Here is a 72089-nt window from a genome sequence, read left to right as displayed (position 1 = left end):
TAAGGCCTGAATACTAACCTAATAGATGAGCACCACACATGAAGCTTGAAGAACTGACCCACATCTCATGAGGCAAATAAGTGAGAACTGTTCACCAAATTGGCCTAACTAATTAGCACAACTCACGAGGTAGATATAGGTTAATCCAAAACATACGAAGCATCCAGCTCAGATTGAGCAAGGATGTAAAACATTAAGCTTAGATCAGGTAAAACGATAATGAGATCGGCTCAAATTGAGCCAAAAATGAGAAATATTAGGTTCGGATTTAGCCTAATGAGCAAGATTATCGACCCATAATGAGCCAAGATAGGAAAAATTTGACTTTGATTAAGCCCAGCGCTGCTTGGATCAATCCAGATGCAACTCAAATGAAGTCAAATCCAACCCTAGTACAACCAATTAATGACTTGGAGTGAGCGAAGAACGACTCGAATGAGCTAGGGATAGCATGCTTTCAACCAAATGAACGGCTCAGAGTAAGCCAAGAAGGTCTCAAATGAGCTAGAGGCAACATGCTTTCAGTTGAATGAATAACTCAGAGTGAGCCAACTCCGTCTGGACCAAATCGAGAGTGGCTCGAATCAGTCAAATATGACTCGGTAAAATGACACCTAAGTTGAAAGTGGCAAAACGACACCTAAGCCAAGCGCAACAACACCTAAGCTGAAAGTGGCTCGATATCCACCAAAACGACTCAATAAGCTGATGGCAGCTTGGATCGTGAGCACAACTCGAAAATATGGAAAGCTACATGGAGCTGAGGATGGCTCATAATTCTCCAAGATGACTCGGACGAGTCGAGAGTGGCTCGGATTAGCCAAACACAGCTTGGAATTATTAGAAACGGCTCAGATGAGCCAAGAGTTGCTCACATTGAAAAAATAAATATATAGGGGCTTGACAGTTTCTAAAACCTTCGAACCTCAAAAACCTCGTTTATTTGAAACTAGAGGGGAGGCAACTGATATACATAAAAATATCATCATTAAAAAGGGGGAACGGTTTCGAAGGCGCCATTAAACCTCCTTACGAAACCGACAGGAAAACTTTAATACACACACATTGATGAGAGGGATCTCAATCATACTTACTCTACAAGCACAATAATGACCATCAATGGAGGGTTGACCTCCACCACTATAAAAATGGACTTAGATAAGAGGTAAGGATCTCAATCATACTTACTCTTTCTAGTGTTGCAATTTAAAGCCTCTTACTAGTCTTTTACTTAGGCATCAGTGTAGAGACTCAAACCCATAAAATAAGAAAATTTAATAAGAAAGGAAAGTTTCAGAAGTGGATCAGCAGGCTTAATTGACGAAGTCCAAAATCTCGTTGACGAAAGCCCTTATGTGGTTCGTCACCGAAGAGATCCCGAACGAATATAAAAGTATCAGACTAGGGTTTGTCGACGAAGGAAAAGGTTCGTCAACGAACAACCTTTTGTGGTTCGTCGACGAAGGCTCCTTTTTGTCGACGAATTTGACTATGTCAAGGGGGTTATAAATAGGATTTTTGTTTGCTTATTCATTAGGAAATCAAAATCTCTCTCTCTCTCTTTCTAGAACCACGAGCCTCACTCCTTCTCTCTTCGATCTCCACCAATCGTTGCCCAAATCGACGATCGAAAGTTACCACGAGGATCAGGGATCGAATATCTACAATCCTAGCAGAGTAGATTATTGATCTCAGAAAAAAAGCTAGGGTTCGGTTTTTCAAGCATCTCGGGTTATTTTTAGGAAATAGGTAAGGGGATTAAGTTAAGTCAGCTTTTTTTGATGAAATTGAACCGTTTGAAATGTATATGAAGTAAGCATATTTATGTATTCAGTTGAAGTTTCTAAAACCAACCGTTCAAAAGATCCATTTTCAAACCTAGGATATATGTTATGATATTTTTGGTATAAATGAACGGTGGAAAACTTGGTTTTATGTTTTAAAATGTATATGCTATATTTTCTTGGTTGCCTACGGGTTATATTCAGAGTACAAGAAATTGTGTGGCAGGCGAATGATATATATGTACTATTAATAATCGAAATGATAAATATTTGTGAAATACTAGAACTGTTTGTGAAAATGCAGGAAGATCTATATGATGGCCACGAGGGCCGAGTTATGTATATCATGGCCGTGAGAGCCGAGTTTAATATGACGGCCGAGTGCCGAAAGTTTTAAATGACAGGTTTTATATGTAATGAATATGAAATATGGTTTTATTACTTAAATTGCATGATATGCTTTAGGAACCTTGAGGACCATTATGATATGAGCACGGTACCATTGCTAGGAATTATGTATGTGGATGTAATAAACCCAAAAATGTATAATAATAATAATAATAATAATAATAATAATAATAATGGTTATTAAAACGAAAGTGTTTCTCTGTTAGGATCCTTGATTCCATGTTTGATGCCTAAAAAATACCTTGTATAAGCGAGTGCTCAGAGATCATTGCGGCTCAGTCGCTCCCTGGAGGTTGGCCTGGTCAAAATAGAATTTCATAGGATAAACATGATAGACACCGCTTGCACACATAAATAAGTACATATGCATAAAATAATGTTTTGACTGACATAATTTATAAAAATATATGATAAAATAATAATAATAATAATAATAATAATAATAATAATAATATAGGTATCCTATGCGGGACTCACATGACTATGTGGGGCCCACATGAGTCATGAAATCGTGTGGGGTCCACATGAATCTCGAAGCTGTGTAAGGCCCATAAAATTGTGTGAGAACTATTGGAGTTACGTAGGACCACTTAGGTCTCAAAGTTGTGCGGGGCCCACAAGACCATGTGGGGCCCACATGAGTTTTCGAAATTTCAAAAAAAAAAAAAAGCTTGATTAATAATATTAGTATGATGTCAGATGATTATGTTTGTGTAATTTTTCTTATTTTGAAATAAATGATTGTAATACGGTTAGTTAGCGCTCTGGTTTAATAATAATCGAGTTTATTTACTTCCACTGTAAATTAATGGTAAAAAGTAAACATCCCATATCCTTCAGGGTTTGGGGTATTACATTTGGTATCTGTGCAATAAGTTATAGGTTCTGTAGACTTTAGGAAATAATTTTACTAGAGCATAGGCATAAACTATGATGTGGGTAAGATCGGGTAAACTAGGATATTTTTCTTTTTCCTATAACCTTGATTAAACTTTAAAGATAAGGTTATGATTTTAAAATAACTCTAATCCTTTCCCTCAAAATGGACCCGAAGAACAACAACGTGAGTGTTGAAGGAAACGACAATAATATGGGGACTTGCAATGGAGAAGGCATCAATGCTACTACAGTGTTGCGTGATATGCACAAGTCATGGAGAAATTTCAGCAGAACTCCAAGGAACGGAATGGTCCACCAACCCATGAAGGTTGTACAGTTGAACAATTCAATCGAATGCACCCTCGGACTTTTGAGGAAAAAAGCTGATTCAATTGCTGCAGAAGATTGGATGCAAGCAATGGAAGAAATACTACAAGTCCTTTGTTGCATGGACGAACAAAAGGTGCTATATTCTGCCTATAAAATGACTGGTGAGGCCAAATCCTGGTGGAACTCAAAAAAGTTACTCCTAAAGGAAGGACAAAATCCAACAATCCTTATATGTGAGCATTTTAAGGAAGTCTTCTTTGAACGATTTTTTCCCACAACCACTAGAGATGCTAAGACCATGGAGTTTTCGGAGTTAAAACAAGGAAATATGAACGTACAACAATATGCAAAAAAATTTGTTAAATTATCCTGGTTTGCATCATATTTGGTTCCGGATGAATCAAAGAAAACCTGAGAGTTTGAAGAAGGCTTGAACTTAAGGATCTATGGACTGGTAGCAATATTCAAGGTCGAAGACTTATCCAACTTGGTAAACAAAGCAATAAAGGTAAAAGAAAGTCTATAAAGGAATGCGAAAATATCCGACCAGAGAAAAAGACCCATGCCATAAGGGTTTCACTCTGGTAGAAATCAGGGACCTTGGAAAAGAAGCAACAACAACAACAATAATGTGGGGTAAGGGCAAACAATGAGAAATCCAAATAATGCACAAAGCACCCCTTGTCCAAAATGCAACAAAATACATAGGGGTGAGTATCAGGTCGGATTTGGGGTCTATTATCGATGCGGTATGTAACGACCTGCTTAATTACCATGTTTTTTTTTATTTACTATGATAATCTACATACTTTGATACAATACTGGGGTAAACCCAACCATAAACCTAAGCAGCAAGAAGCAGAAACTGAATAAACATATTCATATGTAAATATATACAATACCATACCATACAATACCACAGTGCTACATGTTTTCCAAAAATATACATATATCACTATTTCCCAAAATACCCTCAACGATCTTGGGATATACAAAAACACTCCCAAATACTCACTCTCTTACAGGGCACCATTGAAGCCCCTCTATCTGCGAGCCTGATCTATTCGCCTACTTATATCACTTGAAAAAAAATGATTCAACACTAAGATGAGCCAACACTCAGTAAGACGAAATATGCTATTACTAGTGTGTGGCAAATGAGCTACTATATCATGAAAATCTGTTTTCAAATAAACATGTATAATTGAATATATAAATAAAGTATAAGTGATAAAATCCACCACCCCTGTCCCTATTGCTTAACATGACGGTATTGGAGATTATTATTCAAAATACTTCTAGTGTAAGTAAGTATGTTCCCTATTTCTACAAATCTATACATACGTAATAATAACTGAAAATGTTCCCTGTGGATATCCGTGTGTCATGACTTACCCCCTCATGACAGGGTTGTACGGCCCATAAGCGGGATTTACCCTGGCTAGCCAATCAAGAATAAATCACTATACTCCATCGGTCTGATCTGCCCACCTCAACCCATATCCGATGGGGAGCCTGTCCTTGTCAAGGGCTTAGGTGATCGACCTACTACCACGTATTATCTAAATAGGTGGTTGCACTCATAACGTAACATAATATCTGAGCAACGGTACCGTACTCTGTAACTGCATAGTCCAACAGGGTCTGATACTATATAATGTATTTCTATATACAACTATCTGATTTACCATGATTCTGAAATAATCGTAATAATCATGATGCTGCATAAACTGTATTGTAATTCATACGTCGTAATACTGAGAACTGTATAATCATAACACTGAAATTGCATAATCATAATACTGATATTCGTATAATTATGGTACTGAGATTCATAAAATCATGGTACTGAAACATCATAAAATCAGAATACTGAAATATCGTAAAACATATCTTTGTACTATATTCATATTCACAAGTCACACGATACTTTAATACATAATTTTCATCATTTAATAAACTGTATAATATTTGAAAAATACCTAACATAGCATATTTACCTTACCTGACTACTAGAAAGCTCCTAAAATATTCTGGCTTAACCCCCCGTAGGATTTCCTGATCAATACCCTGAAATTGAAAACTCACAGTACTAAACTTCAGTATTTCTATGTGTACATCATTTCTTATAACTACCATAAGGCCGAAAATGACTAAAAGGCCTTACCCTGAATTTGGGATAAAATCCTACTTCGTTTCCCCAACGATCCGCTCCGGCAGACTTGTAGAGAACTTCGCCAGGAGCATCGTGGTAGCCTCAAATCTTCGATCCAGCGACTGGCGAGGCCAAAATTGAAGAGAGAAGGGAGAGGATCCGTAGGAGAGAGAGAGAGCAGCGTAGAAAATGGATAAAAATTCGGTTTTTAGCTATTTATAGGGTCAGATTCGTTGACGAGACACGTCACCTTGTAGACGAGTCCTTTATTAAATTCATCGACGAAACCCTGTATTCGTCGACGAAATTCAGAGTAGCCAAAAACCTCGCTTGGTATTTTCTCATCAACGAACTCCTGTATTCATCGACGAATTCTGGCAATTTCTTGAAATTATTATATTCTCCAAAATGCGATGTCCGTGTTCGTCGATGAAGTCTACGACCTCCTTCTATTTCTGTTGCTATTTCTCTCTCTCTTATTATTTAAATACTATTATTTTCGGGTCACTACACGGTAAACCTAGTCACTTGCAACGAGAATGCCCACAAAACAACTCCTACAACCCAAATCAACAAAAGGGAGGCAATGAGGCACCTTGAAACAATAATCAACAGAACATCGCTCAGGCGCGTGTCTATGCCCTCATTCTAAGAGATGCAGAAAATGCTAATGATGTTGGTGACATGTATCATTCTCATATTCTCCAACAAAGCAGTAATATTATTTGATTCTGGAGCCACACACTTCTTTATATCTACGACTTATGTTAAAATATGTGGGGTAATGACTCAGCCATTAGAAACTGAGTTATCTGTGGTTACACCAACGGGAACCTCATTAGTATGTAGAAAAATACTTAAAGGTTACTCAATTTGTGTTAAGGAAAGAAATCTACTAGCTAACTTGGTAGTATTTAGTATGCACGGGTTTGACGTAATTCTTGGGATGGACTGGCTAGCTTCTAGCTATGCTAGTATAAATTGTTATAATAAGGAGGCGGTGTTTAGACCTCCTGGAGAGTAGGAATACAAGTTTAATGGAACTTGTGTATGCTCTTCACCACAAATATTGTCGGCTATCTAGGTAAAGAGATTACTCTTAAATGGATGTCTACCTAGCATGCGTGGTGGAGGCACCAAGGGAAGAATTAAAGCTTGAGGATATCCCAATAGTAAGGGAATTCTCATATGTATCCCTTGAGGATTTACCTGGGCTACCTCCTAACCGCGAAATTGAGTTTGTTATCGACCTAATACTAGGGACGACACCAATATCCAAAGCTCCATGCAGAATGACACTGGTAGAATTGAAAGAACTGAAGAAGCAATTACTAGAGTTGCTGGATAAAGGGTTCATTAGACCTACTGTGTCACCATGTGGAGCACCGGTACTATTCGTTAAAAAGAAATACAGATTGATGAGAATGTGTATTGATTATCAGGAAATAAATAAAGTAACAATTAAGAGCAAGTACTTAATACCGTCCATAGATGACTTGTTTGATCAACTCCAAGGAACACAAGTTTTCTCTAAAATTGACCTCCGATCAGGGTACCATCAAGTGAAAATCAAGTCAGAAGATGTTCTGAAAACTGCATTTCGAATGAGATATGGTCACTATGAATTCTTAGTTATGCCATTCGAACTGACCAATGCTCCTATTGCATTTATGGACCTTATGAACAAGATCTTTTGTGAATATATAGATCAATTTATGGTGATCTTCATTAATGATATTTTGATTTATTCAAAACGTCCCGAGGAACATGAGAACCATTTGAGACTAGTACTCAAAGCACTAAAAGAAAAGAAACTCTGTGCCAAACTTAAGAAATGTGAGTTTTGCCTAGAAAGAGTTGCATTCTTAGGGCACACAATATCTAAAGATGGTATTTCTGTGGACCCAAGTAAAATAGAGGCTATAGTGGATTGGGTGAGACCAAAGAATATTCATGAGATTAGGAGTTTCTTAGGTCTAGCAAGATATTATCGCTGATTTGTGGAAGGGATTTCTAAAATATCTGGTCCTCTTACGAGGTTGACAAGAAAGAATGTGAAGTATGAGTAGACTGATGAATGTGAGCAAAGCTTTCAAAAATTAAAGCAACGACTCATCACTGCCCTGGTGCTGACAATTCCATCAAGAGAAAATGGTTTTGTGATTTACAGTGATGCATCTTGGAAAGGGCTCGGGTGTGTATTAATGCAATAGGGGAAGGTCATTGCATATGCTTCTTGACAAATCAAGGAGTATGAGAAGAATTATCCTACACACGATTTGGAACTGGCAGTTGTAGTATTCGCACTAAAGATCTGGAGACACTATCTGTGTGGTGAAAGGTGTGAGATTTTCATAGACTATAAAAGTTTCAAGTGCTTCTTCACGCAAAAGGAATTAAACACAAGATAGGGAAGATGGTTAGAATTAATCAAAGATTATGATTACACCGTCAACTATCACCCAGGAAAAGCTAACGTGGTAGCCGATGCATTAAGTCGAAAGCCATTGACTGCATCAGTCTCAGCAATGGTGACCCAACATCAAATCAAGATGGACCTAGAAAGATTTGGTATGGAAATAGTGGAGGTAAATAATCAAGCTCTCATTACTAATCTGGTAATCCAACAGACCTTATTGGAAAAGATTAAGACTACACAGATGGAAGATGCAGAGCTAGTGAAGATTATGGGTAAGGTACAGAGTGGACTGAAAGCGGACTTTAACATCTCTGACGATGGAGTTTTGAGATTCCAAACCAGATTGTGTGTACCCAATGACAAAGATATCAAAGGAACAATCTTGGAAGAAACTCATCGATCTCTTTATACAGTGTATCTGGGAAGCACGAAAATGTATCGGAACTTGAGAGAGTCTTTTTGGTGGAATAACATGAAAAAGGAAATTGCACAATTCATGGAACATTGCCTTACTTGTCAGCAAGTAAAAACTGAACATCAGAGACCAGTATGACCACTGCAACCACTCCATATTCCCGAGTGGAAATGAAAGCACATCTTCATGGATTTTGTAATCGGGTTACCTCCAGCACTCCATGGATAAAACGTCATCTAGGTGATTGTTGATCGTCTAACAAAGATCACTCACTTTATTTCTATCAAAGTTAACTACTCTATGACCAAGCTTGCAGAGTTGTATGTTCAATAGATAGTTATACTACATGTCATACCTGTGTCTATCGTATCAGATCGAGATCCACGATTCACATCACAATTTTAGAAGAGTTTGCAAAGAGCCTTGGGATCTTGACTTACTTTCAACACGACATTTCATCCTCAAACTGATGGACAATTGGAGAGAACCATTCAAATATTGGAGGATATGTTGAGAGCTTGTGTACTAGATTTCAAAGGAAGTTGGATTCAGTATCTGTCATTAGTTGAGTTTGCCTATAACAACAGTTATCAGTTCAGTATAGAGATGACACCGTATGAAGCGTTATATGGTCGACCAACATTTAATGTTTATATACTGAAAATACCTTTCATTTCTTACTTAATTATCCTGAAAATATTTCTCACTTTCATCAGTTCATTTTTGCATATACATATCTAATAAATAGCCCTAAACTCGAAAAAAATATAATTTAAACAGTTGGCATTTTACCCATACTGAAATATATACACGTACATATAACACAATTTATTTTTCCATTAAATTCATAAAAATTCTGATTTAATATATATTTTTTCCCTTACCTGGTTTCTTGAACTACACTAATAGGGACTTCGAAAAATACCTGCGGTGCTCACCCGGACCCTGAAATTAAATTCCTAATTCTAATAAATTATTATTGAATAAAATATTATTTAAATATTTCCTATGGTCATAATTCCTAAATAAATAATAATATCTTTAAATTTAACCAAATTGCCAAATTTTCCAAATCTCACTCTCGTTTTGGAGTAGGACCTAGAAAACCCCAATTGAAAAATTACCTACGCCAAAATGACGATAACGACGATTAGGACCTGGTGGTGGTGCCTGATCGTCGATTTAACAGCAGATTTAACCAGAAATTGAGAAATTGGGAAAAAATTACCTTTCCCCAAGAGCAGTACCTAAGTCGTTCCCACGATAAATCTGCTCCAGTAGAAATATCGGTGGTGGAGTTAGGAATCCAACGACACCTTCCGTTTCTCGATCGGTTGAGTATACATCGAGAAATGAGGGGAGAGAGAGAGGCGGAGACGGAGGAGTGGATGGCGCAGGAAACAGAGATGCTAAGAGGCTGAAGAAGAAGGTGATGCTTTAGGTAACTTTTTAACTTTCTTTATCTTTTTTTTTTTTTTTTTCTTTTTACTTACATTAACGTAATACTATTATATATATATATATACACATTAAACTAACATATTATATATATATCTTTATTCTAGTTTTTTTTAACTATTCTTTAATTTATTTAATTAATTTAATAATATTTAATTAATTCATTAATTATTTAATAATTACTTATCATTTTTTTTCACACTATTTTTTTATTTGTTTATTTAATACATTAATTTAATAGTGTTTAGCCACTTAATTAATTAATAATTTTTTTTAATTAATTTTTTTTCGGGTTATTACATTTTTTCCTCCTTTAAGAAATTTCATCCTCGAAATTCGTTACCTAATCTTTCATCTCCATAATTCTACGATTTACTATACCTCATACCATTCAATAAATATGTCTTCCAAATGAATTTTTGCATCATCAATAATTAAATAAAATCATCATCATCTTCAACATAAATTCATACCTGCCCTCTTGGCTTTATCTGCCTCATCCAAGACCATCGTGTAACCACATGCTCGTCCACCTCTACCTAGTGGTATCTGCTGATTTCTCCTAACACCATAACCTCTAAAATCAACTAGCCAATCTCATACAACAAATTTCCATATACTCCAATTTAAATATCAAACACCTAATTGACCACAAACCATTTAATCACATCAATTAAATTATTCTCCTTCAAAGATTTTTCTTCCTAAATCAACCAACCTAACCTTCGAGTTCAAATCCTGAGTTCTTATTTCTCTGCTCAGAAACATCACCATCGATGGATTTACCATGATTTTATGAAACTAGCAACTTCTTCAGAAAAACACAGAAGACCATCAAGGGATTTCTGCCCCCAAACTTACGAAACGCGACTCAGAATTCCTATCGGTATCTTAATCTACCCATTCTTATCCTTATCACAACTCAATTCTATACTCTGGTATAAATCATTCCTAACCTACTACTCTAATATTTCCTTAACCAGGCGATGTGAATATAATCATACTTCTGGCTGGACATTGCTCTGATACCATCTGTAACGCCCCGAACCCTTAAACCCAGGTCCGGCGCGTTATGTAACACCCCGACCCCGAGGGGCCTGGGATATTAACTTTTTACTACTAATTTACAGCGGAAGCAAATAAACTCAATTTTTATTAAACCAGAGCACTAATATTCCATATTACAATCATTTATTTCAAAAGAAGGAAAATTACACAAACATAAATATCTGAAACCATACTAATATTTCTAATCAATCTTTATTTTTCTAATCCCCCACCCGCATGCTTGCTAAGCCTGATTCCCGACATGTCCTTTAGAGTTATCTGAAATAAAATATGATTGGGATGAGACGACGCTCAGTAAGTAAATAAGATTATTATTAGTGTGTGGCCAAAATGAGTTTTTAAAGAATTTCGTAAAACAATAATGAATACTATAACTTCAAGATTTCTTTTAGAATAAACATAAATTTAAAAATTTCTGCATAAAACTTTTGTCATCAATTTCAACAGTAAATTTTTAAATCATATACTATAACTGCTATTAAACTTTTAACTTTAAAACTGTAAAAATATTTAATGATAAACATACATATACTTTTCCTTATACGTTTTCCTTAGATCGTCATATAAGCACCAAAATGATCCTTTTCACGTAAACTTACACTTTTCCTTCAAATTATCAGTAACTTTGTACACGTAATTAAATATGTATAAACATATATTGTAAAAACCACCCTTAGGCCTGTTTGCCGTAAGTCATGTTTACCCCCATGACTGGGTTGTGCGGTCCGAAGACTGGACTTAGCTGGCTGGCCGACCAAACTAAATCAACGTACGTAAACTTTAAGTGAGATTTTCCTTATTAAGTCCTGGACTTAAACCAGGTGTGCACTCAGGAGAAATCCACTAACATAAATAACCACTCTGTAAACAGTGTGGGTGCACTCTGATCCGTATAAACTTTAAGCTGCGGTACCGAGCATCTGTAACTTTGAACTTTCGTTGCCATAAGGGGTTTGAAAATCATCTTATTATAATTTATGCAATTTAAAATAATATCGTGAAAATCTTATCTTTACTCATATTTACATAAAAAAATGTAACGTAAAAATAAACTCATGCCACACAATTTTTGTGTTAAAAATATATATATAATTTTATTTTTGAATAGAAAGAAATGCTGAAAATTTACCCGAGGGGATTGGAACATTTCTTAACCCAAAAATAGATGCAAGTATATTAAAGATAGAACTGGTATAATTAAATATGCGTAAAAATAAAGTCATGGAAATTTTGTGGAACTAAGTAACACAATTAAAATTTACGTACAAAATAAGCTCGAGTATGAATTTAAAATAAAAAGAAACTAACATAATCAAAATTTACTTACCTTCTTCTTTTACCGTGTGCTACGAACACAATAATTATCTTTAAGAAATGAGATCGGAAAAAGTGGGTGATTGAGAATTTATTCAAAAATTCTCTCTCCACCACAAATTCTTTCACTCACTAATCCTTCTCTTCCTTGGAAAATTGTTGTGAAAAATGAAGGTTGAGAGCTCCCTATTTATAGGAAAATTTTGGGGAAGAAATGGAATTTGTAAAAGTGTGGGGAGATGGGTGAAATTATAATTTTAAAAATTAAAGAATGGGCAAAGGATGGGCAAGGTATGGGTTGAGTATGGGATGGGGATGGAGGCCATGTGGGAGTGCTTGCCACCATTCCCATTAAATAAATTCTTAATTAATTACTTACCTAATTAATTAATCAATTAGTTAATTAATTATTTTATTATTTTTCTTAATCATTATTATCATTGTTATTACTTTTAAACTATTTTTAGTATTTATTTATTTTATTATTTATTTTTGAACAAGAATTTAATTTGAATTTTGAAAACTCATGTGGGCCCCACACGGTCTTGTGGGCCCCACACAACTTCGAGACCCGAATGGATCCTACGTAACTCGAATAATTCTTATACGATTTTATGCATCCTAATTAGCTTCGAGACTCGTGTAAACCTCCATACGGCTTCGGGACTCATGTGGGCCCCACACAGTCTTGTGGGCCCCGCATAGGATACCTATATTATTATTATTTTATCATATATTTCTACAAATTATATCAGTTAAAACATTATTTTATTTTTTACGTATTTAAACAGTGTATTGTGTCTACTGGACTCATGTGGACCCCACATAGTCTTGTGGGCCCCACATATGATACCTATATTATTATCATCTTATTATGTATTTCTACAAATTATGTCTGTCAAAACACTATTTTATGTATATATACTTATTTACGTATACAAACAGTATCTATCCTGTTTATCCTATGAAATTCCATTTTGACCAGGCCGACCTCCAGGGAGCGACTGAGCTGCAATGGTCTCTGAGCACTCGCTAAGACAAGGTCTTTCTTAGGCATCAAACATGGAATCAAGGATCCTACAGAAAAACACTTCTGTATTGATATTAACTTAATGACTATTTTTATTATTTTATTATTATTGTACTTTAATCATATATATATATTTTTGGGTCATCACAATCTCCCCTCCTTATAAAAATTTCGTCCTCGAAATTTGCTAATTTAAAATGAGTACTGTATAATTGGTTTGCGCTATAAGAAAGAGTAAATCGATTAATGATTTAATTAAGTCTTAGAATAGATTAAGAGTCAATTTGACGAAGTATTTTATTTTGGGAATTGAAGTGTGAATCATCGGTCTAATAGTGGTTGAAATGGAAAAGAAATTCAGAAGATGTGGAAAAGGATAATTATATATATGTATATATATTATACATGTCCTATAAATAAATAAAAAATATACGAGATCTGGCCTTTAGAGCCTTAGATCAACGTCAACATCTATCGCAGTACTAGCGGTGTCACTGCTAACCGCTTGGGTTCTTTCTTGGCAGAGTTGACCTCTTATAATGTCGCCGGCTTGGGTCGGAAAAAGGGAGAGGACGCCCATTTGTTCGGCGAAGGAGGAAGAGCTGCTCTCTTCCCGAGTTATTGGTGGCCCATATATGAGTCTCATTGCGAATCGGGTTTGCTTGAAATGGTGAAGTAGGCCAGCATTATCCGAAACCCTTAGTGTGGTGACTGCGATATTGCCATTGTAAGGGATATGGCTCATTGGTGAGATATTAGTTGTAAGTTTCACAGCCGGAATATTCTCGATAGGGAAGAGGGTTGGAAGAATGGCAGGGGCACTACTTGGGTCGGTAGTGGCGGAAGAGGTAATATGGAGAATTGTTGGGGCAGTAGTTGAGATAGTGGCTTCTCCAATTGATCCCCGCCTACGCCTACGGTTCTCAAACCAAAAGCGTATATTTTTCGGCTCGATTGGACCATACTGTCGGAGTTGTGCTGCAAGCAAGATAGTCTGCTCCACTGAAGGGAGTTCCCCTTGACTGTTGTGGAAGACCTCCTCTAGAATCTCCAGCTGTGCCTTACCGGGTTTCCATCTTTGAATCAACGATCTAGTGCTGCTCTCAGCAACTTCGGGAGTTGGGTGATTTGGCAACATTTTCGAGTAATGAGACAACTAAGAGACAAGTTGGGAAGAGCTAATCACTACAAACCGAAATGTGATTGTTCAAGATAATAGAAAGTTGTGATGTTTAGGGTTTGAGAAGGGCAGACCCCTTTTTATAAGGGGATGGCCGCGTGTTGTGGAAATCGAGAGAGAGCGACGTGTACTACGAGATTTGAGGGAGAGCGACAAGTGTCACGGATATCGAGCAACGTGTTTTGCATAAATCGAGGGAAAACGATGTGTGTCGTGAGAACCAAGAGAGGGTGACACGTGTCACAGATATCAATTAACGCTTTTTGCACAAATTGAGGGAGAACGACCTGTGTCGCGAGAACCGAGAGAGGGTGCGACGCGTGCCTCGAGTGATGCATTTTTCAAAAATCGAGGGAGAGCGATATGTGTCGCGGAAATCGAGCAAGCGACATGTATTGCAAAATTTGCGGACTTAAGGTTCTTTCTATATTTCTACATCTTTATTAATGTGTTAACTATAATTAATTTCATCCTTATGTCACTACTTGGGTGGGTGGCCTAGTGGTAAGGAACCGGCCGTGCATCCATGTGATCACGGGTTCGAATCCCCACTACGCCCAAGTGGTCTCATGCCCTGACCTTGCTTCGGGGGTAAGTGAGCTATAGCCGATGATTTCCACCCATGAGGCCCATTTTTTTTTTTTTTTTTTTTTATAACCACAAGAGTACCCCTTTTAAATATATATATTCCATTAACATTTAGTATTATTATTATTATTATTAGATCAAATATATGTTGGGCATGTTTAGCCAATTGATGATTTGACATTGGTTAGTTATTTGAAAGAAATTAGTAAATTTTTATATTGCTTTCATAAAAAAAAATATATATATATATTTTTTTATATAGAAAATTTTAAGTTGTATTAACTTTTATAAATTTATACAAAATTAAAGGTTTCATCAAAATTTGTACTCCTAAATTAAATTTGGATACTTGATGGAAATTGAATATGTAATGGGAAAAAAAAAATAGATATACATATTTAACTTGCACATGCTAAGGGATTATATATATATTGAATTTAAATATAATAAGTAATATTTAAATGATATTTAATTCCTTATATACTAATACAAAATAAAAATTAAAGATTTTGTCAAAATATATATTCCTAAATTAAGCTTGAATGTTTTGTTGATAACTGAATATGTAATGTAAAAATACATATTCATATCCAACTTATACATGCAAAGAAATTTTGGGTAAATTCAGATTTCATAATAAACCGTTTGCTCATATCTATTTGTATGTGTAGCACTTCTAAATTCAGTAAGATCTAATGGGTTATTTCTTATATATTTAGTGAAAATAACAACAGTAAAAATAATTAAATCTCAGATATTATTATTATATTTATATATATATAAATTTTAAATTATTAATGCATTTGACAATTAATTATGAATCATCAATATGGATACGTGTTTCTATAAACATAAATAACATATTTAAATTAATTAACGTGTCTTCAATAATACTACTATTTTTCTTAGAGAATTTATAATTATACCTGTCCTTGGGAGCCTTCACGTAAATCTCATTTCCTCCAATGCTACTATCTTGAGGATCCATTCTTAAATAATGATCAAATGTTATTTTAAAATCATAAATCTATTATTAACGTATAATAATATAACAAACTAAAATAAATATTCTAAACTACCCAATCCTACCCAAATCATATTTTATACCTATGCTCTGATAAAATTTATATATTAGATTATGCAGAACCTATATCCTATGCTTTGGTAAAATTATTTCTTTAAAGTCTACAGAACCTATAACCTATTGCTCTGATACCAAATGTAACACCCCGACCCCGAGGGGCCTGGGATATTAACTCTTTACTACTGATTTACAGCGGAAGCAAATAAACTCGATTCTTATTAAACCAGAGCGCTAATTATTCATGTTACAATCACTTATTTCAAAAGAAGAAAATTACACAAACGTAAATATCTGAAATCATACTATATTTCTAATTAATCTTTATTTTTCTAATCCCCACCTGCATGCTTGCTAAGCCTGATTTCCGACATGTCCTTCAGAGTTATCTGAAATAAAATATGATTGGGGGTGAGACGACGCTCAGTAAGTAAATAATATTATTATTAGTGTGTGGCCAAAATGAGCTTTTAAAGAATTTCGTAAAACAATAATGAATACTATAACTTCAAGACTTCTTTTAGAATAAATATAAATTTAAAAATTTCTGCATAAACTTTTGTCAATCAATTTCAACAGTAAATTTTTATAATCATATACTATAACTGTTAAATTAAACTTTTAACTTTAAAACTATAAAAATATTTAATGATAAACATACATATACTTTTCCTTGTACGTTTTCCTTAGATCGTCATTTAAGCACCAAAATGATCCTTTTCACGTAAACTTACACTTTTCCTTCAAATTATCAGTAACTTTGTACACGTAATTAAATATGTATAAACATATATTGTAAAAACCACCCTTAGGCCTGTTTGCCGTAAGTCATGTTTACCCCCATGATTGGGTTGTGCGGTCCGAAGACTGGACTTAGCTGGCTGGCCGACCAAACTAAATCAACGTACGTAAACTTTAAGTGAGATTTTCCTTATTAAGTCCTGGACTTAAACCAGGTGTGCACTCAGGAGAAATCCACTAACATAAATAACCACTCTGTAAACAGTGTGGGTGCACTCTGATCCGTAATAAACTTTAAGCTGCGGTACCAGAGCATTCTGTAACTTTGAACTTTTCGTTGCCATAAGGGGTTTGAAAATCATCTTATTATAATTTATGCAATTTAAAATAATATCGTGAAAATCTATCTTTACTCATATTTACATAAAAAAAATGTAACGTAAAAATAAACTCATGCCACACAATTTTTGTGTTAAAAAATATATATATAATTTTATTTTTGAATAGAAAGAAATGCTGAAAATTTACCCGAGGGGATTGGAACATTTCTTAACCCAAAAATAGATGCAAGTATATTAAAGATAGAACTGGTATAATTAAATATGCGTAAAATAAAGTCATGGAAATTTTGTGGAACTAAGTACACAATTAAAATTTACGTACAAAATAAGCTCGAGTATGAATTTAAATAAAAAGAAACTAACATAATCAAAATTTACTTACCTTCTTCTTTTACCGTGTGCTACGAACACAATAATTATCTTTAAGAAATGAGATCGGAAAAGTGGGTGTGATTGAGAATGTATTCAAAAATTCTCTCTCCACCACAAATTCTTTCACTCACTAATCCTTCTCTTCCTTGGAAAATTGTATGTGAAAAATGAAGGTTGAGAGCTCCCTATTTATAGGAAAATTTTGGGGAAGAAATGGAATTTGTAAAAGTGTGGGGAGATGGGTGATGAAATTATAATTTTAAAAATTAAAGAATGGGCAAAGGATGGGCAAGGTATGGGTTGAGTATGGGATGGGGGATGGAGGCCATGTGGGAGTGCTTGCCACCATCCCCATTAAATAAATTCTTAATTAATTACTTACCTAATTAATTAATCAATTAGTTAATTAATTATTTTATTATTTTTCTTAATCATTATTATCATTGTTATTACTTTTAAACTATTTTTAGTATTTATTTATTTTATTATTTATTTTTGAACAAGAGTTCAAGTGCAATTTGAAAAACTCATGTGGGCCCCACACGGTCTTGTGGGCCCCACACAACTTCGAGACCCGAATGGATCCTACGTAACTCGAATAATTCTTATACGATTTTATTCATCCTAATTAGCTTCGAGACTCGTGTAAACCTCCATACGGCTTCGGGACTCATGTGGGCCCCACACAGTCTTGTGGGCCCCGCATAGGATACCTATATTATTATTATTTTATCATATATTTCTACAAATTATATCAGTTAAAACATTATTTTATGTACTTATTTACGTATATAAACAGTGTCTTGTGGCTCCGGGACTCATGTGGACCCCACATAGTCTTGTGGGCCCCACATATGATACCTATATTATTATTATCTTATTATGTATTTCTACAAATTATGTCTGTCAAAACACTATTTTATGTATATATATACTTATTTACGTGTACAAATAGTGTCTATCCTGTTTATCCTATGAAATTCCATTTTGACCAGGCTGACCTCCAGGGAGCGACTGAGCCGCAATGGTCTCTGAGCACTCGCTAAGACAAGGTCTTTCTTAGGCATCAAACATGGAATCAAGGATCCTACAGAAAAACACTTCTGTATTGATATTAACTTAATGACTATTTTTATTATTTTATTATTATTGTACTTTAATCATATATATATATATTTTTGGGTCATGGCGCATTATACCTGATAAAATCCCTAATAATCCATAATCCATAATATACGCAGCGGAAAACATAACTATAGTCTCCACATAACATAATATCAGAGTTTACTAATTTTAACTAGCAACCATAATAAATTAATCATCCACCAGTATTCAAATATATACATGTCTCCAAAACATTATCCACTAATACCAATATGTTTCACAACCATCCATATCTTATAAAACTTAAAACATAAATTATAAAATATAAAATATACATATCAAAATTAACATAAAAATATACCCTTTTTTCTTATATCTTCAAAAAAATGTTATAAAATCTCGAACTCTCAAAGCTCGATCCTAAAAAATCCTGAAAAAGATGAATTCATATTCGGGTGAGACACATCTCAGTAAGGGAAGAAACAACATATTAAATTCAGCGTGTGACCAACATGAGATAGATAGATATCATTTTTATTTCATTTGCAAATCATCATATAACGTTGAAATCGTTTTCTGAACCTAAACAATCACATGCAAATATTCAACTCACGAGATTATCCAAGGATAAGGGTGATTACCCGCCCATACAAGTAGTACTCCTCTGCTTTGATACTTAGGTAACCCTAAGGTCACAATTAAAACATATCAGAGCACTCACCTTACTCAGTAAGGCCTCGAGTGGTAGATTAATCTCGTACTCACACAGTTCAACAATAGTTTACCGATAAAGGCCCTAAGGATAGGGAATCATACCCGCCCATACAAGTAGGTTCCCTCTGGCCTAGTGTGTTATGCAACTACTGCCACATCTAAAGCTACTAGTGCACTCGCCTTACTCAGCAAGCCCTCAGGCGAAGAGTATGCCTCGCCCAATCGTAACATGTTCTACGTACATACATACTTCTATTATCATAATACATCATTCTGTTCTGTCATTATACATTCATGCACATTCATTCCTGTTCATAACTTAACTTTGCATTTCGTTTCACTTTAAGTGACTCTTTCCCATTTACATCATTTACCTTTGTCATTTCATTTCATTGTCATTTCATCGTCATTTCATTACATAACATTTCATTTCATTACTTCGTACTACAGCTGGTCTTTAGCCATCATCAGTTAGTCTACGTAGAAACGTGTTAGATCTGCTAACACAGCTCCTATTAACTGTCATCAGTTAGTCTACATAGAAGTGTGTTAGATCTGCTAACATAACTGTCTTTCAGCTGTCTTACATTTACATGGTTACATTTAACATACATAGGCAACATTGTCCATATCATATTTTATTTTCATTGCTTTACTTACTTAATTTGCATCTCATACATTTAACATATATTTGCACAGAATCTCATGCCACACAATTTAGTAATAAAATTCATACACTGCCTGTAAAATAAGTTAACCAACATTTAATATTTATATACTGAAAATACCTTTCATTTCTTACTTAATTATCATGAAAATATTTCCCACTTTCATCAGTTCATTTTTGCATATAATATCTAATAAATAGTCCTAAACTCGAAAAAAATATAATTTAAACAGATGGCATTTTACCCATACTGAAACATATACACGTACATATAAAACAATTTATTTTTTCATTAAATTCATAAAAATTCTGATTTAATATATATTTTTTCCCTTACCTGGTTTCTTGAACTACGCCAACAGGAACTCCGAAAAATACCTGCGGCGCTCACCCGGACCCTAAAATTAAATTCCTAATTCCAATAAATTATTTTTGAATAAAATATTATTTAAATATTTCCTAGGACTATAATTCCTAAATAAATAATAATATCCTTAAATTTAACCAAATTGTCAAATTTTTCAAATCCCCCTCTCGCTTTGGAATAGAGTTTAGAAAATCCCAATTGAAAAATTACCTACGCCAAAATGATAATAACGACGATTAGGACCCGGTGGTGGTGCGTGATCGTTGATTTAACAGCAAATTTAACCAGAAATTGAGAAATTAGGAAGAAATTACCTTTTCCCAAGAGCAGTGCTTAAGCCGTTCCCATGACAAATCTGCTCCAGTAAAAATGTCGGTGGCGAAGTTAGGAATCTAACGGCACCTTCCGTTTCCCGATTGGTTGAGTATTCATTGAGAAATGAGGGGAGAGAGAGAGGCGTAGACGGAGGAGTGGATGGTGCAGGAAACAGAGACGCAGAGAGGCTGAAGAAGAAGGTGATGCTTCAGGTAACTTTTTAACTTTCTTTATCTTTTTTTTCTTTTCTTTTACTTACATTAACGTAATACTATTATATATATATATATATATATATATATATATATATATATATATATATATATATTATATATTTTTTTTAACGATTCTTTTATTTATTTAATTAATTTATTAATTATTTAATAATAACTTATCATTTTTTTTTTCACACTATTTTTTTTATTTGTTTATTTAATACATTAATTTAATAGTGTTTAGCCACTTAATTAATTAATAATTTTTTTTAATTAATTTTTTTTCGGGTTATTACACCACATGAGTCATGAAGCTGTGTGGGGTTCATATGAGTTCTGAAATTGTGTAAGACCCATAAAATCGTGTGAGAACTATTGAAGTTACGTAGGACCCACTTGAGTCTTAAAGTTGCATGGGGCCCACATGAATTTTCGAAATTCAAATTTAATTCTTTTCCAATATATATACATACACACACACACACACTAAAATATAGTTTAAAAATAATAACAATGATAATAATAATGATTTTCAAACAAATAAAAAAATAAAAAATTAATTAATTTATTTATTAAGTAAAATAATTTAAAATCAATTAAATGGAAGTATCGACAAGTACTCCCATTTTCTCACATGATCCTCATTCCAATCTCATACCTAACTCATACCTAACTCAGTCCATGCCCATTCATTTCTTTTAAAAAAAATTATAATTTCATCCCTCTCCCTATACTTTTACAAATTTTATTTTCTTTCTCAAAACTTTCTTATAAATAGGAAGCTCTCAACCTTCATTTTTCACAAAAAAATTTCAGAGGAAAAGAATAATTAGTGAGTGAAAGAATTAGTGGTGGAGGGAGAATTTTTGTTATAATTAAAATTCTCATTCACCCACTCTTTCCGATTTCATTTTTTTTTAGATATTCATTGTGATCATATCAAAAGGTTAAGTAAGAGATAAATAAATTTGATTATGTTAGACTTTTATTAAAATCCATACCCGAATTTATTTGTAAGTAAACTTAATTATGTTATATTTTTATTTGAAATTTATACCCGAATTTATTTGTAAATAAATTTGATTATGTTATATTTGTATTTAAAAATTATACCTGAGTTTATTTGTAAGTAAATTTGATTAGGTTATATTTTTATTTAAAATTTATATTCGAGTTTATTTGTAAGTAAATTTTGATTATATTAGTTATTTTCATAAAATTTTCTCGAGTTTATTTTTACGCATATTTAATTATACCAGTTTTACCTTTAATATACTTGCGTTTATTTTTGAGTTAAGAAATGTTTTAAACACCTCGGGTATTTTATAGCATTAATTTCTATTCAATAAAATATTTTTAACACGAAAATTGTGTAGCATGAGTTTATTTTTACGTTATATATTTCACGAAAATATGAGTAAAGATGACATGTGTAGTAACCGGGAAAAAAATGAAAAATTTTTAAAAAATAATAATAATAATAAATTAAATTAAATTAATTAAATTAACAAGTAAAATAAATAGTATGATAAGGAACAAATATATATATATATATATATATATAAGTAAGTTATTATGATATACATTTAATATATAGGTTAAAGGTGTATATATATAAGTGTGAAAGCTTTTCAAGAAGCTTTACTTTAATTAATGATTATTATGATATTAATATATATATACAAAATGGTGTGCAAGCTTCTTGAAGAAGCTTGCTTAGATCTTTTTTTTTGGAAGTGCTCTCTCTCTCTCCTACGACTCTCTCTCTCTTTGATTCCTGGCTAGTTTTACGCCGGATCGACAAATCGAAGCCACCACGACGCTCCTGGCGAAATTCTCTACAAGTCTGTCGGAGCGGATCGTCAGGGAAACGAAGTTGGATTTCATCCCAAATCCAAGGTAAGACTTTATATTCAATATTTGGATTTTTGATAGTTGAAGAAAGTGATATACGCGTAAAAATACTGAACTTTAATACTGAAAATTTTCAATTCCAGGGTGTTGATTGGGAACGTTGGGAATCATCCCTAAGTTGAGGTAAACTTTTTAAGTCGAATTTGACTTAGTGGTAGTTATAGAAAATGTTGTACGTACGAAAATACTAAACTTTAATTCTGCGAGTTTTCATTTTCAGGGTATTGAGTTGAGAACCTTGTGGGCACGGGAAAGATTTTCTTAGGGGTTTTTCAGGAATCAGGTAAGGGGATAAACTAAGCTAGTTTTGTTTTGAGATAATGCATGTATATATATGTAGCATCTGGTTTCAGGAAAAATAAATATATTTATATATATGATTTATATTTGAAAAATACTGTTTAAATGATGATATGTTGAATACGTAGAAAATTTGTTTAGTGTGGCATGAGTATAAAAATTTTGTGAAATATATATATATTTTTTTTGGAATGGGGACAATATGGATTTCTATGATGGAAAACCGGCGTACGGGCCGAGATATTTTTATATGTATATGTGATTTGCCGGCGTATGGGCCGTGCTATGTGGATGAGATTTGCCGGCGTACGGGCCGTGCTATGTGGTTTGCCAGCGTACAGGCTGTGCTATGTGATTTGCCGGTGTATGGGCCGTGCTATGTTAAAATGTGTAATACCGGCGTACGGGCCGATGATTTTCGTGATACACGTATATATGTGAAATGATATGATTGATGTGAAAATAAATGATATGAGATATTTATGTATCACGGTTTTAGTATATATATATGATATCAGAACCTGGTTGGCTTGGTCTAGGCTAGCACTTGCACGGTACCGCTGCTATGTGTCCATGGTCCTCGTGATCATGATATCTGTGTTAACGCCGCTGTACGGAGTGGTGTGAAATTGGATGGTCGATGTGGTTATTTTCAAGAAGTGTGCTGTTATCGCCCCTGGTGTACGGACCAGTCTGGGTAGACCCATCGGACCTACAGACTACTGTTTGACTTAGCAGTGGTCGGCCAACCATTGTCAGGTCCCGCCTTCGGGCCACACAACCCAGTCATGTGGGGGTAATACATGACAACAGCCAGCTAACCTACCAGGATTGTTTTATGTTATTATTAGTGTATGAGATGAGATATGTTTATAAAAATGCAGTATATTCTGCTATGTGTTGATATATATGTATGTTTTCCCAGATTTGATAAACAGTATTGAATATGTTATGTATGGTATATGTAGAACACATAATACTCATGTTGCCACATACTGGTATTAGTTTATTTCCCTTACTGAGAGGTGTCTCACCCCTAAATCTTATACATTTTTCAGGAGCCCCTAATAGGAGAGCGGGAAAAGCCTCGCTGATCTAGATCAGTCGTTTGCCCTCTTTGGAAAGGTAAGTTTTTGGTAGGGACAGTTAGGTTTTGTGGGGATTGTCCCTAGATTTCATTTTTGAGATGTATATACTGTGAGATAGTAATTGTAGTGACTCTGGTATGTGTTATGCACATTATGATGAGATGTATATGATTTTATACTTTCTGCTGCGTAGGCTTCTGTTGTATGTTTTGTTATATCCCTGGTGCCCACGGGTCCAGGTGGATTGTGACCTACTGAGTTGGAATGTATGATGTGATGATAATTTATTTATATAAAAAAAAATATATGTGAAAAAGGAGCAGGTCGTTACAACATGAGTTAATTTTTACGTTGCGTATTTCATGAAAATATAAGTAAAAATAAGATTTTCATGATATTATTTTAATTTTATAAATTATATAATAAGATGTTTTCAAAACCCCTTACGGCTCAAACGATACAGAAAATTACAAATGTTCGGTATCGTAGCTTAAAATTTAAACAGATCAGAGTAGACCCACACTGTTTATAAAGTGGTTATGTATGGTAGTGAATTTATCCTGAGTGCACACATATTCTAGACCAAGATTTAATAAGAAAAATCTCACTTAATGATTATGTACGTTGATTTAATTTGGCCACCTAGCCAGTTATGTCCAATCTTCGAATCGCGCAATCCAGTCATGGGGGTAAACGTGACTTATGACTAACATGCCTAAGAGTAGTTTTTACAATATATGTTTATACATATTTAATTACGTGTATAGAGTTATAGATAATTTGAAGGAAAAATATATGTTTATATGAATAGGGTCATTCTTGTGCTTAAATGATGATATAAAAAAAACGTATAAGGAAAAGTATATATATGTATATAATTAAATATTTTTGTTACAATTTTAAAATTAAAATTTTAATTTAACAATCACAATATATGGTTATTAATTTTACTGTTATAATTGATGGTAAAAGTTTTATGTAAAAATTTTTAAATTTACATTCACTTTAAAAGCAGTTTTGAAGTTATAGTATTAAATATTGTTTTACAAAATTATAAAAGCTCATTTTGGCCACACATCAGGCATAGCAAGCATGCAAGTGGGAATAGAAAAAAAAAACTTGATTAGTAATATTAGTATGATGTTAGATGATTATGTTTGTATAATTTTTTTTTCTTTTGGAATAAATGATTGTAATACGGTTAATTATCGTTCTGGTTTAATAATAATCGAATTTATTTTCTTCTGCTGTAAATTAATAGTAAAAAGTAAACATCCCAGATCTTTCGGGTTTTGGCGTATTACAGTGGTCATGTGCGCCCACATTGTACTACGAGAGTAGTGTGGGTGGTTTCAGCCGAGTAGCCTCGGTAGAGGGTGTACCTTACTTGGAAGCCCGAACTTTTAGAACATGGTAGGACAATCGGAGCATGCAAGTAAGTTGTGGATACCTGCGTAATCGGAGTTATGACGCTGATGTATGTTGACTTTGTCTGGGTTGATCACCCAGACTTAGTCCAGCCTTCGGGCAACACAACTCTGACCACGGGGGTTTATACATGGTAGTAGTCCTAGGAGATGTCTTTTATGCATATCTGTATATTTATGTAAATGATGTTATGAAATGAATGAACTATTTATATCAAGAAAATGAAACGAGTATTTCCAACTGTAGAAGTACATATGAAGTAAGACAACTATTTTTGGTTATATGATGAATGAATGTTTTCTGTAAGCACTAATGCATGCTACCCACACACTTATATTAACTTTATCACCCTTACTGAAAAACGCCTCACCCCAATATACAAATAATCTTTTTAGAATATAACAGGTATCGAGTTTAGCAGATCCAGGGGGTGGAGATTAGTATAGTTCTTTTGAAAGTGTCTACAATAAGTCATATGTGAGTAGTTACGTTGTATGCCTCTGGGCTTGTATTATAGTCGTATGGACCAAATTAGTTGTTCTTTTTGGGTCAGTTTGTAATATGGATGTTTGGGAACTTATATGTATGAAAGGACTTAGAACTCTAGTAAAATATGTTTGGTGAATGTTTCATTTCTTCCGTTGCATTTATATTTAATGATTATGATATCAAGTACTCAGATGTCACTAAAGTATTATCCTGGGTCCACAAGGGGCTCGAGGCATTACAATCGGAGTGATCCCCTAATGTATACCATAGGTCCTCCAAACCATTATTGCTTGATCTTTTTTAGGTGGTTGTGATCAAGAAATGATTTGTAAAAGTCGTTCGATTTTCAGGCAGCAACAATCCCAAAATTTGAATTTAGATCTTAAATTTAGAATTAGGTAAATAATAATGATGTTGCTCATGTGAATAAGATTTTATTAGAGTAATTATCTTATACTATCTTAAATAAATTATTTTTTAAAAATAGAAAACGGGAGCCAAATCACTACTACACATTTATATAGGTAAATATTACACATTTTAAATGTTATAGAGCAACGTTTTTTGGCTGAACTTTGATAAGGTATTTTTCACTATGATTGACCAACATCGCGAATTTGTTTTATAAAAGATGTTTCATTTAATTAGAATATAAAATGATTTTTATAAAGACAAAAAATTTATTAGCACACATGTGATGTGGAATTGTAACATTTTTCTTTGATACCAAGTGTAACGGTCTTGAGTCAAAGTATTATTCGTTTTGACTGCCGACCTCATGAATTTGTGTTATACAAGACGTCTCATATAGTCGGAGTTAAAATCATCTTTATAAACTTAAAATTTCCTTAATATACATTTAACGTGGGACTATAAAATTAAAGGATTGCTCTTATTTGGTTTTTGGGCATGGATTTTCATGTACATTCATCAAAAAGAAAAAAAAAGGAATGCTGATTTGTATTTTTTTTTTTTGACCTTGAAAAATACTTTTATCACAATACTTGTTGCTAATGCTTTGGGACTCACTATGAAAAAAAAATATAAAATTAAGATTTTTTAAAGTAACATTCAATGATATAAAATTAAGCTGCAGGAGTTAAAATCAAAATCTTTGGTGTGCAAAAATCTTATTTCACATACTCGGATGAACTTCTCTTTTTACCTATTATATTTTTATTTTTTTTACAGCAAAATCAAATTTAGAATATGCATCAATTAATTACCTATATACTAAAATCTTCATCTTGCATTTGAAATTAAAATTGGAAAAGAAATAATTCATAATAATAATCTCAAAATCTATACAAGCTTTAGCTCAAAACATGAAATCCATGTTAAAATACAACAACAAATGAAGATAAATGCACTAAAATATTTTTTTATTGGAAGAATTTTTAAGGGGTCAGACATTTTAATAGGCCTCTCCAAAAGAGGCATGAAGAAATTCACTAAAAATACACTCAGAACTTTTTACCCTTTTCTCTTGAACATGATTTTAATTTAATAAATGTTTTGTTATTATTATTATTATTAATACTTGCTCAAACCACTTTTTTTTCTTATTTTTTTAAAGTGATTTTTCTAAAGGTTTTAGTAAAATAATGCAGTACACATTATTGTGCGCTAAAAGAAGTTAGACTTTTAAGAATAATTTGAATTTATCATATGAGATATTTTTTATAAATTATAAGACTTATTAGAATGATGTGGTATCCTGACATCTAATATCAAAATTATTTTATAAGTATAATTATGTGAAATTTTATATGGAAGAACGCTGATGAAGAAGTCAGTAATTATATGGGAGAGAATGTCGCAATTTCACAAAGTGTATTCGAGTTGAATTAGCTCGACTGCATATAACATTATACTCTCAACTTTGACTATAAATTTTTTAAAAACTTAAGCTGGATTCAGTCATAAATTAATATAAAATAATATAATGTATGAACGCGGCGGTGGAGCGCTAACCGCTAGTAAGTTCTTGTTAAATTCTCGCAATTCTCTTCTCCCATTGGTCAGGAATTAATGACTCTTACAGCCACGCGCTCTCCCTTGCTTTCTCTTTGCAGTAACTGCCACGTGCTCTTGGAAACCATACCCGCCAAAAAAGCCTTTCAGTCTGCTGGGACCCACACAAGCGAAAACCATCCGCTGCACCTATTCAACGCGCTCATCCGCGCGTGCACCCAGTGCTTCGCCCCCAGCCACATTCCTGTAATCTATCTGCTCTCTCCACCACCACCAACCCCTTCCAGCCACCACGCTCCCCTCTCTCTCACTCTCTCTCCCTCTTAAAATGGAAGAGAGAGAGAGAGGGGGGGAGGGGGAGGGGGAGAGGGAGAGAGAGGACGAGGAGAGAGAAAACCAGTTCAGAGCTTCAATGGTGATCACTGCCTGCTCAAACCTAGCCACACGCGCTCTCTCTCCACCACCGCTAAATCTCCATCACTCTTCTCTCTACAGCTTCGCCCTAATCCCCTGCCGTCACCTGTCCTTCGCCCCCGCGCGCTCTCCTCATCCTAGCTTCACTTCCTCATCCGCCCGCTCCCGTCGGTCTTCCGCCACCGCGGCAGCTGCCGCCGCCGGCGACGGCGGTGGAGGAGGCGGAGCTCGAGGAGGCAGCGGTGGTGGCAGTGGCGGCGGAGACGAAGATGCCGGTGACAGGAACAAGGAAGAGGCGGTTCTGGCCCTGGCGGAGATCGGAAGGTCTCTGGACAGCCTCCCGAAGGATCTGGCGGCGGCGATCGAGGCCGGGAGGGTGCCGGGATTGATCGTGCGGCGGTACTTTGAGCTGGAGAAGTCCGCGATTTTCCGATGGTTGCTAAGGTTCGGAGGGTTTAAGGAGCGGTTGCTTGCGGACGATTTGTTCTTGGCGAAAGTCGCCATGGAGTGTGGTGTTGGCATCTTCACCAAGGTGTGTGCTCATACGCGAATGTGTGATTTAAGTGCTATTTATTTACTCAATACTTAATACCAGTCATTTTATTTATTTATGTATTTTTTTAGAAATTCATTAATTTTTTTATATTTTAATTAATTAATTAATTAACTATTTTTATAATTCTTGTTTTTGGCTTTTGATTAAAGGTCCAACACGGGCTTAAGCTATAGGACAAGAGGTAGCTCATCTTAACCATTCCTGCAAATAAAAATATATCTCTTTTACCTGACAAGTGTGAATTATTCTAAGTTGTGGGGCAAAAGGTTATCATCGAATTCTTCAGAGATATGAGGTCCTGGAGTGATATTTTCACAAGATATCTTTATTCCCAAAAAATCAATTTCATTTTGTTCTGAGGATGTCTCAGAGATAAAAGAGACCTTATCAACAAGTAACGATGGTGGCTGGTCTAGCGGTATTGCAGAAGATTTAAGTTTTTGGTTTGGATAGAGGGAAATGGGTTTAGAAGAGGGAGGTTTAGTCAGGAAAGGTGGCATCAAAGATGTATATTCTGGCCTTTTATGGATGTGGGAATGTTTTCTGAAGATTTCTGCAGTTGACTTGAAGTGCTTGGAGTAGTCTGGTAAATAGGATGATGGAGATGGTGGAGATGGACATGAGGGAGCTTTGGTTATCTGGATCATGAAGATGGGCATATAATTCCTGAAGGGGAAAAATCATTGCATGAACCTACAAAACAGAAACACACCAAATATACCTTATTCTTGAATTCAAGAACTCTTGGAAAGGATGAGTTGTTCATTTCAACAGTAAAATGCTTTGTCCTGACATAGAAATCAAATTTCTAAATTCCATATCTTACGGCAAGAATCTCCTTGAAGATCAAATCGTATGATAATGTTTTTGTGATTATTTGAATTCACCACTGGCATGTCCACAGTATGTCCTTTTCTTGTCCTTTCTTCAAGTAAAATTGCTCCCCAGAAATGATCATTGGCATCTCTCTGTAAGATAAAATTCCCTGATGATGGAATAGTCAAGGGCGGTGGATTTTCTGCAGCCTTTTTGAGATATTGGACAGCCTTCTTTTGATCTGGGCCCCAAGGTGGAGGATTTTTCTTTAATAGCTTTGACAGAGCACTGGTGTAATGACTTTCGTGTGGAATAAAATCTCTGATATAATTGATAATTCCGAGAAATTGTTGGGTCTGTTTTACTGAAAGGTTATCATCGGGAAAATGCAATAATTCTTCCGAGATATGAGGTCCTGGAGTGATATTTCCATGAGATATCTTTATTCCTAGAAAATCAATTTCATTTTGTCCAATAGTGCTTTTCTTTTCTGAGAGTATGATCCCATATTGTGCAGCAATCTGCTGGAACTGTTGGAGAAGATGGTAGTGTTCTTCTTGGGTTTTGGAAAATAATAAGACATCATCAATGTAGATTAAGGCATTGTGAAGGATTGGATTAAAGATTCTTGTCATTGCCTTTTGGAATAAGGAAGGGGCTGTTTTTAGTCCGAAGGGCAAAACAGTCCATTGGAACTGTTCATTTGGGATGCAAAAGGCAATCTTGTACCTATCATCTGGATGAATTCCAGGTTGCCAAAATGCTCCTTTAAGATCAAACTTTGAAAATATCTTTGCTTTAGCAAGATGGATATATAGTGTTCTGGCTTTTGGAATAGGAAATTTATCGTCCCTAATGAAGGCATTGAGGGGTTTGTAGTCAATGACTAATCTTTTCTTTCCTCTGATTCTTTCCGATCTTTTTTCAATGTAAAATGCTTGGCATGCCCAAGGTGAACTAGTAGGTTCAATAAGTCCCTGTTTCAACAAAGAATGACATTCTTCCATTGCCATCTTAAGATCCGAAGGAGTCATCCCCAGGTGAGAAGCTTTGGTTGGACTGACATCTTCATTTAACTTGAAGGGAATTTTGACAAAGAAATTTGGATTTCTCTAGAGAGGGTGATCATGAAGAAATTGGTCATGACTTTTAGCACACAATCTTAACAAATGTTCTTGGATGGATTGGAAGTTTAGAGGGGCTTGAGAGAGAGAATAGATTTTGGTCAGAGGAGTGAAGGGTTTAAACTCTCTTTTGCATTTGATTCCTATAGGAAGAATCCTCAGGGATTTGGAAAGACAATAGACATCCCATCCTAAAAGAACATCTTTATGAGGAAGGGACCTTCCAATAACATGAGTTCATATAATGCAATTGGGAAGAAGTTTAATCCCTATTTTCTTTTTAGAGACCAAAGTGGTAGTGAAGATTTGATTATTTGCGGCCCTAAAAAACTAAGTATGTGATGACCAACAATCTGAAGGGAGGACGTTGGGATCAATCATGGTTTTATGAGAACCAGTATCAATGTATGCAACAACAGTTATAGGTTTATCGTATTTTTTAGGAAGAAGCTGGATTTGAACATGAGGACTTATCTGAGACTGTTCTAAAGAGAAGAGCTGCTGAACATTGAATATTTCCTTAGAATCTGAGTGGTAAGCTGAATAAGAATCTTCTAATTCATCTTCCAAGTCAGTAATGACAAGGATTGTTTCTGTATCCATTTCTTCTTGTTCTAAGAGAATTGATTCAATATCAGCTTCTACTTCATCAGTCTGTAACTGTTGGGCCAGTTTTGCGGATTTAGCATGATTAGCAGGGCATTGCTTTGCATAATGACCTTTCTTCTTACAAATAAAGCACCAAGGGGTTTCGCAGTGTCCCCATTTGGATTTCTTTTGAAGAATCTGAATTTCTTTTGTCTGCCAAATCCAAGAATTTTCTTGAAACGTCTCTTCTTCTTTGGTCCACATGTGCAATCTTTTTCTTTGCATTTAATCTGGAGATGAGGTTTCTTACACTGCTTGGTAAACTTATGATTTTGTTTCAGCATTTTTGAGAAAAGCTGATGAGTATCACATAATTTCTCTAGAGAAGATAGTGCCATCTGATGAATTTCTCCAATAGAAATATCTCTAAGTGGGCGTCTGAGAGAAGAGATCTTTCTTTGGAGTTTAGGTTGGATATCCTTTGGCAAAGAATTAATGTACACTTGTTTGAGATTTTCATCATTGAAACCACCAAGGAGATAATACCGTTTAGACATTCTTTGGTAATGAAAATCAAGATCGTTTCTTTTTAACGAACAACACCTCATTTCAAATTATTCTTGTCTTACTTCATTTGCATGAACATCAGGATCTCCAATGAATTCTCTATAAAGAGTGCCTAGGGCATGAGAAGGAGTCTGTGATTTAATGAACTGAAGCTGCCTGTATTCTCCAAGGCTTTGGAATGAATCCCTTAATGATCTTGTGAATCTCGATACAAGCTCAACAAGTACTGCTTCCAGATTATTGCCTTGTTTAGATAGTTAGAGATCTATCTAAGCACCAAATTCTCCAATTTTGTCTCTCCATCTGATTGGAGAGGAGCCCTCAAAAGAGAACCAGAGACCATTCGTGGGTTTTAGCGGAGCAGTTTCTTTTGTTGTAGTATCAGGTTCCATAGGTTCTTCCACAATGGGAGTAATGGTGTCGGATCTCTCATCTGACCCCTGTGCCCTGGATGATGTGGGATTAGTAGGAGTTGCCATAAGCATCTGAGTGAGATATGTGATTTCCTGGTCTGAGGAGGACAGAGTTTCAGTGGAAACATCACTATTATCATCATCAGAGGATGCCTCAGAGATAAAAGAGACCTTATCAACAAGTAACAATGGTGGCTGGTTTGGCGGTATTGCGGAAGATTTAAGTTTTTGGATAGAGGGAAATGGGTTTAGAAGAGGGAGGTTTAGTTAGGAAAGGTGGCATTGAAGATGTAGATTCTGGCCGTTCATGGATGTGGAAATGTTTTCTGAAGATTTCTGCAGTTGACTTGAAGTGCTTGGAGTAGTCTGGTAAATAGGATGATGGAGATGGTGGAGATGGAGATGAGAAGAAAGAATATGAGGGTGTATACGGGGAAGCTTTAGGGATGTGGGTAGGTGGAGGAGATTGGTGGAAGTCTTGTTTCCATTTGAGCCAATTGTCCTTTGAGCTTCTGATTTCTGCCTCTTTAACATTAAATTCTGATCCATAATAACCTGAGCTGATAAAGTGTCGTAGCTGTGCATCAAGGAAATCAATTTTTCTTTTCAAATTTGAGTACATAACATCAAGTCTGGAATTGATGTTTCCGAGGCGTTGGTCTATCTATGGACCATGAGAGATGAGCTTGTCCACTTTATGATCTATGGCACAGAGAGTTGCAATCTGGGATCTGGCGTTCTGTGTCTGCCAGTTAAGAACTTGTTCAGCTTGTGAAGGTAACTTCTTGGATCCATTTGGTTGAACTTCAGTAGGTTGGACAAATGGCCTAGAGTGAACGTTTGACTCTAGGTGTGATCTTAGTTCAAGTGGTGGAAAATATTTGTCGTAGGAAGAAGCCATGAAGCAAGGAACAGGCTGTGGATTGAAATGTGCCATCTTGGAATTAGCTTGATATTTGGGACATGGAGTTTGATAGTGTTTCATAGGTAGGCTGGAATTTGAAACAAATTCTTGTTCTGGTAGAAGCAGACCTTCTTCTCTAAGAATTTCAAGAGCTCTTTCATATATCCATAGTGGCTTAGATTTTAGAGATGGACAATGAAGTCCTATCCATGGGCTGTCTGGGTCATCAGGCCTTTTATGAATTTGAGGAGGTCTGCACGAGCTCCGTTTCTTACACTTGTGCAAGAATTCATTGCAGTCACAATTTGAGTCACACATAGAAGAGTCTATGTTCGAGATAAAGTGTCCTTTAATTTTGTTAGTGTAAATGGGTGTTCCATCAGCTTTTACCCTGCTTATAGGACTTTCGTCTTCAAAGGTGACTGCCTTTATCATCAAAGATTGGAAGACAGGAGGAGGGCTTGCTGAAGCGGTTTCCGTTGGCTTGAAGATTGTTTTAACAATCCCATCAGAGAGCCTTTCGAACTTAGAATCTGAAAGATGGACTGGTGCTGCCTGTTGATGAAACTGTTCATACTTGGTGATCCATTCCAGGGGAATAAGCTTTTTCAATTCTTCTTTGGGAATTTATCTCGGGATCTGAAGAATGGTTGGCACGTCTTCTTCCCGTTCAGCAGTGATCAACATAGTATCTTCGGCTTGACTTGGTAGAGCGAGATCAATAGCATGATCTTGAAGTCTATATATCAACTTGGTGATGAAAGGTAGCCATATATGCAGAGGCAACCTGTGGAGCTCCTGTGATCTGTAGCTGGGCCTTCATACAATTCCTCAGATTTTTATCTCTTAGAGGAATATTGAAATTTGGAAAGAAGGTGAGGCAAACGCTACCAACTTGAGGAGTGGTGAGAGAAGTCCCAATAGCAGCATGCTCATACTGGGTATAAGTGCTATTGAGAAGAGTAATCCTGACTGTTACAGGAAGTCCTTTATGACAATGAAGAGTAAGAAGGAGTCAAATTGCCCCAAAATGAAGGTGAGTATATCCTTCCTTGATCCATTGGTTGATCAGGTCTGATCAAGCTCAGGATCGACGTGTTGCTCCTTAGCAGAAGCTGGAATAAGGCACTTGTCAAGAGCGGTGGTTTGGACGTATTCTTTGACATGGGGTCTGTTATGAGATATGAGGATAGTACGGACTTGTCTCGTGAGAGATTTCTTTCTCCTAAAAATATTATAAAGATTTACAAGAGGAAGAGATGTTTCCTGAATTTGGGCTGAGTCAGGAATATAGGAATATTGAACAAGGTTGGTGATTTTGGAAGATGTGGTTTTCTTAACGGAAGGGGAGAGGGAGATGGAAGAAGAAAGTCTTGCTGGGGTGATTTTAGAGCTTTGTGCAAAAGATTCCATGTTTGTAGATTTCCTTATTTACTATTTGTACCTCGTTCTTTTGTAATCACCTCCATGATCTTAACTTCCTGGACTCTAGGTAAGAACTTGGCTCTGCATAACATAATTGAGTTATATAAATGGTTATAGATTAATTATGACTCTGTTATACAATATTTATGTATTAGTTGTATATTTTTTAAAATTTAATATATATTTTTATGACGGGATTCGGGAACCTTGGATGACTCGGGCCGTATCCCTTGCTTCTTACCAAATTCAAAGTGAACTGACCATACCCATCATGGCCAGTGTTGAATAATCCAGGAACATTCGGGTAAGAAATGAAACCAAGGATCTTGAGTAGAAATATTTTGTAGAATGGGACCTCATACACACTAATAAAAGTGAATGCAAGAAGAGGAAATTTCTGTTTTTGTATGTGTAGAATAGAATTAATGGACAGTGAAAAGGTTGGAGGAGTTGATGTACTAAAAGAAAGAAGTTATACAAAATATTAAAGCAGAGGGAGTAGCTGTATGAGAGTATGATATCAACTGAGGAAATAGTTAGCATTTATTTAAACATTTTAAATTCTTGTATTTAAAATTTTATTCTATTATCCAAGTATCCCAGGACTTCTATTGATTTTTTGATGCAGAAAGATGCACTAAAAAATATGAAGGACCTATTTTCTTTTTTTGTATATATATATATATATATATATATATATATATGGAGACAGATATTTAGATAATTGAACAACAGGCAGTGCACAGGGTGTTGGTGGTCATGCTGCAATTAATGGAAGTAGATTCACTGTAATATGCCAAATATATATATATATATATATGGAGACAGATATTTAGATAATTGAACAACAGGCAGTGCATAGGGTGTTGGTGGTCACGCTGCAATTAATGGAAATAGATTCACTGTAATCTGCCAAATAACATATTTAATTCTTGATCGAGATTATTCAATAGAACTAAAATATTAATCAAGATGCATATCAGTAGATGTAATTTTGGAAATTCATTTAAATATCTATCAAAATACTAGTATATTTTTTGTTTGGTGGTTAGTTTTATGTATTGTAATTGAGCCCCCTCATTGTTTTGGTTAGTGCTGTTAAAATCCTACATAGACTATTTTCCTTATTTAGATTCTCTCATGATCATACTTTATTTGGTGAAAGCATTGGTTCTTTGGATATTAGTATTCAGACATGCATCTGATAAAGCTGGTTCCCTGCATGGTTTTTGATTCTCTGCATTGTGAACTGTTGAATTTATGTTCCATTTTTATCCCCCATTTCAATTGCATCCAACTTTCTCCAACATTTTTCTATTTCAATTATTTGGCAAAATTTCTCAGTTATCCATTGGGTTTAACAGAATTTTCATCCAAATTTATGACTGAAAAAAGAGGTTATGATTTCATGTTTGAGAATTATCCTTAATTTTTTTCCCTTTTCCCTCCCCTTTTCCAGGTTTACAGACATAATTTCTGAGTAAATTAAATTTAATTTCTGACTAAATAATTTCTGATTTGCAGAACTTCAATGTTCTAATGATTTTTTCAAGGCGTTTCAAAGTCTTAATTCTTATATGTAGAATTGAATTCAAGATTTGGCTGCATATTTTTATTTTCATTGCTTAAATACTTCATATATTTTTTTTAGTTATTATTTGATAAAGTTGGTGCTTTCGTATACTGTTTGCATTCCAGACTGCTGCAGAGTTGGAAAGACGGAGGGAAAACTTTACCAAGGAGCTGGATTTTGTCTTTGCTGATGTGGTATGGCTGTTTCTTTTTTATATGTTTACCTGCATATTTTGTGTATGTTGGATTTGATATTGACATGGGGAGGCCTTTTTTTTTTGTTTTTTGTTTTTTGTGGAGATAGAGTAATTTATTTGGGCTTTATGTTGAGCAGCTTGAGCCTGAAAACAATCAAAAGCCATCATCCATATGGCATTATGTATGATTGAAAGAATCCCAGATGAATTTCTAAATAATGACACCACTGAGTTTGAGAAATTGAGTTTAAAAGGATAGTTTTCTTCAACATAAAGCAACAGTACTTCAGGCAGAAAAAATCACTATCAAGCCTTTTCACAAAGGCAGTGGGGCTTGCAGTTTTCCTTTGGGGCCATTGTGGATAGGTGATTGGGGCAAGTTTTGGAGAGTGGGCTCTGATATTGTACATCAAAGCATTTTGTTTTGTTTTTTTTTTGATTTTTTTTCACTCTTTGGTGGGGGGGTGGGGGGGAGGGGGGCCCGGGGGGGGGGGGGGGGTTAGGTGAGTCTATTATTTTTTTTAAGACCATTAAATTGTGGAAATTTGGATTGGAAGTTTCAGAACCTTTTTTTTTTTTAAAACTCATTGTTGGCATAAGCATATTCCCCAAATCCCCTTTTATTTCCGCTGTTTTCACACATGATTGGATTTTTAAATAAGAAGTCCTTCTTATTGTCATCATGAGATGGAGTTGTTGACAAGGTATTCCAATGGCTTCCAAAACATGAGAGGGTTCAATATTGGGTATAGGACGACCCAAAAAGTAAAGGTCCGTTGCCCACAACTTATGATATTATTATTAGAAGGGGGAAGAACTCTTGGAAGCTTACCTTGATTTTTTTAAAAGCTTACTTAATGTTTTTTTCCTTCTTTTTTATTTTTTTGCAGTCTAGGATTTCCTTTAGCTAATTTTTCACTTTGAAGCTTGTATTCCCTGGAGGAGTCTACTCAGAAAACAATCAAAAGCTATTTTAATATTCATGGACATGCAACTGGGTTTTATACACTTTTGTATGTTGATATAAATTTTAACCAGGTGCAGCTGTGCAGATGACGTGTTTACTTAGTAATGCATCTTTTACTCCTTCCCACCCTCACATTTGTGCTTCTTAGCACTGTGATTTTGTAATTTAAAAAAGTTATCACTGTATGTTTCTTTTCCAGTCATTATAAATATCAATTTTATAAGATGGTACAGAGACTGCCCTAGATGCTTGAACCATGATCATAAATGTGGTGCACATATTTTGGACTAGAATATTTTGTTCATGCTCCACCTTCCCACTTCTTAAAATTGCTATATTGGTAATTTGGCGAATTGAAGTTGAAGTTCATACTCATTCATTGTTTATGATGGTAATATCTTATTACTTCAATCATTGCTTGGCATAGCTTTCTAATTGAGTTTATTCCCTAGGTGATGGCCATAATTGCAGATTTCATGCTTGTTTGGCTACCTGCCCCTACTGTTTCTCTTCGACCACCTCTTGCAATTAGTGCCGGACCTCTGGCAAAATTCTTCTATGGCTGCCCTGAAAATGCTTTTCAGGTTATTATCAATATTTAGATCATTGCGATATGGATTGCATATATTGTACTAGTCAATTGTTTCGCTTTTATGTCCTATCTGCAGGTAGCTTTAGCAGGAACTTCGTACTCATTTTTACAAAGAATAGGTGCTATAGTGGTATGATTTCATATTATTCTAAATATTTATAAATTGGAACAGTATTTTTGGCAGCAAATTATATTTTTCTTACAGTATTAAATTCTGGTCTGCAGCGTAATGGGGCCAAGCTGTTTGCAGTTGGGACGGGTGCATCTCTGGTATGCCGAGTTCTTGAAATTTTAAATTCCTCCTTTAGCCTTACTATTCTGTGTTTTTTACAGTGTCGCCATCATCAATATATGTGGAATGTTATTTTCTTTTCCTTTTTTACAGAACTTGGTGCAATCTGCTTGTTTTCTGGCACAACCTACTTATTTTTAAATAGCAGGGTTTTGTTGGTTCTCTCCATGCATATATCTTTTTATGGTGGATATTTAATTTTGCTGGACTTTGTACTGTGTTACATTCGCCTGTATCTATTTTTACTTCTTATGTTAAAGGCCTGACTGCTAAAGGATTCTTATGTGAATTACTGCATATTTCATAGATGCTAGTTTTCAATTAGCTTAGTTTTTTTAATGTTTGAAAATTGGCAGCTTAAGGCACTGAAAGGTTCTAATTACCTATCCCCATAGATAGATCTGTAATTATTATCAGGAACACAAAGTGAATCTGGCTCTAGCTCTCATTCTTCGTGGCTTTACATGAATGATTACCAATGATAAGATTAGACTGGACTCATGAAGGATCAGCGGAGGTGTTGAGCTTGATATTGAAACCATTCTTTCAAAATTTACGTAATTTCTTTTCTGGAGTTGGTGCATTGATATTTTTGCTCTTTGTCCCTTCAAATTTTTAATGCGGAAAGATATGCTGTGTTGAAATGGTTATGCTTTTCAAAAGGAATTCTTAATTATCAATATTTCCAACAGTTACGTAACTTATATGCATTTCAGTCTCAACCTATGATAAGTTGAGGATTACCTGGGAAAAAATGAAATTCTGTATAACAATATGCCCAATTAATATAATTGTGAAAACCATTGGCAAATTTTGGGCGAATAGGGAAACTTTTGAGTAACTGAAGTTGAAATTTTACAAAAAAATTATATTCAAGGGAAAGAGTAAAAGCCAATAGGATATGGACCATAACCATTCTTTTGATATTCTTATAAAGCACATCAACCCACATGAAATGATGCAACTACTTTAATATGTCTTGGTAAAAAAATTATTTTTTTGTAAGGAGAAGCTATTAGTATGACGATAGGAAGATGTACTCATGCCCAATTTTTTGATATAGAACAATTTACAAGTGTACGACTAATTATAGAACTTTCTGAGAAACCTGAGAACAAGAAAAAGCCTTTGTCCCAATTATTTGGGGTTGGTTTCCTTTTTCTTCATTTAACTTGAGTTGACATTTTCCCTTGTGTATAACATTTTTCTTTGTTTAAACTTTAAACTGCCTTAAGGCTCTCAACACATTGGTCTGCCTTTGTGTCGGCAATTGTCTCAACTTCAGTTAAGTCACTCTTTCGTTCTTATGCATCCATTGACATTCGCTGGCTGTGTCTGATCTATTCTAACTGCTTTTCCCTCCTGTCATCAGTTGATTCTACTCCTAAACTCTCATGCATGCAGTCTTTTTTTGATCTACCTTTTCTCATACCATGATCAATTCATCCGAATTCTCATTTCAGACACACTTATTTACTTAAGTATTTTTCCTTAATTTCCATATATTCTTATAGCTTAAACTTTTAGGTAAAATGGTATTCTAACATGGTATCAGAGTACTGGTTACCAGGAGGTCTTGGGTTCTAATCTTGTCGCCTGTGTTTATTCTGTGGTGTTATTTAATTATTCTCTCCACATGCTGTCGGGCTGCACGTGCGGGGAAGTGTTAAAGCTTGATATACATTGTTGGGCCACAACCTAATAGCTTAAGCTTTTAGGTAAAGTGGTAATCTAACATTATCTATACAACATTATTTGTCCTGTATTCTTATTAAAATTTTCCTTTCAACTTGATAGTATTTTATGTTCACATAATATTCTTGAAGCACTTGTCCATTTTAATGACCTTGTCTTTATCCTTTGTTAGTGCTGTCCTCAACTCCCAAAGAACAATGAATGAATTTCTCAATAATCATAAGGGGATCAAATTAGTCCCTTAATGGTAAAATATTTAGTTTAATAACACATAGTATGACAGGGGGGTAGCTCTGATACCAATTGTTAAAATTGGTGTATTCCCAAGAGGAGAGATGGGGGGGGGGGGGGGGGGGATGAAATGGGTATTAAAATTTTTTCCTAGGTTTGGTCCAAATTAGCAACAGTAATACACAACCTAGGGTCTGTCTAAATAATCATAAACCCAATCAACATATGTACAACATATAATGAATCAAGCATACAACATACATGTGCTGAAAATAAAAGTGCGGAAAATAAATTGCGGAAATATAAAGTGCACACACATATGTTATCGGGGTTCGGCCAATACTACCTACGTCCCTGCCTCAGCTTGCAAGCCTGAGAATTACCACTAATGCTCACTTAATAGGTGGAGCAGCACCGGTTACAACCAGGTCAAATTATCAGGGCTGACCTCAACTTTTATACACTCTCCTTATGGGGTGGAGAAGGTTTTACCGATCCTTACGGGCTAGATCAACACCCCCCTCATGCCACGCCTGGAATACAACAATGAATATAAATTTGTGTACAATTCAAATGCGTCTCAACTAAGCAAATATGTACCGATACGCACAAGCAATAACCAATGCACTTCCAGATGATAGGAAATATAAGCTCAGAGAAGATATGTGAAACTACTCTCAATATTATGTCAATATGCAATCAATGTGTGAGAGTGTGCTAGTAAAGTTTCTTTGAAACAATCTATATAAATATATCAATCACTAATAATGTTTCAAAGATTTCAAGTGTATAATCAAATATCTCAAAATGATTTTCAAAAGTTTAAGCACAAGAAATATTTGCAAACCAAGCTTGTCAAAAGTATTTTATGCAAAACACAAGACAAGCTTAAGAGTCTTGCAATAAAAGTGCAAAGACTCACAAGCTAATAAGTTGCCCCACAAAACGAATTTATAGATTAAATCTATGGGGAAAAACTTTTGGCTCAACTCTCTTTAAAAATCAACAATCAATCACAAAAAAGAGAGTCTAAGCTAGTGGGAATAATGTAGGATAACTCAAAGCACTCTCACCAAACTTGTTTTATCAAAGGAATAGCAATGGGTGGAGTTTATAGGCTATTATGCTCAAGGAATTTTAGAGAGAAATTTTTTAAAATCTAATCTTTAATTTCTCTCTTAATTTTTGTAAATGAAGACATATATATAGCCTTCAATGAAAAAGTAACCGTTGGGACATAAGGGGAATAATTAAAATTGTTTTAAACTGTTTTACCCTTAATTAACCCAAGTTACTGCAGTTAAAAATTGAGCAACCCGAGAATTTCGGTCGCCAGGACCCTAAGGTCGGTCGCTCGAACACTCACAGAATGAAAAGTGCATTTTACACATTCGGGTGCCTGGTGAAAGGTTCGGTTGGCTGGTCTTCGAGGCAATTTTCCAAACTGCTCGAGGTTCGGCCGCCTGAAAAATTGTTCAGTTTGCTGAACTTAAGGATTCGGTTGCCAGGAGTAAAAATGAACTTAAAGTTCGAGCGTCTGGGGAAGGTGGAAAAGTCAATATTATATGTTCGGTCGACCGAGGACACTTAGTTCATTTTGGTTCGGTCGCCTGACCTAAGTCAATTTTTTTGACTTTTCAACCATTCGGTCGACTGAGGCGTTTTCAACGCACATGGTTCGGTCGCCCGAAGCCCTTTCAAACTTAAGATTTTAGGTCATGTTTTTGAGCAAAAGTTATGTGCAGGGACTTAGGGTCTATTGAAGGTCTAGACTTTTTAATTAAGCCTAAAAACTTGGCGTCGGTTGACCGAAGTCTTGTCTAAGGTCATTTGATTAATCTACGGCTTGTCTACAACGTTACTGAGCTTACAGTCCTATCATGCATGTAGTGCATTAATTATTACAGGTCTTGGATTATTATTACAGACCCGAATGATAAAAAATACAACTTAAAATAAACAAAGGTTTCATGCTCTGCTCCTCGGCAATTCCATGGATTGCACCGAATGATGTGCGCATTTAAGTACTTTTCGGCTTCCTTTTCTCATTTGTCATTCGTGCTTAGAAAAGTAAACCTGTTCATACACTTAGCAAACAGATGAGATACTGTGGTTTGTCATAATCAAAACAGGAGACAGACTCAAAAAGTCAGCAGTGCTGTCCTCAACTCCCAAAGAACAGTGAATTAATTTCTCAGTAATCATAAGGGGATTAAATTAGTCCCTTAATGGTAAAATATTTAGTTTAATAACACATAGTATGGCAGGAAGGCCTTATAAGGCTGTCTCCTGATGTATCTGTGATGTTTTATGCTGGTGGTGGAGCACAAATTGGTCCATGGCATGGTTGTTGTGTAAAAATCTTTTTGTTGGGTGTCCTAGCAATTTGGAGGATTTTTTGTTGATTGATTTTAGAGGATTTGGGAGGTGTAAAATGCGAGGATAATATGGTGGTGTTCAGTTTTTCCTGTCTTGTGGGGGCTTTGGCTGGGGGGCTTTGGCTGGAGGGGAATGCTCTTATTTTCCAAGATCAGGTTTCATTCGCTTATTTGATTTTGGATCAGTCTGTACTTTTTGCTTCAATATGGGTATTTTCATCAGGATGCTTTGGGAATGGGAATTTTAGATATTCGGAGAGAATGTTGATGTTGGTTAGCTTTGTTAGTTTGATTTGAGCCTTTTCTTTCCTGATTTGTTTTGGTTTTCATTTTCTCTGTTTGCTTTAGTTTGGATGATTTCTGGTCCTCCTTGCACATTTTTCTTTTCTTAATATAGATTCTTTTTCAATCCCAAAAAACCCCGTTTTAGGATCAATATTTCCATGATTATATGCATCTAAAATCTCAAAATTTTCCTGCTTGCCGTCTTTTATAATATCATCCAGCCACTTTATTTGGATTCTATTTTAATAGTAATTTTTTTTTTATTTGTTCAAAAGCTTGCTTCTTGTTTATCTGTTGTGACTTGTCATCTTAAGTTTGATTCCCAATTGAAAGAATGTTCAAACCAAGAAATTTTTCAGTGAACAAGGCAAAGCATTTGTTAGTTTTGTGGACCCAGCAACTAGAGGCTCCCAAGCCTAACTTTCTTTGAGCATACGTGCTTATGTGCATTTTTCTACCCACTTCTAACTTTGATGGGAACTGTTAGGTTATGCTTCTCTTTTTCTATTGCACTTGAATTGTTAATGTCAAATTACACCTGTCAGGTGGACCTACTGTGGTGGCCTACATTTTTCAGTTTTGTTGTTCTATTAAGCAATACAAGATGAAGATGAAGCTGTCATATCAAAGTTTCACTTGGCATGTTGTTGGTTTGCAATTGGTAGATAACAATGTTTTCCTTTGGTGGCTCAGGATTGATAGCTTTTTTCCCATTTATTTCTTTTAACAGGTTGGTACTGGGTTAACAGATGCATTGATTAATGCACGAAAGGCTGTTGATAAATCGTTTGCAGTTGAAGCTGAAGATGTGCCCATACTATCTACTAGTATTGCCTATGGTGTCTATATGGCAGTTTCTAGCAACCTCAGGTATGAATGCTACGTATTGTCAGTATTGTGGGTTTACTTGACCTTCTTGCTACCTTAGGTATGTTACTTTTATCATTTAACTAAGTCATAGGTTGTATTTACCTTCCAGAATCTAGAAACTCTCTATTGTCACTGTTAGATTTCCATTTTTCCTAAAGGCTTAAGCTGTTAGGTTGTGGGCCAACAATGTATATCAAGCTTTAACACTCTCACTCATCTGCTGCACAATTGCACATGGAGGGATAAACAATGAATAATGCGCAAATGGGGAACACTGTAATTTTTATTTTTTAACTTAAAAATAAACATGGGCAACGTGATTAGGACCCAGGGCCTCCCGGCAACCGTGGATCCAGTATCACGCCAAATTACCACTTTACCTAACAGCTTTAGCTGTTAGGTTTTGGGCCAACAATGTATATTAAGTCTTCACAGTTTCCATGATATCCAAAAGCCATTTGGATAGGGATATTATTATCATGGCTTGGCTTATTTTGAGTAGGAGAACACAATCTCAAAGAGTTATTTGTACATGCAACATTAGTTTGGTACATGTTCCTGCCAAAAGACCATCTGCAGCTTGTCAGGAGTTAGGACTGGACCATACCTTCTTCTATGATGTTAACAATGTTCATTGCTCCTTGGGTATAGGAAGCAATTGATGCTAATTTTTCCAGGCATGCTTCTGGTATCCGTGCCAATCAGCTATTGCTGGAGTTGCCTCTAGATCCGAGTCTCCATGAAGATAGCTGCAGACTAATAATTTTCAATCTCAATCTAAATTATCTGTGGCTTTTGTTCTAGAGGGGAAGCATGATGTAATAAAGGCTAATTGAGTTTTTCTGATTTGCACATTCATGGGGTGTTTTCGTGTAGCTCCGCTTGTGATACACTTAATGTCCTAATCTTTTCACACATAGCCGGTCGCAAGCCTGAGTAAAGGAGGAGGGTTGTGTTAGGTAGCTAATAGCCAGCGTAAAACTTGTCAAATCACTATGATGTGAATCCTTATAGATTATTTGCTGGGGTGTTCCCTACGAGCGATGTGTTTCCTTATACCGCCTGGGTATAGTGAAAAGTGGATGAGGGTGGGTTAGGTCATTGCCTTGAAGCGACACATCGTGTAGGCGCCCGGGTACGGTGTCAAATATGTGAGGGTTCCCACATCATTCTAGACGTGGGCGGGTAAAGAAGTTAGTTTAGGAGAATAGGATTAGATTAGTAACTTGGAATATTGAGACACTTACGGGTAAAAATATGGAAATTATGGACACTATGATTTGAAGAAAGATCAATTTAATTTGCCTTCAAGAAACTAAGTGGGTGAGGAAGAAAGGTAGAGAAATTGATAAATCAGGATTTTAACTTTGGTACACTGGAATAGAAAAACATAAGAATGAGGTAGGAATTATTATAGATAAAAACTTAAAAGATAGTGTTATAGATGTTAAAAGGGTAGGGGATAAAATTATAAAAAATTAAGATGGTCTTAAGCCAAGAGATAATAAATATCATTAGTGCCTATGCTTCTCAAGTAGGGTCAGAAAACCTTAAGAGACAATTTCGGGAAGATATGGATCGTATTATACAAGATATATCAGGAACTGAGAAAATATGAATTATTCATAGGAGCAGATCTGAATGGACATATTGGAAGAGATAATAAAGTTTATGAGAGGATACATGGATGATATGGGTATGGAGACAAAAATGAATATGGGGAGATGATTTTAGACTTTGCTATGTCATATGATTTTATTACAATGAATACATGAATACTTTCTTTAAGAATACAAAAGAACACTTAATAACCTTCAAAAATGGAGAAAATAAAAGTCAAATAGAATTTTTCTTAACTATGAAGCTAGATTGTTTATCGTGTAAGGATTGTAAGGTTGTCCCAGGTGAAAACTTAACCACATAACATAGAGTTTTAGTGTTAGATATATGTATTAAAAAATGGAAGAGATAGGATAAAATAAACCAGTGTAAGAGAACTAGATGGTGAAACTTACAGGGAGAAATATAATTAAATTTAAAGATAAAATGATCAAAGATGGTGATTGAACTATAGAGGACGGTGTAGACGTCACTCTTTGGAGTAGGATGTTAGGGATTTAGGAACAACAATCATACACAAACAAAAATAAACACGCAAAATAAGAACACCAAATTTAACGTGGTTCAGTCTAATCTGACCTACGTCCACAGAGTACATTGACTTTCACTATAACTTGGGAGAAAATACAAGAGAAGGAAACACCACTCAACTCAACCCTTTTCTCACACCTTTCTCTCTCTCACCTTCAACACAATTACTCTCACACTTACTCTCATCACATTCGCGCACACATTTCTCATTATATAGTTGAATGAGATGCATAGTAAAGGAAGGTATTTTAATGGGATTCAAATGGTATGGATTAGCACATCGACATTCTCACTCCAGCACATCAAAGCTGGCTCCTCCGCAGCTCATCCTCATCCATTGCTCATCCTCATCAAGGCTCATCAAGTCTCATTTATACTCTCTGTTTCCATTTTAGCTTAACAATCTCCCACTTGGAGACAGAGACACCATCTCAACCAGTATATAGATAAATGATGTGCTCAAATTTTCTTCAAGCATGAAGACCAACTGAAGTTGAGCCCAACTTTAGCTTATCTGTAGTCACCACCTTTGTCAACATATCTACTGGATTCCTGCTACCTTGGATTTTTTCAAGTGTCAACACTCCACCCTCTAACAGAGATCTGACGAAGTGATAACGTAGTCCAATGTGTTTGATTCTAGAATGAAATGTAGAGTTCTTTGCCAGATGTATCGCAGTCTTGACTGTCGCTGTGTAAAACATTTCTCTCTTGCTTTATTCTGAGTTCTGTCAACAAACCTTGAAGCCAAATCATCTCTTTACTGGCTTCTGTCACTGCTACGTACTCAGCTTCTATAGTGGATAGGACATCAATCTTCTGTATCTGTGACATCTAACTAACAGCTGTTGTGCTAACAATGAACACATATCCAATGGTACTTTTGCGGTGATCAATTTTACCAGCAAAATCGGCATCAACATACCCTTTAATTTTCAAATTTCCTTTGCCGAAACATAGACACTTATCAATAGTGCCTTGTAGATACCTCAAGATCCACTTCACCACTTCCCATTGATTCTTGCCTGGATTTGACATGTACCAGCTCACAGCTCCCATTGCTTGGCCAATGTCTAGTCTGGTACTAACCATGACGTACATGAGACTTCCAATGACCATAAGGTACGTTAGCCATGAAGTTCTTCTCTTCATCTTTCTGGAGAGCTTGATCCTTGTAGAGGCGGAAGTGACCGATCGATGGTGTATTTACCGATTTGACACTGCTCATGTTGAATCTCTGTAAAACACGGCTAATATACTTCGAATGAGATAACTGTAACGTTCCTTATTGCTTATCTCTGGAGATTCGCATCCCAAGTACCTGCTTTGTTGAACCCAAGTCTTTCATGTCAAATTCCTATAACAATTGCTACTTTAATTTCTTGATCTCTTCTATATCTGGTATTGCGACTAACATGTCATCGACATATAGCAATAGAATGATATAGCTAGACTGATATCTCTTGAAGTAGCAATAGTGGTCGGCATTACACTTTTGAAAATCTTTCCTGCACATAAAGCTGTTGAATTTTCGATACCATTGTCTGGGAGCTTGTTTGAGACCATACAAGCTCTTCTTCAATTTGCACACAAAATCCTCTTTACCTTTTACTGAAAATCCTTCTGATTGTTGCATGTAAATCTCCTCATCAAGATCACCGTGAAGAAATGCCGTCTTCACATCCAATTGCTCGAGATGTAGGCCCTCCGAGGCAACAATGCTCAAGATTGATCTAATGGTTGTTAGCTTCACAACTGGTGCAAAGCTGTTAGTGTAGTCAATTTCTTTCTTCTCTTCGAAGCCTTTGACTACCAACCGGGCTTTGTACCTCTTGGAGCCATCATGCTCCTCTTTGATCCTATACACCCACTTGTTGTGAAGAGCCTTCTTACCTTTGGGCAAGTTAGCTAGTTCCTATGTTTTGTTGTAGGTGAGGGACTTCATCTTGTCCTTCATTGTAAGCTCTCACTTGCTCGAATCTCCCGCCTGACATGTTTCATCAGAGCATTTAGGTTCTCCTCCATTTGTAAGAAGTAAATAATTCATATACCTCTTATTTGGTACATGGAGCCGAGAAGATCTCCTAAACTTGGGAGCTGGAGTAGGAGGTGGTGGTGTGACGATTTGCTGTTGTGTCTCCTCCGCCTAAGGATTCTCGGTGTTTCGCTGTCATGTCTCGATTCCTTCTAGGACATCATCCAAGTCTACATAGGTTGTTTCATTTTAAGCTGGTTCCGTGGGCTTTGTTGTGTGTCTGCCCTTGTACATTACCTTTTCATTGAAGATCACGTCTCTGCTTCTGATCACCTTTTTGTTTTTATCGTTCCAAATGCGATACCCATACTCATCTTTACCGTAATCAACGAAGGTGCATTTTTGGGACTTTGGATCAAGCTTGTTTCTGACATGATCACTGATATGCAACACAACCAAAAACTTTCTTTTGTAAAAGTCTCACATTTTTTCCCACTCCATACTTCTTCTGGTAGACTGTGGTCCAATGGTACTGATGGACTCTTGTTAATCAAGTATGCTGCTGTTTTGACTGCTTCTGCCCATAACTGCTTTGGTAAGCCTGACTGCATACACATGTTTTTGGTTCTTTCAGTCAACGATTGGTTTATCCACTCGGCTACGCCGTTGTGCTGGGACGTACCTAACATAGTTCTTTCCATCTCGATACCATGCTCATAACATAATTTCTTGAACCTGGTGTCTTCATACTCACCACCGTTTTCGGTTCTCAGCTTCTTGATTTTTAAATCAGTTTCACTTTCAACAATTGCTTTTCAAATCTTAAAAGCATCAAAGACATCAGATTTATATTTCAGAAAGTAAGCCCATACCTTCCGAGAATGATTGTCAATAAATGTCACGAAGTAATTCCTTCCACCTGTAGATGAGACGGTTGTCGGCCCCCATACATCTGAATGGATTAGTTCAAGTCTCTCCTTCTTTGGGGTACTGGAGTATGTCTGGAAACTAATCCTCTTCTGTTTCCTGAGTATGCAATTCTTACACATGTATTTCTACTGACCGTAGATCACTCAACTTTTCCTTTGAGTGTATCACCCTGAGTCCCTTCTCACTTATGTGGTCGAGTCGTTGATGCCAAATGTTGCCATTGTCATTTCTTGTAGCAACTGAAATAGACATACTGACATTAGAGGTTACATAAAGTGTTTCACTTTTCTTACCTCGTGCAATCGTTAGTGCACCCTTTGAAATCTTCCATTCATCGACAATGAATGTTGTGGTGTATCCCTCATCTGTCAATTGTCCAACTGATATCAAGTTCTTTCTCAAATCTGGAATATATTTGACATCCTTCAGCTTTTATTCGGACCCGTTCATCTTGATCTTCACAATTCCCTTGCCGGATATGCCATAAGGTTGATCATTGCCAAGGTATACCTTATCGAAGTCACTTTGTGTATACTCTTCTAGGCAATCTCTACTACAAGTGGCGTGAAATGAGGCTCCAGAGTCTAAGACCCAAAACTCCTTCTTGCTCTCCAAAGAGCATATCAACATATTACCTTTTTTCTAAAGTGATATTTATTTTTGTTTTCGCCTCATATTCTTTCCTTGGACCTTTGCATTGATTTCTATAATACCCAGTCTTTCCACAGTTCCAGCACTCAATGTTCTTTGTGCCCTGGAAACCTTTGGGATTTTTGGATCTGGACCGCCTGGACCTAGGTTTGCTACGATTGTTTGATCATCCATGCCAATTTCCTTTCCATGAATCTCTCCCTCGACTTTCCACGTCCAAGGCTGGACTTGAAGTGGAAACACTATTTGACTGCATCTTTATCTCTTTCGTCAAAATCATGCTAACGACCTCGTCATACTTTAGTTTTGATTGTCTTGCGGAGCTACTGATCGCAGTAACGATACCTTTCCAACTCTTAGGTAATTGACTAAGAATCAGTAAGGCACTAATTTCACTGTCAAACGTGATTTCAACTGATGCGAATTGATCCGACAGCTTGTTGAAATTGTTCAGATGTATGCTAAAACTTTCACCTGTGGACATGTTCATGATAAATAACTTTTTCATTAAGTGTACCTTATTGGCAGCTGATGGCTGCTTGTACATGTTGGAAAGTGCATCCATAAGAGACTTGGTGGTTGTCATGTGCTTGATATTGAAGGCAATAAAGTTTGTTAGCGTCATCCTGATAACTCCGAGAGCTTTCCGATCAAGCAAGTCCCACTCACCCTTCTTCATGGATTCTGACTTTTCCTTCAATGGTAAGTACAACTTCTTACCAAACAAGTAGTCCTCAATCTGCATCTTCTAGAAACCGAAATTAGTGTCGTCTCTTTTTGTTCGATATCTCGATTCGCCTATCTAGAGATGGAATAAGCTCAAACGGACAGCATGGTTGGATTCGGAATGGCCGAAAACCTTAGAAATGGTTCAACTCGTTCGAAAAACAGACATGAAATGACTTCGAAAAACTTGGTCAAACTTTCTGGTCAAATCGGTCAACTTTCCATTAAACTTAATGGAATATCCTCCCTTTTTAATGGAATATTCTGTTACAGTTACTGACGCCGTTTGCTAACGTTGTTACTGACGCCATTAGCTGACGCCGTTTGTTGACGTGGCACGGTGGGTCCCAACTGCTCACGTGGCAGCTGATGTGCACGATGGGTCCCACTGTTGATGTGGCGGTTGATGTGGCAATTGACTGGATTGATAGCTGTTGACATGGCATATGAGGTGGCCGGTTGACTGGGCTACTGATAGGAGCGCTGACGTGGCCTGACAGCTGTTGATAGGCGCGCTGACGAGGCGCTGATGTGGGTGGCTAACAAGGACACCCTGAAGTTAGCTTAGACACGTGAGAGACACATCACGGGCTGGCCGGGGCGTGTGAGTGCGTGAGATCACATGCCGGCTACTGAGAGGCGTGTGGAAGCGCGTGGCAATGTTGGCGGACTATCAGAGGCGCGATTGAGTGCATGCGGGCTCGTGGGACCTTCATTCGGGCTCCGGTTTGCACCGTTGGCTTCGTCTCGTCGAGAGGAACATGCCGGTGTGCTCAAAACTGGATTTTGAGATACAATGGCTTTGATTTTGCTCCAATCTAGCAATTTTGTTCCATTCTGGCTCTGATACCAATTGTTAGGGATCTAGGAACAACAATCACACACGAGCAAAAATATACATGCAAAATAAGAACACCAGATTTAATGTGGTTTCGTCTAATCTGACCTACATCCACGGAGCACACCGACTTTCACTATAACTTGGGAGAAAATACAAGAGGAGGAAACCCCACTCAACTCAACCCTTTTCTCACACCTTTCTCTCTCTCACCTTCAGCACAATTACTCTCACACTCACTCACATCACATTCACGCACACACTTATCATTATATTGTTGAACAAGATAGATAGTAAAGAAAGGTATTTTAATGGGATTCAATGGGATGGATTAGCACACTGACATTCTCACTCTAGCGCATCAAAGCTGGCTCCTCCATAGCTCATCCTCATCGCTGCTCATCCTCATAAAGGCTCATCAAGTCTCATCAATACTCTCCGTTTCTATTTTAGCTTAACATAGGATAGCTAGCTCTATTAAAAAGATAGTAAAAGAAATTTTAGATGAATTAAGAGGAAGATTTTCGAATAGCAAAGAAAGTTGGTGGTGGGATCAAGATGTCCAAAAAGCTATAAAGACAAAAATAATTTGGTATCAAACATAGCAAAAATGTAGAAACATGGATAACTTTGAAAAGTAGAAAGAGGTAAGAAAAGATGCAAAAAATGTCTTTAGTGAAGCTAAACATAGATCATTTAATAATTTGTATGCTAAATTAGATACAAAAGAAGGGGAAAGAGATATATTTAAACTTGTTAGAACTAGAGAAAGAAAGAGTAAGGATTTAGGTAATGTAAAATGTATAAAAAGTGAGGATGATATTGTCTTGGTTAAGGAAGAAGACATAAAAGAAAGATGGTGAAGTTACTTTAGCAAATATTTAATGAAAGCCAAGTAGAAGGCTTAAACTTAAAATTGAAAAATAAGTAAAAGACTAAAAATAGGAGATTTATTCACAAGATCAGAGTTAATGAAGTTAAGTTTGCACTAAAAAAGATGAAAAATGGAAAAGCTATAGAACCAGATAATTTCCCAATTGAAGTTTGGAAATGCTTAGGTGATAACGAAATTATATGGTTAACTGATTTATTTAACAAAATTATATAAACTAACAAAATGCCTAACGAGTCAAGGAAAAGAATTTTAATACCTATATACAAAAATAAAGGAGATATTCAAAATTATAAAAAGTATTGTTAAATTTAAAATTATGAGTCATACAATAGAACTGTGGAAAAGGGTAGTTGGACAAAGATTAAGGCTAGAAACAAAGGTCCCAAAAAATCAATTTGATTTTTTACCTAGGAGACCTACTATAGAAATTATATATGTTTTAAGAAGATTAATGTAAAAGTTTAGGGAAAATTAGTGGAACTTGCATATGGTATTTATTAATTTAGAAAAAACGTATGATAGGATACTTAGGGAAGTTCTATGGTGAGTTTAATAAAAAAAGGGTGTATGTAGTAGGTATACTAATGTTATTAAGGATATGTATTATAGAGTAATGGCTAGTGTTAGGATTATAGGTGGAGAAATTAGAGAATTTCCAAACACAATAGGTGTACATCAAGGATCTACTTTGAGCCCCTATCTTTTTTGCTTTAGTGATAGATGAACTGACTAAGGAGTATCCAAAATGATGTTCTATGTGTATGTTATTTACAGAAGATATTGTCTTGATTGATGAAACTAGGGGTGGAGTAGAGTCTAAGCTAGAATTATGGAGAGAAGCTTTAGAATCTAGAAGCTTTAAGATAAGTAGAATTAAAACAAAATATATGAAATGTAATTTCAGTAATAGGAGGAATATTAGAGACAAAGTTAAACTTGATGATGAAGAAATCAGTAACACTAATAGATTTTGATATCGTAGATCCATCATGCAAGGTGAGGGAGAAATTGAAGAGGATGTAATGCATAGAGTTCAAGAAAGTTGGGTAAAATGGAGAAGTGCTTTAATTATGCTTTCTGATGGTAGAATACCCTAAAAATTAAAAGAGAAATTTTATAAGATGACTGTAAGGTCAGCTAGGCTATATGTATCAGAATGTTGAGCGACTAAGAAACAACATATCTAAAAAGTAAAAAGATGAGAATGCTTAGATGGATGAGTGGTATAACGTTAAAAGATAAATTAAGAAATGAACATATTCGAGGTAAGTTAGGGCACTTGCAACGTAGGCCACATAGCGCACTAGTGTGGAAAAGTGAGTTAGTTAAAAATAACTTGGAATGAGATAGTAAGGATTTAATAGCCCTGAATTTGTCGAAGGAAATTGCCCATGATCACATAAATTGGCAGAAAAGGATTCATGTAGCCAACTCCACCTAGTGGGACTTAAGGTTTGGTTTGTTGTTTGTTTATTGGGTGTCTCCCCCCCCCCCCCCCCCCCAAAAAAAAAAAAAAAGCTAGGATTAAATAAAGATACAGAATTGACACCAAATTCCGCCAATGCACCTGGCTAGGCTGGTTACAAAAATTCGGTGGTGGAATGAACTTTGTTAAATTTCAGTATATTAAAACAGATATCTTTAAACAAATAAACATTCTTGATGAAATCTCATATTTTCTTTAGCCATGAAAATGTTAATATAAGCAGCAATATAACTGTGAGAGTGTGTGTGTGGCTGTTGTTTTTAAATGAGTACATGCCCATCCCCCAACACATCATACATGTATGAGAATTAGTAGCTTTAGAAAGTAAATAATCTAATATATGATTTGTCTTGGTGAATGTAATTTTTTTCACTAATAGAAGAAATACAGTGACAACAAGGTATCCAAGATTCAAGATCACTGGCAGTAACTTGATCTCTCTGTTATAATATGCCCATATAGAGGAAATTCTTTATCTTCATAAGAATCCAAAATGAAGGAAGAATGCTACGGTTTTGGAGTGTGGGAGATTGGGATGGCCCTTTTACAACCCTAATCTGAGGCTTTGGGCTTATTTCTCAGAACTAAACTAGCTAAAAGACAACATCTAATTACTAAAGGACCCAAATAGTAATGAATCCATCAAATAACTTCAAAAACTGGAATGGCTAAATGAAAATTTTCACCAATTTATGTTCCTTAGCTAATGGTATCCAGGACCCTGAAAAATGTTTTAAACTTGAAGTAAAAATGTTTTTTTGGTCCTTCTCTCAATCTGTTCCTCCTCCAAGTAGGAAGGTACGATCACCCAAATTTCTATGATTAAAGAGAAAAGAATTCTAGATCAGTGTCTTAAAAAACGAGGTACATTGATTCTAATTTGTTTTCACTTTACCAATATTATCACTTTGTCTATGTGAAAAGAGTACTTCTATATAATTTAATAAGTTTTTACTATAGGTACTTTATATGATATTATGGATCATATTTTAGTCTTATATAAAATTTAACCACAGGTGATAATATGTTAGTACTTATCATATTGCCAATTCTAAATTATTAAGATTCTTAATCTAATACAGGATTTTGCATGTGCACAGAGTATATGTTTATGGGAGCCAAATCGAAATAATGTCCAACAATTTTCTGTTAGCAAGTTTATGCCCAGATAATTAGCAAATGTAACAGGATTGACTATATATATTGATTTCGAGAAAACATCATAGAAGGGAGCACTCATCATAGCCTATGAATCCATGATAAAAACACAGTGCTCTGTAATAAAATTATTTATCTAGTATATGGTAAATGAAGTTATATTTGATAAAACTACCCATGCTCCTCGTAGTATGAGAGTTAATTTTCATGGTGTTTATTATTTGTATTCAATGACTGAAGTTGTTGAATTATAGCTTCCATATAGTTTAATGTAGGAGAGGATGCCAAGGTTCAAATTTAACCATCTACGTTTGAATATTTATGTATAGCTTGGATTATCTAATACTCAAAACCTGGCAGAACATATGATATCTAATAGTGATATTGAATTGAGATGAGATGCAATTTATGATTGATGGGCTAAACTACTAAAGTTACCTCAAACCAGGATTTCTTTTTGTATGCTTGTGGTTGTGCATGGCTTAGATTGAGATCTTTAAGGGATGGGTATGGCAGATTTAGTTGTGGAAGTTTTGAAATATAGGGATTTGATTCAGGTCAAGAAGTGGATGTAAAGTTGACTTAAGCTACTTAAATTTGGCAGGCTTGAATGCACAGTAGTTTTTAGCATCTCCAAACGAGGTTGATTTAATTGCTTCAGCTTCGTGGGATTTTGTACATGAACTTATTTCATAATTACTTATTTCAAACATTGTGAAGTTGCAAAGTTTTAGCTGTTGCTCCAAGCATTGTATTTCAACTTGGAAGTCTCTCCATTTACTTGGAGAGACTACTCTTATTTGGCTATCAGTATGATTACTTATGCTCTACCATTTGTTAGCTTGCACTTGCTTGCCCACATAGTAGCAATTTTCTTCTTTCCAGGTACCAAGTGCTCGCAGGAATAATTGAACAACGGGTTTTGGAACCCCTGCTGCACCAACATAAGATTGTACTTAGTGCAATCTGCTTCGCTGTTCGGACTGGCAACACATTCTTGGGGTCATTGATGTAAGACTTTTAAGGCCGTCCTACAAGGAGTTTATGGTGACTACTTGTTGCATTTTTTATTTATTCATTTTATTCTCAAAGTTCATGTTTGTTCTTTGAACAGGTGGGTGGATTATGCCCGTTGGACTGGAATTCAGAAAATACGAGATTAGAACAAAGGCAGGATAAAGTGGGCTTAGTTGTCGTTTTTGGTCAACTTTATTTTTTAAATAAATGCCCCTTTCTGTAATTTTTGAATATAATAAATATGTTTGGATTTTTTCCCTAATATATATTCTCAAAGTTCATATTAATTCTTTTAGCAGGTGGGAGCATTGTGCTGGCTGGACTGGAATCAAGAAGATATAGGATTAGAACGAAGGCAGGATAAAGTGGGTTTGATTGTTCATATTAGTTCATTTTATTCTTAATAAATTCCTGTTTTTATGTAATTATTTAGGATTATAACAAATATATTTAGCTTTTATTCTGTAACATTGTTTTCTCATTATTTTATAAAGTGAAGGAATATTGAAGGATTGCTCGACCTAAAAACTTAAAAGTCATTAGATGAAGACTAAGTTACAGTTTTATATGTAATAGAGTCCCTTAAATGGAAGTCTTCCGGGCTTCAGAGCATGGACGAAGCACAAGTTAAATGCCTATATGACATGCAGTACTGTTATTGAACATAATACTCAATTGACATTTAAATTAGCAACAGGTGCAATGGCATTCACAAATTTATAACAACGTACCAAAATGTTACATGTAATGTATATAAAACGACCACCACCAAGCCTCAAGTCCCACTAGATTGGCTTGGCTACATGAATCTTTTTCCGCCATTCTTCTAGATCCGGGGATCATCAGCCATTATATATACTTCTTCTTCATCACAATGACTCTGCTATTGGATTTGTAATTAAATTGATCAACGATATGAAATTCAAGAAACAGGGAAAAAGCTAAAGCTACTTTACTGCACTCTTCAAGAGCCTATATTGCCAAAGAATTAACAAGAGTTATTAAGAGATTCACATGTGGCATACAAGTTAAACACTGCATTAGATAGAGCTGTTGATCCCATTCTCTTTCCATAACAATGCTGATGATGCAATAACAAGTGGAGCTCTTAGTTTTGAAAATATCGCTTTTAGCAACTGGTAGAATGGCCATCTTTTCCTGCCAGCCTCTATCAGTAGGTTAGATGCTGCATGAATAACAACTCGGAGGAATAAAAATATATACGAATAAAGGAATAAAAAATGCAGTGGATCTTGCAAAAAAGAAAAAAAAAAAGAAAAAGAAAGGGCCAACCAACAGATATGATAACCCCAACTGAAAAAAGGTGCGAAGGTGGTGGAGCGTGATTGATGCACACAGAGAAATGAAGAGGAGGCCCGGTGGGGTGTAATAAACCAAGGGTTTATATAAGAAATTGGAAATCGAGAGAAATGTTTTGCAGGGCTGTATTGTAAAATGATTTGGTGGCTATTAATCTGAGTAAAAAGGAACGTGCTAAAATGTGATTCAAATTCAAAATTAAATATTACATTTAATATGTGATATGGGAAAATGGAAACTCTCAGTTACTCATTTAGAAATTGAGAAATTAGAACCATCACAGTTTTTCAATAGACCAGGTAATGTCAGATCACCTGGGTATTTGCAAGGAAGAGAGTGCAAGCGATAGGCACATAATTTCAACTCCACAAAACTCCATGAAAGGGGAATTTTTGGGGTTTTTGATTTGTCATATGGATGGCAACAAAGCATTAGGAAATTTGAACTGAAGCTCAGTAGCAAATGTATAAGCTTTAGCTTTTGTATATTATTAAATAGACAGGAGCGCTTATGATTCGAACTTCAGACCTTTGGGTTGAGGAGACCTTAATATCGTAGTAAGGAATGAGTCAATCGAAGTCTCTGTTTGGCATTCTTTTTGGGTGTTACAAGGGCACACAATTTAAAGTGGTAGTTGGTAATGGTTACTCCTTAATGTATGCTAGAATTACAATATGTTAGGTGGAAATGAATTTTTGAAGAAGTTGAGGCTCATGATCTTTTGGGAAAGCTTTTTCTGGTTAAATGCTCCATTTGTACCAAGCTGTTGCTATTCCAAATTGGCCCTAAATGCCAAAGCCACATGGTTGCTCAAGAGGCAAGAATATGTTTTTATTAGCTAACAAGCCAGGCTATGGTTACAGATTTTTAGTAGGTGGTTATGGTGTTAAAATTTTTATTTTTGTTCATTTACCAACCATCACAAAGTGACAATTGCTTTTTAAGTTGGCAGGGACAGCCATGCTCTCTGGAAGCTTATGCTGCCTCTTTCCTTCTGATGGCTGGATAAGACCTGCCATCTGAAATAAAACTAGTCACTTCTCCACAGAAATGGGGATTCTGAGTATTATACAATGTGAAAGACAACCTTTAAATGTGAAGGGAGATGACAATTACTCAAATTTTAAAGCTGGTAAAAATCTATATTTCTCTTCTGCAAAAAATCCCATATTAAATTATGCAATATTTCTTGCCTTTCTCTTAATGGATGTGTAAGCATTAAAAGCAATGCAAGGGTTTCCTTCTGTTGTGTTGCATTGTGATAATTGTTCTGGCTCCTGTATATGAAAAGAAGGCACCAACTGCTGGATGATATTTTGGTGATGCTCTCTTCAATCTGTCTTTCATTTAGATTCAACTTTTTACCATACACTTATTATTTCTACATGTAAATAAAATAATGAACCCTGGTATAATAACAAATTTGAAACTTGTGCTGCAAAAGAACAGTAGCTGACTTTTTTGGATATCATATTCATACCGAGGAATAAAATAGTTGTGGTGCTGCAGGGACTAGGGAGATGAGTTAATACAACTTTTTACTTATTACAACGTGTGGAACATGAGCTACTTTGGACCAATATTGACCTTTTCCCCTTGCAAACTGTCGTGCTAGCATTGGAGAATTGTGAATATTCAAGGACAGAAGTGAGGGAGGCAGTAATGCTTCTGGAACAGATGACAACTTAGGGCAGTGGTGGATTTCTAGGTGTTCAAGAAAGGAAGGGTTTTGAAACCCTTTGGAACACAGCTTTTCTAGATTAGGAAAATTGTGAATGGCTAGACGGGTTAGGGAGTTGGGCAGGATCATACATTCCTTGCTCTCATCATCTGGGAAGGAGACCAGCTCTAGGGATGTGCCATGAATATGCACTGTTGTGAGGGAGGTGAGTCTATGCAATCCCCACTCAGACAGGGGCTTTACAATCTGTGTATCACCAATATGAAGAGATCTCAGGTTGGTGGGGAAGCCTCCTTCCAAAAAGGAGATGAAGCGAGGGCATCTTCCTATACTCAGTTGTTGAAGAGAGGTGAGGCTTCGCATGCAGTTGGGCTGTACACCAAGCTTCTCACACCCGAAGATAACAAGTTTTCTCAGGTTGGTTGCTGGCAACCCTCCTTTGGGAAGTGACAATAGATTACCACAGTGACCTATTGACAAACAATGAAGGTACCTGAGCCTGTTTAGGCCATCAGGCAAGGATTTGAGATTCTCACAAGTCCATATCACCATAGATTCAAGAGATGAATTGGTAGCCATCCCCACCTCTGCTATTGACTCCAACTTCTGACAATGAGTAATCTCCAAGCGTTTCAGTGTGGATGGAAGCATGCCCTTGGATGATAAGGACATCAGAGATGGACAGTTGGATATAGACACATATTCAAGATTTGTACTGTGTGTCATTCCCTTGGTTAGGGAATTCAAAGCCCTGCAATTTTGAATCTCTAGTCTTCGTAGTGCAGATGGCAAGCCTGTCTCAGGCAGAGAGGTCATACTTGGGCAGCCTCGGATCGACAACTCTGCAAGTGTTGTGAGTGTGTACAACCCCCGTGGAAGCTTCTCTAGTTTATCACAACAGCATATTCTCAAATATTCAAGGCCACAAGGTAGCCCGTGCTGCATCTCTTCTTCTTTCCCTTCTCCTTCAAAGAAAGCAAGTTGGGGACAACTACTAACCATTAAACGTCGGAGCGAATTGAAATGCTGGTGCTGGTGCTGTAGACTCCCTTCTAAATGCCACAGTGACATGAGCTCTTGACAACCATCAATCTCCAATTCTTCAAGTTTTCCTAGCCCGTTTGTGAAGCATTTAGGTAGGCATCTGAGGTTTGGAGAACTGCAAACATCCCAGGATGTAACTATGTTGAGCTGATGAAATGCCACATTCCTCAATGCCTCATCTTCACATACATCCACTTCACAAACACGAAAGGAGGTAAGTGAACAGAGATCTTTTGTATTCTTCATTATCAATTGGTCAACTTCTACAATATCTAAGCTTTTGAGTGATGGAAGGCTTGAAAGTGTTACCACCAACTGCTTGCACTCCCAAATCACGAGCTTTGCCAAGTGTGAGAGATTTTTGGGTAACTGTCTCATAAGTTTTGGACATCTTTTAACATACAGTTCACAGAGGAAAGAGAATACTTCAACTTCCTCATCTACAAACCAGTCCTCCCATTCCTCCATATCCTCAAAACTCAGAATCTCTAGTGATGGAAAAGGTTTTGAGCAGTAACCCCCAAAAAATTCCAGACCAACAAACTTCACTCCCTTCATCCCTTTTATGCAGAGTTCTTTAAGCCAGGGCAATTGCCCAAGGGGTGGCAAGGAAGTACATTGCTCACAATGTGCTAATCTTAAGACCATCATATTTGAATAAAGAGGATCACCTATCCAAGCTGGAAATCTTGTTCCAGCATAATACTTGATATTGAGCTCTGTCAGATTTTTATGAGGCTGTAGCATGTCAAGCACTTCCATTTCAACCTTTTGGTTCCGCAAGTTGTTGAACTCGCTGCTCCACTTCATCTGCAACACAGTTAAGCCAGGTTTATCATTTAAACTTGCCTCCCTTGCATCCTGAGCATTAGTGACATTCTCCAACCTAGAAATTGAAAGTGAGCCTTGGAGATGCCATAAAGTCTTTAGCTCACTTATTCTTGACCCACCACTTTTGCCTACTAAAAAATTTGATAGTGTTTGGAGACTTGTTAGTGTACCCATTCGCAATGGCATGTTTTCAACAGAGTCTGAATCAGTAAAATCAAGGTGGCCCAAGTTAATTAGTTTCCTCATCTCAGTAGGCAATGTCTTAAGCATATAGCATCCTTTCAAAATCAATGTCTGCAGATTGTACAGGGTGCTTGTTGATTTAGGCAAGCTTCTAATCTCAGTGTAAGAAAAGTTTAGGTACCTTAGATGCTTCAAATTACCAATTGCTTCTGGTAGTTCACTGATGAGATAATTCCTCAAGCTTAGAACACGCAAGTACCTTAACTTTGGCAATAGTTCAAGAGGAACATAATTGGTTAAGTGAGAATTGTAGTCTAATAGATTAAAAGGTAGGAAGGTCCTTAAAGACTTTGCTTCATTAAATGCTGCAAATTTTATTTTGCCATCATGGTTGCCTTGAACATAAGATGAATGACGAGCCTTCTCAGAAATCTTGTATGCCTTATTACCCTCCAATTTAAAGCATATTTTTCCAGAAACAGATTGAGCCAAATCATTGATGAGATCATGCATCACAAATTGTAGTCCATTGTTGGCTGGTTGAAAAAATGATCGTGACAACAATTCATGGAAATATTCATCACCTAAATCTTCCATTCGCTTCCATCCTTTTGGTTGCTGAATCAGACCTTCTGCCATCCACAACCAAATTAGTTCCTTCTCCTCAAATTCGTAGCCTTTTGGGAGAATTGCACAATACATAAAGCAACGCTTCAAGTGTGAAGGAAGGTGATAATAGCTCAGTCTTAGAGCGGGTATAATCCCACTTTGCTCTTCTGCTAAATCCCATATTTTACTGTGCAATGTTTCTTCCCATTCACTTTCTTTCGTTTTACCGCATAGAAGGCCACCAAGTGTCTTTGCTGCCAAGGGCAAGCCTCCACACTTTTCAACAATTTTCTTACCAGTAAATTCCAAATTTGGATGTGCATCAGCATTTATCTTCCCAAATGCATGCTGTGCAAACACAGACCAACAATCGTCATCTGATAACTGCTCTAAATAATGATACTCAACAGTACCCATCATTAAACCGATATCTCTATTGCGCGTTGTTACTAAAATCTTACTTCCTTTTGCACCAACTCTAAGAGGGTTTTTCAAAATGTCCCAACTGTTATACTCCCTATTCCACAAATCATCCAAAACAACTAAAAACCTTTTCCCAGCCAATGTATCCTTCAATTTGACTTGAATCTGATCAAAATCCTCAAACTCACATGCCTGCAGAGTGATTGACTCAAGAATTGCTTTTGATATTCTCATAATATCAAATTGGGTAGATACATAGACCCATGCTTTAATATCAAAATGCAGGTTCACCCCATGGTCACCATATACAAGCTGAGCCAGTGTTGTCTTGCCCACCCCACCCATACCAACAATGGGAATTACCCCAACTCCAGCATCACTTCCTTCATCCATAAGCATCAGCTCAACTATCTTTTCTTTATCTCTGTCTCTCCCATAAACACAGGATTCAATCACCAAAGATGTGGTGGGTGATCTTTGCCATATTTTGGTAGATTTCTCGCCCATTACACTCTCCAACCCTAATTCAATTCTTTGTTTACAGATATCCTGTAACCGGCATGTCATCTGCTTTATCTTAGCCTCCACCCTAACATTGAACTTAACAGCAGTGGGACTAAGGCTGGTAAAACAGTTGGGAATAAGGACATTTACCTTGCTGCTGCTAGCTTGACACTCAACCATCAACTTGCGACGCAAAGCTTCAGTGGCTAACTCATCTAGTATGTCCTCCATATCATAGGCCAAGTCTCTGAGCTCGCCAAGCCAGATTTTCACTGCACGCTGAGCTATTTGCTTCTCCTCGGCATCATCAAGCACAGCATGTATTTTCAACAGCATATTCTCCCACTTCCTGATTGCAGCATGGACTTGCCCTCGGCATGAAAACTTCAGCAAATCCGAGGAGGCCAACTTGTGAAACAGGACCTCAAGGGAAGCAGAAAGAACAGCCTCTCCAACAACAGACATGGCTGCCTTTGGACAAAAAATGAAAGCCAACACAAGCAAATTGTGAAAATGAAGCTGAAACAAGAAACCCACAAAGCACAAACCAGTGAAGTAGGATATATTCTACTAGGAGGTTGGTTTGAGATCCTGATTCTCCCAAAGCAAAGCATAAGCAAGCTCAGGTTCGTATGGTGCTGCAACATGCCTGGTCTCACAGGGCAGTGGGAAATGAAGAAAAAACAGAGTATGAGTTGTTGACTTCTTGGTTGGAAAACTTCGACAGTCATTGAAGTGTAAAAATGGTAAAATGGCTCTCACAGATTGCACAGTTTGAAAGAGATGGATGCACCCTGTTTGGAACTCCGAATGAAAATGGGTGTGATTAGAAATTTTAATGTCATGATTGGAAGAGTGTCCTCTCTTTAGTGCTGCAGTTTTATTCCACAGTGGCCTTTGCCGACTGTTTCTGGATCAAAGCACTCTATGCAAACCATGAGATTAATGAAAGAAGGTACGCTTTCTAGCCATGGCTCCCTGATGATAATTAGAGGAGAGATTGTGATGAGCAATAGTATTTCTGTTCAATTTTGATTTGATTCTGCATTAATGCATGTTGAAATTCAAAGAGATAAGGTAAACCAATGACATAACTAAGAAAAAAAAAAATGAAACTATAAGACACAAACAAGAGCACCAAAGTTTTGAAGTAATGTTAATTTGCGAGTGCTTTGAAATGCTAGCTTGTCAATGAAATATTGTTGGGGAAAAAAAAATGAGTTAATTGTAAAATCATCGTTGAACTTTTCATTTGGAGTACTTATCAGCCCAAAACCAAATTATGCATTGCTTTGAATAGTTTATGATTCTCATGTGACCCCCTAAAAAAAAAAGGATTGGTTTTTTATTCATTTAAAAGATATTCAACTTTTGTTATTTTTTTTCCTCCTTTTACCAACTCCTATTTAGAATTCAAAAAATATTAGGAAAAGGGAAAAAGATATCAAGGAATTGGTATTTTCATGTTTGGTTATCAAGAGAAATGAATAAGAAAATAAAAAATATATACCAATTTATGAACAAAAAATTAATTTTATATATAATTAAATTTAATTTTTTCTCATTTTTTAAATTAAATTAAAACAAACTTCTATTTTTAATAACGGAAATAAATTTTCTTTCTATTTTTTTCCAAATAAAATCCTTAATTCAAAGAATCATTTTTTGTAAAATATTCCAAATTAATTAGTCTTTTTCACCGATATAAAAATTTTACATGGATGACTAAATTTCTCCTAGTGATTACATAGTCAAAATAACACTCGAGGATGACACTGCAGTTGACTACATACTTGCGTATGGAGAAGAAAAGTACAAAGGAAACAGAGCTTGACCCATTAAGGTGCAGTCAAAGATGACACCCAACTTTAAAATGGTAGAATGGGTATCATTTTACTTTTTTTCTTTTTCTTTTTTTCTTTTTAATAATTTTTTGGACTGGGTATCATTTTAAATTAGAAATTCTTAGTATACAAATAAGTTACACAACTCATTTGCATAATCAATCACATAAATATAAAATGGTGGAATGGGTATGTGGGCGTTTATAAATTCCATCTTTGTTGAAATTAGAGTTTAAATCATAAATTAAAATTTATATAAATTTAGGTCAACAATTTAGATATTTTAATTTATTTTTAATCGAATCAGACTTATATATATAAACACAATTTCAAACATAAAATAAATATTTAGTTACAAAATATCTACCATTTCACATGTAAAGTAAATAAATATATAATTACAAAAAAAAATAATAAAAGGTTGCCTAATACAAATTTTACCAAACATATTATAACATATAATATCTCACTAAATATTATTAGCTTAAAGCATTGCAACACCAAGAATAGCCATAACCTTGTATTGAAAGAGACTTTAGATTTGAATTTGTGTTGGATTTGATTTAGGTGTAATATAAAATTGTACTTAAATTTATTCGAATACATTCAAATCCAAATTCAAGTTCTCAGCATTAAGTAATAATGTAAAATATATTAAAATATCAAAGTCATGATCTTCACAATGAATTTTGATATAGATATAATGAATCAATCATACAGACATAAATTTTTTAATATACACATGTACACCTTACTTTAATCGATTGCATAAGAACAACCTAAGCTAATTAGTTAAAATCTAATAAAATCTGTAATTTATAATCAAATCATTAAATTTTTAAATAGTAAATTGTGCTACAAATTTATAAAATTCTAATGAATTAGGACTTTTTTTTTTTGAAAATTAATTATTGTTGAAATATTTTCTAAAATATACGATTTTGTGGGTTTTCAAAGTCTTCCATTTATGAATTTTTTAAAGCATTCATGAGGAATATTTAATGTAATGTGGGTTTGTACCATATTGAAAAAAGTGGAAAATGAAACGGTCATTAATAAATGATAAGGTGGAATAATCTCTTAAAATTGGTTAAGAGAAAGTGTTAGTGTGCACTCTAGTTTACCCTAAGATGGTGCGAACCGTCTGCACACGCACTCGAATGCGTGACGTGGGCTGTAGGGTGTTAGTGGCATATTTAGTTGGTGCACAAACACTTAACACTTGATCATGATCGGATGACTTAAAAGTAATCTTATATTTTTTAAGATCAAGCGGCGCGACTAGGGACACGACCAGATCAACGCTAGTTGAACCTTTCAGAAAAGACATAATTCTATCTATAAATAGAAAGAATTAGCTCCATGAAATATATATAAAATTCATGATTTTATGCTTCACTCTCTTACATAAAGTTTCCACAAATGATATCTTTTGCAAATTTGGATTCTATTTTTTGCAAAAATGAAATTCCAGAAAATTTGTTCAGATTATTCTAATGGTGTCTGTGATTAGTTTTCATTTGTATATAACGCAAACTGATATTAGATCATATTTTAAGTTTGATTGTATCCTGAAAACGCATTTGATGGTTTAATACATACCAATCTGGTGGGAACAAATAACGTTTTAAGGAAAACGATATTGTAACGTGCCTTAAAACATTTTCTAATCTGTAGTATTTTCTCTATATCTTATTCCTGCAATTATAAAATTTTAATGTTTAGAATTTTATTTTAAGATTAGTTTAGTTTTTTTTTTTTATAAAAAAATAAGAATAAAAATAAAAATTTTAATGATTAAATTACTACAATAAAGATTTTAAGAAGGAAAGTGAAATTAAGTAAAATCTTTAAAAATAAACCAAACGACCGAAGCACTGGTTGGGTCTCGACAGTTCGCAGCCGCCCGGCATCTCTCAACCGTCGGCAAATGGAAACTCAGTATCTTCTCGCCGGGAGCTGTCGTTTGTGCCTCCTGAGACCTCCCAAATCAAAGAGTTTTAGGGTTTATTCCCGCCAACGCTGTTCCGCAGATCGAGCTTTAGCTCGTAAGGTATGCGCGTGTATTTATTATTTGATATTCTTGTGTTCGTTTGTAAAACCATATTTTGCAGTAATTGCCTTGGCAGCAATTTTGCACTTCGAAAGAAGTTAACTCTGGTCGATAATTATTAGTTTTAGGGTTTTTGGAGTCCTTTTTATATGAATTCTTTCGGGGTTTCTCTTATGGCATCGTGCTTGATTTTACCTGTTGCACAGATCGCTTATTTTGTTCGGTTAAAACTTTGAAACTACCAAGAAATCTCTTTTATCCAGAATTGTTTTTTGTTAAAATTGTATTACTAGCTGCTATATAATATGAATATTTTTACTTGTTGTGCAGATTGCTTCTTTAGTTATGTTAGACCTTCGAAACTCCAGAAAATTCAAGTTCCTGTACACAGTTTTTTTTCTTTTTTTAAACGAAGAAAAGCTTAAGCAGCGACCAAGTAATATTAGTATTCACAAATACTGTTTGTTCAACTGATAAGTCAATCCTTTGTAAAAGAATGTCTTGTGAAATTTTCTTGTCCAAAACCTAGGTTCAACAGAAAATAAATGGAAAAACATAAAAGATGGAACACTGCTACCTTCGGATCAAAAGAATTCTTCGGTGCCTTGCCACACCACATGGATGTTTAGCTCTCCATTTATATTGCATCACATGATCATAGAAGTGTGGGTTTAGCGATGTGTTGTACGGGATTCAAGAGGGCTTTTTAATATATAGAACTCACACTTTTATAATTATAACAACTTTGTGCGGTGTAAATGGAGGGTCACATATCCATGTTGTGTGCTGGGTACACCCAAGAATTTCTCAGACCAAGTCATGATCCAACTAGGTTCTCTGCACAAAACAAGTATGTTCTTTCCCATCCCATTGCCTACCTGGACTCCAGCTGAACTGAAATATTTGATCACTTTTCTATTGAACATCTGGTTGCTTTATTATATTTGACCTTTTACTATGCTAGAGTTATGTGGGTATGCAAAATGTGTATTCCTAGGAATAGAATTGTCATGATATATAAGGAACTGGTTGCTTAACAAAGAATTGTTGTCATCATAGGGCAAATGGCAATGCGAAAATTTGTACTTCAAAGTTCAAACATGGAATAGGATAAGAATATACATTTTGAACCCCTAGGAACAGGATGAGAGTAGACATTCCCTTGATCTATTAAACCAACTCAATTTGCATTTTGAGAAACTGGGCTAGGGCATCCAGAATCCTGATCCATCAAGGGCCCACACACACACACACACACAAAGTGTTCCCTCTTCCTTTTGCATGCCTGGACCTTTACTGAAATGCAAACGTTGATCTACTTTTGCTGATTCTATTTATGTTTTATTGTATGTAATGTTTTTGTCATCACTTATGCCACATCTGGTTTCATCACCTAGACTTGCTTATGCATTTTGAATCCTTGTGAAAAAAGAGAAATGAATGTGAAATTTTATAGGATTTATTTTGTTATCATGTAATTATGGATTGCATAACTCTCTGTCCCTGCCCCCCTCCACCCCGCCCCACCCCACCCCACCCCACCCCAACAAATTTTTTCTCCAAAATGCAATGTGATATATGAAATTTTTTTCAAGGTTATAAATGGAATTTCATAATTAACCCCCAAAAATCGCAAGGCTGCTTCTGTGGGCGCCTGGATTTTTTTTTTTGGTGGATAGGCATTTGTTTCCAGTTATTAGGATCCATCTGTGAACTTTATAATTATAAGTTTCTTCACATATTCATACATATGTTGGTTCTTGTTTATGTCCTTGCCAAATGGGCAATTTTAGAAATTTTTCTTTAATGGGCGTTATATTTATTTAACTTGTTTTTCTTTGGGTCATTAACAGATATGTGGGCACTGGAAGCTAGAAGGAAGTGTTGATATGGATTCTATTTCATTAATACGTACATTGGGTAAGAAAAAAATGCTTCCCGTGGCAGAGGAGCTTTTACTTGAGATGAAATCTGAAGGAATTCTGCCTAACTACTCTGTCCTGTCAGCTATGGTATTGTGCTATGCAGATAATGGATATTTCACACAGGCCCAGGCCATTTGGGATGAGATGTTGAATAGTTCTTTCGTTCCTAATATTCAAATTATTTCAGAATTAATTGATGCTTATGGAAATAATGGCCATTTTGATGAAATAACCAGAATTGTGCGCCAGTTGAGCTCAAGGGACTTAGAATTGTTTCCTGAACTTTACAAAGTGGCTATTTCTTGCTTCGGCAAAAGAGGGCAACTGGAAATGATGAAAAATATGTTGGAGGAAATGGTTTCGAAGGGTTTCTGTGTGGACTCTCGTACTGGAAATGCCTTCGTTATATATTATAGCAAGTTTGGTTCTCTGACTCAGATGGAAGCTGCTTATGGCTGCCTTAGAAGATCCAGAATTCTTATAGAGAAAGAAGGAATCCGGGCAGTGTCACTTGCATATTTGAAAGAGAAAAAGTTCTACAAATTGGGTGAGTTCCTCAGGGAAGTCGGTCTTGGCAGGAAAAATGCAGGAAATCTTCTGTGGAACCTCTTGCTGCTATCCTATGCTGCCAATTTCAAAATGAAAAGCTTGCAGAGAGAATTTTTGAGAATGGTGGATGCTGGATTTCGTCCCGATGTCACTACATTCAACATCCGTGCTCTGGCTTTTTCAAAGATGGCATTGTTCTGGGATCTCCATCTGAGCATAGAACACATGAATCATGAAAAGGTTGTTCCTGATCTTGTTACTTATGGATGTGTTGTTGATGCATACTTGGATAAACGACTAGGGAGGAATTTGGACTTCGTCTTGAGTAAAATGAACTTGGATGATTCTCCTGTGGAGCTAACAGATCCATTTGTGTTTGAAGTTTTGGGCAAAGGGGATTTCCATTCAAGCTCGGAAGCATTTTTGGAGTTCAAGAGGGGCAGGCAGTGGACGTACAGGCAGCTAGTTGCGATTTACCTTAAGAAACATTACAGAAGGAACCAAATCTTTTGGAATTACTGATTGACATTTTAAATGAACAATTGTATATCTTTGTTCATATCTTCAACCTGTTTCTTACATTCTAACAATTTGCTAAGTAGGAGAATTCAATTCCAAAATAGAACGATTCAAAAACTGATTTATAGCATGTAGCAGAAAACACATAACACGTGTAAAGGAGTTTGGGAGTTTTATTTACATTTTCTTTCTTCGTGTATATGCTTTTATGCTTTTTTGTATTTTAGAAGAAGGTAAAAGTATTTATTAAAACGAAAGAAATAAAACAGAACTTATAAGCAGAAGCTTGAGAAACGATACATTACACATATACTCGCATACACACGAATACTCGCATCACCCCGTAGAGTTGGGGAGATATCAGTTCTTATTTTTCATGGATCTCAAAACAAGGAGTGAAAAAGAAAATGTCGCCCAGCCGATCGTTACTCGGCGAGTTCCCTCCATACACCAACAGTCCCTCTTTCCCGCCTCGCCGCCCTGCCGAAAACGCACACCATCCCCGCTGCCCCGGGTGGTCGCCGCCGTCCTCCCACCGCTTCCAAACCATCGCGTCCGTGTCCAGCCCGTAAACCTCCCCGGCAAATTTCCCGGCGCCGAGATGCCCCTGATCGCTCGGATCCACTTCCCCGCCGTATATAAATACGTACTTCCCTATCGCCGCCGTTGAAAATACACTCCTCGGCGTCGGCTTCTCGCCCTCTATGTCAACTTGGACCCACTCCTCACGAGCCAGGTCGAAGCAGTGCACGTCGTCAAGCTCCGACCCGGAAAACCCGTACAGTACCCATATTCTCCCGCCCGCCACAGCCAGCCCCGACCCGCCCCGGCCCTTACACCCCTCTCCCGGGCTTGGAAACTCGGTCCACTTCTGATCCGCGACGTCATAAGCCCAGAGATCGTTCAGCCGGCCGGCGACGCCGCAGCCGCCGAAGACGTACACTAGGCGGTCGTCGGCGGTCATGGAGTGGTAGCTCCGGTGAGGAGGTCCGGCGGAGAGTAAGGTCCAGTTGTTCGTGCGCGTGTCGAAGGAATAAAACTCGTTGAGCTCCTTGTGTGCACCGTCTCTCCCGCCGAACACGTAGATGGTGTCGCCCACGGACGCCATCGTGACGCCGATTCGCGGCGGAGGGACGTCTCCGGTGACCGCGGCCACCGTCCAAGTTAGGTCGTGGAGGTCGAAGACGTAGAGATCGTTGTCGACCGGGACGCGCGGCGTCAACTCGCCGCCAAAAACACAGGCCTTCTGTGCGAATACGGTTACGGCGTGTGAGCTTCTTGCTCCAGGTCCTCCGGTTCCTCTTTGTTCAAGCTGACTCATACGAGCATATCGGAATTATAATTTTGGTATATAATGAATCATCAGGATTAGTAATCAATTAGGGTTTTGAAACAAAAATCGGACTCCATCACTAATCGAAAGAATTAATTACCAGAAGATAAGAAGGGGATTTATTAGTAGATGAATGAATAGCAAACCTTACGCCATTTGCCGTGCGCCAGAGCCATCGCCGAAAGATTGCCGACTCGCCGGAGCAGATGGGCCGGCCCTGGACTTGATCGTCGAAGTGACGGCAGGGTAAGTGACTTCTGAGCTGAGGACGCCACGGACTACTGAGGATAAGGTAGCAGTTGGTGGTAATTAAAATATGTTTTCTTTGCAAAAGTTTCATTATATTGTTAATTAATATTGTTAAAAAAATCAAAATACCCTCCAACAAAACTTTAATGAAAATAGTATCTTGTTTACGCATTTTTGATAATTCATCAAGTAAATAATATTTGACTAATTGAACCTATGATGTTAGGATTACCAAAGCTTAATTTTGTCTTTATCACTTGAGCAGATTACAAGAAAATTAAAAAGGATGGGTGTATCTTTCATTAGGGGAGTTTCGCACATACCCTTCATGGGTAATTTTATACCGATTATATGTTTTCACATGAGTGATATTTTTAAATATGAATTGCAACTCAATAGGGTGTTTAGCATATAATACATATATGATTGGCGATATGTTTGGTAATTTTGATTCAATTTTTGAAAATTAATTCGTGTAAATTTGAACATAGGTACTATACATTTATACTCAATTTTGTTCATATTTACACAAATTTAAATTCAAGTCTCGAGATGTGTGCTTCCTAACCTAATTTTAGAAAGTAACATTTATACGAACTCAAAGAATTCTATATATATATATATATATATATATTAATAATTGTGTTATTTTAGACATGTATATAAGGGATAACGTATGTATGGAGAGGGAGATTTTTTTAAAGAGAATTTTGTCTTTTCTCAGTGAGAATCTTTGGACTAAAATATGCACTTGAAATAATTTATTTGCAAACCAACCTTTAACTAAAATATTAAAATTTTTACTTAGCATGCAACACAATCCTTACAAGCATATGTCAACCCTATCCCTCTTATATATAAATTAGTACAATATTATATTGACACATTACATATCATAAGGTCCAAACATATGCTATTCTCAAAGGTTTTTTTAAAATATTTTTCTTGACACTAAAAAAATCTTGTCGATATTTTATATTTATTTTCTTAATTTGTTAAATGATAAAATAACCAATTAACTTTCAATTTATTTTAAAAAATAAATTCATTACGTGAGAAAAATGGAGTATTAATATTATTGTATCTATATATATATATATATATATATATATATATATTCTTTAAATCGATTTTAGACTTTAATTTCCTATATCTCTTTTGAACATGGAGT

The 72089-nt window shown here is 35.9% G+C and overlaps 4 protein-coding genes across 6 annotated transcripts; 2 read left to right on the top strand and 2 right to left on the bottom strand.

The window, feature by feature from the left end:
* The first annotated feature begins 27991 nt into the window (after positions 1-27991).
* On the top strand, positions 27992-56379 carry LOC131164395 (protein RETICULATA-RELATED 4, chloroplastic-like). Of its 3 annotated transcripts, none has more exons than XM_058121538.1 (9): positions 27992-29084; positions 36644-36712; positions 38134-38265; positions 38350-38403; positions 38499-38543; positions 43885-44024; positions 55720-55845; positions 55949-56004; positions 56151-56379. In XM_058121538.1, the coding sequence occupies exons 1-8, from the start codon at positions 28467-28469 to the stop codon at positions 55995-55997; spliced, it is 1233 nt and encodes a 410-aa protein (XP_057977521.1). In that variant the 5' UTR covers positions 27992-28466; the 3' UTR covers positions 55998-56004; positions 56151-56379. The 3 variants fall into 3 exon arrangements, with proteins under 3 accessions (XP_057977521.1, XP_057977522.1, XP_057977523.1); XM_058121539.1 differs by having other exon boundaries at positions 55949-56014; XM_058121540.1 differs by having other exon boundaries at positions 55949-56014; positions 56148-56379.
* A 2206-nt stretch (positions 56380-58585) lies between these two features.
* Positions 58586-62911, bottom strand: LOC131164392 (putative disease resistance RPP13-like protein 1). The gene has a single exon (XM_058121534.1). It carries the CDS (start codon positions 62909-62911, stop codon positions 58697-58699), a length of 4215 nt encoding a protein of 1404 aa, XP_057977517.1. The 3' UTR covers positions 58586-58696.
* A 3205-nt stretch (positions 62912-66116) lies between these two features.
* LOC131164393 (pentatricopeptide repeat-containing protein At3g42630) lies at positions 66117-69533 on the top strand. The gene is made up of 3 exons (XM_058121535.1): positions 66117-66343; positions 68197-68263; positions 68351-69533. Exons 1-3 carry the CDS (start codon positions 66221-66223, stop codon positions 69337-69339), a joined length of 1179 nt encoding a protein of 392 aa, XP_057977518.1. The 5' UTR covers positions 66117-66220; the 3' UTR covers positions 69340-69533.
* Positions 69534-69548: 15 nt separating this feature from the next.
* On the bottom strand, positions 69549-70996 carry LOC131164394 (nitrile-specifier protein 5). The gene is made up of 2 exons (XM_058121537.1): positions 70816-70996; positions 69549-70648 (listed from the first exon to the last, which is right to left on the bottom strand). The coding sequence occupies exons 1-2, from the start codon at positions 70843-70845 to the stop codon at positions 69704-69706; spliced, it is 975 nt and encodes a 324-aa protein (XP_057977520.1). The 5' UTR covers positions 70846-70996; the 3' UTR covers positions 69549-69703.
* Positions 70997-72089: the final 1093 nt, after the last annotated feature.

The sequence above is a fragment of the Malania oleifera genome, chromosome 9 (genome assembly GCF_029873635.1).
Source record: "Malania oleifera isolate guangnan ecotype guangnan chromosome 9, ASM2987363v1, whole genome shotgun sequence".
Classification (NCBI taxonomy): domain Eukaryota; kingdom Viridiplantae; phylum Streptophyta; class Magnoliopsida; order Santalales; family Ximeniaceae; genus Malania; species Malania oleifera.
Note: the sequence above shows the minus strand (reverse complement) of the source record. Positions and strands in the feature narration are given on the sequence as shown.

Excerpts from the sequence above, each read along its gene's own strand:
- LOC131164392 (XM_058121534.1), bottom strand. The coding sequence starts at position 62,911 with ATGTCTGTTGTTGGAGAGGCTGTTCTTTCTGCTTCCCTTGAGGTCCTG.
- LOC131164394 (XM_058121537.1), bottom strand. The coding sequence starts at position 70,845 with ATGGCTCTGGCGCACGGCAAATGGCGTAAG. Across the intron at positions 70,649-70,815 it reads CGCACGGCAAATGGCGTAAG|CTTGAACAAAGAGGAACCGG; the intron begins GTTTGCTATTCA and ends CGTATGAGTCAG.
- LOC131164395 (XM_058121538.1), top strand. The coding sequence starts at position 28,467 with ATGGAAGAGAGAGAGAGAGGGGGGGAGGGGGAGGGGGAGAGGGAGAGA. Across the intron at positions 29,085-36,643 it reads GTGTTGGCATCTTCACCAAG|ACTGCTGCAGAGTTGGAAAG; the intron begins GTGTGTGCTCAT and ends TTTGCATTCCAG. Across the intron at positions 38,544-43,884 it reads TTGGGACGGGTGCATCTCTG|GTTGGTACTGGGTTAACAGA; the intron begins GTATGCCGAGTT and ends TTCTTTTAACAG.
- LOC131164393 (XM_058121535.1), top strand. The coding sequence starts at position 66,221 with ATGGAAACTCAGTATCTTCTCGCCGGGAGCTGTCGTTTGTGCCTCCTG. Across the intron at positions 66,344-68,196 it reads ATCGAGCTTTAGCTCGTAAG|ATATGTGGGCACTGGAAGCT; the intron begins GTATGCGCGTGT and ends GGTCATTAACAG. Across the intron at positions 68,264-68,350 it reads TTCATTAATACGTACATTGG|CTATGGTATTGTGCTATGCA; the intron begins GTAAGAAAAAAA and ends CTGTCCTGTCAG.